This window comes from Nycticebus coucang, chromosome 3, assembly GCF_027406575.1.
Source record: "Nycticebus coucang isolate mNycCou1 chromosome 3, mNycCou1.pri, whole genome shotgun sequence".
NCBI classification, from domain to species: Eukaryota; Metazoa; Chordata; class Mammalia; order Primates; family Lorisidae; genus Nycticebus; species Nycticebus coucang.
The window spans coordinates 65,861,230-65,933,318 of NC_069782.1; the positions used below are offsets into that span (position 1 = coordinate 65,861,230).

Here is a 72,089-nt window from a genome sequence, read left to right on the forward strand (position 1 = left end):
CTAATACTGAGAACAGGTAGGAAATAGACCTAGAGTACCTTGGTACATTGAGGGTCCCATGGAAATATGTGCAGTGCAGTGGCCCTTTCCCTCCATTTTCTTTGTGGTAAAATATACATAAAGTTCACCATTTTATCTAATTTTATTTTTTTTTTGAGACAGAGCCTCAAGCTGTGGCCTTGGGTAGAGTGCTATTGCATCACAGCTCACAGCAACCTCCAACTCCTGGGCTTAAATGAGTCTCCTGTCTCCACCCCCCAAGTAGCTGGGACTATAGGCACCTGCCACAATGCCCGGCTATTTTTTTTTTTTTTTTTGGTTGCAGCTATCATTGTTGTATGGTGGGCCTAGGCTGGATTCCAACCCGCCAGCTCAGGTGTATGTGGCTGGCATCTTAGCTGCTTGAGGCACAGGCACCGAGCCATCTTACCTAATTTTAAATGTACAGCAAAGTGACATTAAGAACACTCATCCTCAGGCTGGGTATGGTGGCTCACACCTATAATCCCAGCACTCTGGGATGCCAAGGCAGGTGGATCGCCTGAGCTCACAAGTTCAAGACCAGCTCTGAGCAAGAGTGCAACCCCACCTCTAAAACTAGCCAGACAGTGTTGCAGATGCCTGAAGTCCCAGCTACTTCGGAGGCAAGAGAATCGCTTGAGCCCAAGAGTTTGAGGTTGCTGTGAGCTGTGACATCACAACACTCTACTGAGGGCAACAAAAAGACTGTCTTAAAAAAAAAAATTCAACAGCATTCATCCTAGTATGCAACTATTACCATCCATCACTAGAACCCTTTTCATCTTGCAAAATTAAAACTCTATACCGATTCTCCAATTTCCCTATCCCCTGGCAAATGTCATTTGACTAGGACCATGAAAGTTACTATTCTAGGTACCTGATCTAAGTAGAATTACACAGTATTTATCTTTATATGAACGGTCCATTTCACTTACCATAATGTCCTTAAGGTTCATCCATGTTGCAACATGGGAGAGAATTCCATTTTTTAAAGGCTCAGTTACTATTCCATTCTGTGTATAGATTACCTTTTGTTCATTCATCTTTCATGAACACTTGAAAAGCTTCCAGGGCGGCACCTGTGGCTCATGAGTAGGGCGCTGGCCCCATATACTGAGGGTGGCAGATTCAAACCTGGCCCCAGCCAAACTGCAACAAAAAATAGCTGGGCATTGTGGCGGGTTCCTGTTGTCCCAGCTACTCCAGAGGCTGAGGCAAGAGAATCACCTAAGCCCAAGAGCTGAAGGTTGCTGTGAGCTGTGATGCCATGACACTCTACTTAGAGGGCAAGAAAGTGAAACTCTGTCTCTAAAAAACAAAAAAAAGCTTCCACATTTTACCTGCTGTGAATGATCACATTATGTACATAGGTATACAAACACCTATTTGAGAACTCACTTTCAAACTTTTTGAGTATCTTCCCAGAAGTGGAAATACTAGATATGTTAATTGTATATTTAACTTTCTGACAACCTGCCATACTGTTTTCCACAGTATTTTACATTCCCATTGACTGTGCACAAGGGTCTCAATCATTCCATATCTTTGTTGGCATTTATTTCTTGACACAGGTAGTAGCAACACCAATGAGTGTGAGGTGATATGTATGTCGCAGGTCTGGTTTTCATTTCCCTAATGACTAATAATGTTGAGCATCATTAAGTGCTTACTGGCCATTTGTATATCTTATTTCGAGAAATGTCTATACATCCTTTCCTTATTTTGTAATTGGGCTGTGCTTAGTGTAGGCTGCTAAATCAAGATATCATAAACTAGATGGCTTAAACAACAAATTTATTTCTCACAGTTTGAGAGGCCAGAAATCCAAGTATCAAGGCACTGGCAGATTGGGTGTCTGGTGAGGTCCTGCTTCCTAGTTCAAAGAATACTATGTATCTTCTAACTTAATCTGTTTATGGTGGACAGCAAAGCTAGCTTTCAAGGGACCTCTATCAAGAGACTGATCCCATCTATGAGGCCTTTATCATTATGATCTCCTCTCATACTAACACCCCCAGAGACATTTCTTCTGAATATAATCACATTAAGGGGTAGGGTTTCAACACACAAATTTGGGGTTACATACACTCAGTACAAACCTGAACTCTGACCCCCTAAAATTGATGTCCTTCTCATGTGTAAAATACATTCATTCCATTCCAAAGGCCTCAAGTCTTAACTAATTGCAGCAGGAACTCTAAAGTGTCATCTCAATATATATAAACCAGATATGGTTAAGACCTGATTCATGCTTAGGGAAAATTCTTCAGCTACTAGAAACTGAACTAGCTGTGTGTTCCCAAAATACAATAGAAAGAGGCATAGGATGCCATCCCCATTCTACAAGGGAGAAGAGAAGACGAAGAAGGGGTAAGCTCTCAAGCATGTCCAAAATCCAAAGGGTAAACTGAAGACTTTCCATATTCTTTACACTTGTAGTGTTCCTCCACTATGCATTCTTGTGTGTACTTGAAGGTTGTGTGATAAATGAAAGATTTCCCACATTCCTTACATAAGGGTTATCTCCACTATGACCTCTTTCATGTCTTTGAAAAGAACTAGAATAACTGAATGTTTTCCCACACTTCTTGCATTCATAGGGCTTCTCTCCAGTATGAGTTCTTTCATGTATTCGAATGGAACTAGCATAATTGAATGCTTTGCCACATTCTTTACATACATAAGGTTTTTCTCCAGTATGAGTTCTTTCATGTGTTCGAACAGAACTAGGACAGTCAAAGGCTTTACCACATACTGTGCATTTATAAGGTCCATCTCCAGTATGCAGTATCATATGTTTTCTAATCCTTTTGAGAGAAATGAAGGCTTTTCCACATTCCTTACATACATAGGGTTTCTCTCCAGTGTGAGTCCTTTCATGTATTTGAAATGAACTGGGACAGTCAAAGGCTCTACCACATACTTTGCATTTATAAGGTCCATCTCCAGTGTGGCTAATCATGTGTCTTCGAACACTTGGGAGAGAAATGAAGGCTTTCCCACATTCCTTACACTCATAGGGTTTTTCTCCAGTGTGAGTCCTTTCATGTGTTCGAACATTACTGGAAGAACTGAAGGTCTTACCACATTTATTGCATTCATAAGGTTTCTCTCCAGTATGAGTTCTTTCATGTTTTCGAACATAACTGGGAAAAATGAAGGCTCTTCCACATACCTTACACTTATAAGGTCCATCTCCAGTGTGCCTAATCATGTGACTTTGAAAATTTGTGTAAGAAATGAAGGCTTTTCCACATTGTGTACATTCATGGGGTTTCTCTCCAGTGTGAGTTCTTTCATGTATTCGAAATAAACTGGGACGGTCAAAGGCTTTCCCACATTCCTGACATTTATAAGGTCCATCCCCAGTGTGCCTAATCATGTGTCTTTGAAAACTTGGGAGAGAAATGAAGGCTTTTCCACATTCCTTACATTCATAGGGTTTCTCTCCAGTGTGAGTTCTTTGATGTATTTGAAATAAACTGGGACGGTCAAAGGCTTTCCCACACTGCTGACATTTATAAGGTCCATCTCCAGTATGTCTAATCATGTGTCTTCGAACACTAGGAAGAGAAATGAAGGCTTTTCCACATTCTTTACATTGATAGGGTTTCTCACCAGTGTGAGTTCTTTCATGTCTTCGAAAAGACTGGCAAGAACTGAAGGCTTTCCCACACTGCTTACACTTATATGGTTTCTCTCCATATTCCTGGTATTCATACGGTTTGTGTCCAGCATGAGATCTGATGTGCCTACTAAGGGATGAATGATGCATAAAAACTTTCCCACACAAACTACATTCACATGGTTTTACTATACTAGGAATTTTCTTGTTCAGATTGAGATTTAGAATCTCATTGAAGGTTCCTTCACATTGATCACGTTCACAGAGTCTCTCTACCATATGATTGCTGTAAAAAACAGAAAGCATATTAATGGTTTATTACTGACTTCATATTTATTAATAGGCATTGGACTTCCATTTTTACCAGAATGGGGAAAGGGTAAGTTTTCAGCTCTATCTTAATTGTCTGAAAGTGAATGAATTGAATGCTCTGCAAGAGGGCTTGACTATAGCTATTATCAAAATCACAATACTCATATATATGGTTTCTTAATACTGTTTCTAAATGAATTATTTTGAAAACACTGCATACTGTGTCACATTTATGTATGTATTTTTGGTAAAAACAAAAAAAAGTTCTATGAATATATAAATTTGAAGCTTGTTTTATTGGTTTTCTTGCTTTATTTTTTAAATTTCATAACATACTAAGGTTCTTTCTTAAGACACTGCTTTCTCTAATGAGTACAAGTTACCTTAGAAGTCTCCTTTGATTTCTGTACCAATCGTCAATGTTTTGGTCTTCCCATTTTTTCCCTAAAATATAGTCAGAAAAAATCATTATGAATGGATAGAAGCTATAGAAAAATAATTAGATTTTAGGTTCTTGATAAGCTGCAAACAAACCTGATTTATTCACCCAATATTCCCTTTCCACATTCAACATCATGGAACAGTGTTAATGAGCAAGAAACACTTCTCTTATTGACCAAGAAAGGAATGATGTCATTTTTACCTATGCAGGCCAAGTTCCTAAAAGTTTCTCGCATCACATCTCTGTAGAGTTTCTTCTGGGAAGGATCCAGCAAAGCCCACTCCTCCAGGGTGAAGTTCACTGCCACATCCTCAGAGGCAACTGAGTCCTGAAACATCCCACACATGTTTAATCAAGGAAGGGTAAGATAACAGCACAGGGATATATACTAATTTCATAAAAGTTCAGAAGCAATTTGCTCTCTAAACATGTTTATATAATGAATAAATATGGTTGTCAGAATTCTGACTCTCTGTCCACATTCAATTCCTCATAAATCTAACAGCACCATGAAAACATGGAACTGATGTCTATATTTTTATTGTTGTCCCTACAAGTTTTATTTATCTCTAATGGAAGGACCCAGTTCACCTTGGAAAAATGAAGGAAATTTTACATAGGCAGTCCCCAAGTCACAAACATCCAGCTTACATACAATTCACACTTATGAATGGGGGCTATTGCAGTAGGTCCCTGAGTTACAAACATCTGGCCGATGTACAACACTTACTTACAAACAGAGGCTATTACAGGTAATATAAGTAAATGTACCTGTTCCAACTTATATACAAATTTAACTTAAGAACCTATCTTGTTCATAACCTGGGGATTGCCTGTATAAATAAAACAAATTTTAACATTATCATTCCTTTTGTGAAATATTTTTCCATTTCCTATCATATCATGCACTAACCACTCAGCATTCCATGAAACACAAGACTTCCATGTGTTTCCATGAATAAATACACACTAAAGAAGTGGAAGCATTTTCTTCTATTCCCTTCACCAAACCATGAGAGGACAGAAGGCCTCTAGAAATCTACTTTTTGACAAAGTCCAGCTAATCATACTTTCCTGAGGGATTCCAGGCCATAAGAAGTAGCCAGATCCAGTAGGCAGCCTGAAAATATTCTTCTGCAAAAGTATTAATTTTAACTTGAATGTGTAACATTTATCATAAGCTTAGTGTTCCCTTTTATTATCTGTCCCATTTCACTAGGCTAGACCACTATTGAGAAGACAGAACTCAGGCATGAGGAAGACAGCTCCACAAATTAGACCTCCTGAAAACTTCCTATCCTCATGAGCCTTACAGCAGTTTTCCACCCATTTTTGACATGCACACACATATACTGTGAAGACAAAATGACAGAAGAGATCTTTCTGGCAAATCCATAACAATATAACCTGTGCCTTACTGACCTTAAGGAACAAATAAAGAGTTGCAATTTCTAAGGGATTTAATTCAAATCCATATGGTTTGATGGTGAATTTACCCATGATTATTAAATGATAGAGGGATCAGTAGCGCTTTCTTCCAAAAGATTACAAAATCCTCCTTTTCCAATTTCAGGAGGAAATGATTCCTGACCAGTCATTACATTGTGTAATGTCAAGAAAAATGAAATAAGGAGAACAAGAGTTTCTTGGGAAGAACTCAATGTCCTCAAGATATCCTCTTTAAAAAATATTTTTAAAAATCTAAGTATCCCCAAAAGACTGTTGTTAACAAATGTATTTCTTGGCTCAGCACCTGTAGCATGGTGGTTATGGCGCCAGCCACATATACCGAGGCTAGTGGGTTCAAACCTGGCCCGGACCAGCTAAACAACAATGGCAACTGCAACAAAAAATAGATGGGCACTGTGGCGGCCACCAAATAAGATGTCAAGGAGATCCCAATTCACACTAATTAGAAGGATAATTAGATAATCCCAAGTGTTAATCACCATTGTCTCCAAATAACAGTTATGCAGGAATGGCAGAGGGGTCAACTGATACAATCTAGAGCCTAGCAGCCTTTCTCTAATGTCCTGAGAATTTATTGTGAATCTGCACTTGCAGACTGAAACAAAAATGATAGAAATGACATTTTTACAAGAGCAAGAAATAAACTCAAGGGGCCAGGCACAACCCTTACGCTCTGGAAGGCCAAAGCAGATACTGCTTGAGCTATGGAGTTCAAGACCAGCCTTAACAAGAGTGAGGACCCACACACACACACTAAAAACCAGCCTGGAGCTTTTTTTCTTTGTCAGGAGGCTGGAAAGATGGCAGACGTTCACACTGAGCCAGCCTACCAAAAGCAGCTGACCATCTTTCAAAACAAGAAGAGAGTCCTGTTGGGAGAAACTGGCAAGGAGAAGCTCCCTCGGTAATACAAGAACATAGGTCTGGGTTTCAAGACTCACAAAGAGGCCATTGAGGGCACCTACATTGACAAGAAATGCCCCTTCACTGGTAACATCTCCATCCGAGGGCGGATCTTGTGCGGTGTGGTGACCAAGATGAAGATGCAGAGGACCAGTGTCATCTGCCGAGACTATCTCCACTCCATCCACAAGTACGATTGCTTTGAAAAGAGCCACAAGTACAATCACTTTGAGAAGAACATGTCTGTGCACCTGTCCCCCTACTTCAGGGATGTCCAGATTGGTGATATTGTCACAGTGGGCGAATGCCAGCCCCTGAGCAAGAAGGTGTGCTTCAACCTGCTCAAAGTCACCAAGGCTACTAGCACCAAGAAGCAGTTCCAGAAGTTCTGAGACTGGATATGTGCCCACGCCCCCAAACGAAATAAAGTTATTTTTTTATTAAAAAAAAAAAAAAACTAGCTAGAAAAGGTGGCTCATGCCTGTCATCCCAGCTACTCAGGAGGCTAAGGAAGAAGGATGCCATAAGCCCAAGAATTTGAGGTTGCTATGGGCTTGGCTATGGCCACAGAATGCTGGCCTGGGGCAACAGAGTGAGATTCTGTCTCTAAAAGGAAAGAAAGAAAGAAAAGGAGGGCTCGGCACCCATAAGCTCAGTGAGTAGGGCGCCAGCCACATACACCAAGGCTGGCGGGTTAGAGCCCGGCTCAGGCCTGCTAACCAACAATGACAACTGCAAACAAAAAATAGCCGGGTATTGTGACGAGAGCCTGTAGTCCCAGCTACTTGGGAGACTGAGGCAAGAAAATTGCTTAAGACCAAGAGTTTAAGGTTACTGTGAGTTTGACACCAGGGTGTTCTACCAAGGGCAACACAGTGAGACTCTGTCTCAAAAAAAAAAATAAAAAAAAGAAGGGTGGTGCCTGTGGCTCAGTGAGTAGGGTGCTGGTCCCATATACCCAGGGTGGCAGGTTCAAACCTGGCCCCAGCCAAAACTGCAACAACAATAACAAAAAATAACCTGGCGTTGTGGCAGGCGCCTGTAGTCTCAGCTACTCAGGAGGCTGAAGCAAGAGAATCTCTTAATCCCAAGAGCTGGAGGTTGCTGTGAGCTGTGATACTACACACTCTACCATGGGCAATAAAGTGAGACTCTGTCTCTTACAAAAAAAAAAAAAGGGGCTCGGTGCCTGTGGCTCAAGCAGTTAAGGCACCAGCCACATGCACCTGAGCTGGCGGGTTTGCATCCAGCCCGGCCACCAAACAACAATGACGGCTGCAACCAAAAAATAGCCGGGCGTTGTGGTGGGCGCCTATAGTCCCAGCTACTTGGGAGGCGGAGACAGGAGACTCACTTGAGCCCAGGAATTTGAGGTTGCTGTGAACTACGATACCACGGCACTCTACCCAGGGCAACAGCTTGAGGCTCTGTCTCAAAAAAAAAAAAAGGGTGGCACCTGTCGCTCTAAGAGTAGGGTGCCATCTGCTAGAGATGGGGGGGGTTCAAACCCAGCCCCAGCCAAAAACTGCAAAAAAAAAAAAAAAAAAAAAAAAGGAAAGAAAAGGGGACCAAGTTTGGTAGTTCACACTTGTAATCCTAGCACTCTGGGAGGCCAAGGGGGGTGAATAGCCTGAGCTCAGGAGTTCAAGACCAGCCTGAGCAAGAGAGAGATCCCATCTCTACTAAAAATAGAAAAACTAGCTGGATATTGTGGTGGACACCTATAGTCCCAACTACTCAGGAAGCAAGAAGATCTCTTGAACCCAAGAGACAGAGGTTGCTATGAGCTATGATGATGTCACAGCACTCTAACCAGGGCAAGCAAGCAAGCAAAAAAGAAACTCAAAAAAGCCCATATATCAAAACTACTAGAACAGATAAGTCATGTGTATAGAGTACACATCAGGCACTAGTATGTATGAAACATACAGAGGTAAAGAAACTACTAAAGGCAAACCTTCTCCACTAACTTGGCTAATACTTGTTTATTAAAAGTTCAAAAGCAGTAAAACTAGAACACTATGGCTTGGCACCCGTAGCACAGTGGTTACAATGCCAGCCACATACACCAAGGCTGGCAGGTTTAAGCCTGGCCCAGGCCAGCTAAACAACAATGACAACTGCAACAGAAAAATAGCTGGGTGTTGTGGTGGGCACCTGTAGACCCAGCCACTTGGGAGGCTGAGGCAAGAGAATCACTTAAGCCCAAGAATTTTAAGATTGCTGTGAGCTGTGACGCCACAGCACTCTACCAAGGACGACATAGTGAGACTCTTTCTCAAAAACAACAACAACAACAACAAAAAAAAAAAACTAGAACACTGGTTAGTGAAATAGAAAAAATGTTACCTGATAGCCAAATTATCAGGAAAACAGTTATCTGTGTGACATGATATAGACTGGTCTAAGAGGGAAACATAAGGAGACTCTAACCACTGTCTAACACCCAGTTATGAATCTGGATTATGAATCTAAGGATGTTTATGTTATTATTAGTACTATTATCACTATGTGCAACAAAACATTTCATTCATTCTTCTGTGAATACATTTCATGATTAAAAATTTAAAGAATTAAGCCTGGAAAAGAACATAATTCGTATATTTATGCAAAAATTGGTGACCAGCCTAGTGTTTAATTAGAAAGAATTGATAATATAAATGTAACATCTTATCTTTTAAACAAGAGGGGTAGCACATATCATTATGAAAAGATCTGAAGGATGCAAGAGTAGAACAATTGAATTTTTCTTCTTTTTTGCTGGGGCTGGGTTTGAACCCGCCACCTCTGGCATATGGGGCTAGCATCCTACCCCTTTGAGCCACAGGCACCGCCCAAGGAGTAGAACAATTAAAAAGAATACAATTATGGGCAATGCCTGTGGCTCAAAGGAGTAGGGCACCAGCCCCATATGCCGAAGGTGGTGGGTTCAAACCCAGCCCCAGCCAAAAACTGCAAAAATAAATAAATAAATAAAAGAAATAAAAGAATACAATATATACACTATATATATATATTATTGTTTGTATAACTGTTATGATCACCTGAAAATGAAAATGGACCCCTTCCTCAAGGTTTGGTTCCAATGTTGAGACTGATAACACAACACACATAGCAAGAGGGTATTAAAGGGTTTTTTATGATAGTTCACAACTGAGGTCTCTAGGAAGAGCAGGGCAGGCCTTTCAAGCAGGTGTGAAATGGCTTGGGGGAACACGAAAAGGAGACTGGCCCGTGTGTTTACTAAGGTTGGGGGTCACGTAGTGTGTGTGTTCAGACACAAAGAAAGGGGTTTGCATGGCCTGAATCTTTTGCCAACAAAAAGACAGAGAGATCCCCAGCTTTTTTATCATCTTGTTTTTGAAGTAGGTGACAAGGGCAGTAAAAAGGGGTTGAGGAGATAACCTGCCATGGAACATGAAAAATTCATGTCAGATGGCCAGGCGTGGTGGCTCACATCTGTAGTGCTGTGGGAGGCCGAGGCAGGTGGATTGCCTCAGCTCAGAGGTTCAAGACCAATATGAGCAGGAGTGAGCAGTGAAACCCCGACTCTACCAAAAAAAAAAAAAAAAAGAACAAAAGCCGGGCATTGTGGTGGGCGCCAGTAATTCCAGCTACTTGGGAGGCAAAGGGCAAGAGAATCGCTAAAGGAAGAACAGAAGAAAAAAAAAAGAAAAGAAAAAAACTGCAAACTAAGAAGAGTGAAAGCCAGCTGAAATTGAAAGCAAAAAGAAAAAAAAAAAAGAAAATTTCATGTCAGAGACTTCTAGTTCCTGGTCTAAAATGTAAAGAGCTGTATGCCATCACATTCTCATCCTAAAAAAAAAAAAAAAAAACTGACTAAAATTCAAAGAGCATTTGACAAAATCCATTATCCATTCAGGATAGCAAAATGGGAAAAGAAGAGAACTTCCTTCTCAAAACATCAGACACAAAACCTGCCACTAATTACATACTTAACAGTGAGAAACTAAGTGCTTTCTAGATAAGATCAGAAGGAGATTCTAAATAAAAGAGTAAGACAAGAAATAAGTATAGAGAAAGAAGGAAGAAAGATCAGCATGGTGGCTCATCTCTGTAATCCTAGCACTTTGGGAGGCCAAGGGAGAGGATCACTTGAGGCCAGGGGTATGAAACCTGGCAGGATAATAGTGAAACACTATCTCTACAAAAATTAAAAATCAAACCCTCTCCCCCAAACAGGGAAGAAATGAAAATGTCTTTGTTGCATAAGACATGATTACATAGGAAGACATACAGATAGTGTAAAAGCATATAAAACACACACACATTTTATCATGTGGAAATTGCAAATAAAAAAATGAAAGACTAGCATATCTCTTATTAGTATGGCTAAAATTTTAAACATTGAAAATACCAAATGATGGCAAAGTTGTGAAGCAACAGGAACCTTCATTTTTTACTGGTAGAAAAGAAAAATGGTACACCTGTTTTGGAAGATGGTCAGTTTCTCACAAAACTAAACATGCTGTTAACATATGATACTAATTTCACTCCAAAATAAGCTGGAGATTTATGTTCACACAAAAATCTGCACATGGATATTTAAAGAAAATTTACTCATAATTTCCAAAACTTAAGAGTTAACCAAAATATTCTTCATAAGCAAATGAATAATCTTTGGTACATCCATATGGTAAAATTATTATTCAATAATAAAAAGAAGTAAGATATCAAGCCATAATAAGACATAGAGGAATTGGCTCGGCGCCTGTGGCTCAAGCGGCTAAGGTGCAAGCCAAATACACCTGAGCTGGCAGGTTCAAATCCAGTCCCGGCCCGCCAAACAACATTGACGGCTACAACCAAAAAATAGCTGGGCGTTGTGGTGAGTGCCTGTAGTCCCAGCTACTTGGGAGGTGGAGGCAGGAGAATCGTTTGGGCCCAGGAATTGGAGGTTGCTGTGAACTGTGATGCCACGGTACTCTACCCAGGGCAACAGCTTGAGGCACTGTCTCAAAAAAAAAAAAAAAAAGACATAGAGAAATTTTAAAACCACACTGCTACATAATAGAATCCAATCTGAAAAGGCTATGTACAGTACGATACTAACTGTAAAATGTTCTGCAAAAGACATTAGAAAGGGGTGGCACCTGTGGCTCAAGGAGTAGGGTGCCGGTCCCATATGCCAGAGGTGGCGGGTTCAAACCCAGCCCTGGCCAAAAACCAAAAAAAAAAAAAAAAAAAGAAAAAAAAAAAAAGACATTAGAAAGATCTTTGGTTGCCAGGGATTTCAGGATAGGAAGGAAGAATGAATAAACAAATGAACTGCAGGAGATATTTAGAGCAGTGATATGATAGAGAAACATCTATCATATGATAGAGAAATAACACATTAGACATTTGTCAAAACCCACTGAATGTACAATACAGAGTGTTATACACTAACGTACACTACTTAATTAACTCTAATGTAAACTGTGGATGTTAACGAATCAATATTTGTTCATCAATTGAAACAAATGCACCATAATAGTGCAAGAAGAAAAAAATAGGGCAAACATGGGCAGCACCTGTGGCTCAGTGAATAGGGAGCCAGCCCCATATATCAAGGGTGGCGGGTTCGAACCCAACCCTTGCCAAACTGCAACAAAAAAATAGCCGGGCATTATGGCAGGCACCTACAGTCCCAGCTACTCGGGAGGCTGAGGCCAGAGAATTGCCTAAGCCCAAGAGCTGGAGGTTGCTGTGAGCTTTGACGCCATAGCACTCTACCAAGGGCGACAAAGTGAAACTCTGTCTCTCTAAAAAAAAAAAATATATAGGGCAAACTGTAGAGACAGAGGTGTAATGTGGAAACATCTTCTATTTAATGATCAATTATTCTATAAATTTGAAACTGCTCTTACAAAAAAATAATGCCTATTGGGGGAAAATGAAGATACAATTCACTCCTGAAGAATAACTATACACCATGTTGTCTTTCATGAAATTTATTTTAACTTATTTTTTTTTTTTTTTTTTTATTGTTGGGGATTCATTGAGGGTACAATAAGCCAGTTACACTGATTGCAATTGTTAGGTAAAGTCCCTCTTGCAATCATGTATTTTAACTTATTTTTTAATAAGCCTGTACTATATGAGGTCATCAGACTGAGACTGGGAAGCGTGGAGAAAATTCCATCTGGCACTTTTTTTTAAAAGATGGAGTCTCCCTCTTCTTCAGGTTAGTCTCAAACTCTTGTGCTCAGGCAATCCACTGACCTCAGCCTCCAGAATGCTAGGATTACAGGCATGAGCCACCATGTCAGGCCCAGGGATCTTTTTTTTTTTTGAGACAGATTCTCACTTTGTTGCCCTCTATAGAGTGCCGTCATGTCATAGCTCACAGCAATCTCAAACTCTTGGGCTCAAATGATTCTCTTGCCTCAGCCTCTGAGTAGCTGAGACTATAGCGCCCGCCACAACACCGGGCTATTTTTAGAGGAGTCTCACTCTTGCTCACGCTGGTCTCAAACCTGTGAGCTCAAACAATCCACCTGCCTCGGCCTCCCAGAGTGCTAGGACTACAGGTGTGAGCAGCCACGCCCAGCTCCCAACTTTTTTTTTAAAGAGACTTGCTTTGTTGCCCCAGCTACAGCACAGTGGCATCATCGTAGCTCACTGCAACCTCAAATTCCTGAACTCAAGCAATCCTCCTGCTTCACCTTTCCAAGTAACTGGGACTATAAATTTGTGTCATCACACCCAGCTAATTTTTGTATATTTTGTAGAGACAGAGTCTCACTCTTGTTCTGCTCAGTCTTGAGCTCAAACGTACCTCTCACATCAGGCTCCCAGAGTGCTAGGATTACAAGCATTGAATCACTGAGCCTAGCACTGCCAGGAGCTCAGACATGGATAAGTATCCTTGCATTGTGGACTTTATGCAGAGATGTGTATTATCTTGATTTATACTTTGGTTACCTGTCACCATAGATATATTTTACCACAAATGGAAAACTCATATAATCACCCAAGTATCTGTAACATGGGGGGGCAATTTTGGGGTAACACCAAGAAGAATGCCTAATGTTTCGTCAGTTGTGCTGACCCTTGGATTCGATCCCTTATCACAGAGATCCCAATTAAGTGATGAAAAGCAGCAACTCTCCATCGAGCTCTCCATCATGTACACAGGTGGCAATGCTGCCCATGAGGTCTATAGACTCCTACTGCTAGTCACTCAGTTAATTTAATAATCTTTTCCAATCACTCTTCCAAGGCGCTGTTTAATTTATATTGGGCCATAGTGACTACTTTAACTGGGATAAAGATATGTGAAATTCCATTTTGCCAAATGGAATTTGCCAAAGAGTTTATTATCATGTTAAAGTGACCCTGCTCAGTTCAGGATATTTTAGGACAAAAGATGCTATGACCATAGGGAATTTAAGCAACATAATAGTTCTACTGGTTAAGAGAAAGCATATCATTTATCCTCTATGTTATGCTTCCTCTTATGTTATATTCACTACTCTCCTAAGATTACAGGGCATACCTTGCTTAAATTTGATGGGAATGCTGAGTAAAAGTGTAATTTGAGCCTTATATTGATTAACAGCACTAAGGATTGACAATTATTGTGTTATACCAAATACAAATTCAGAACCTACCTTGCAGAGGCACAAGAACCATGCAGTTTCCTTTTATCTTTTTTGTTGTATAAACACTTTTATGACTGTATTTTGAATTTCCAATTGAGTCAAATTGTGGACCTCTGTTTCAGTGTATTTTTGTTTTGTTCCCTCCCTCCCTCCCTTTCCAGTTTGTTTTTTGGCCTGTAGATATACTTTGGGGAGGGAAGAAGCAGCTGTCTACTCCAGTATTTGTAAAATTTCCCCTCCCAGGAGCCTTGTATCAGTATCAGCACATATAATGAGAATAAGATGGAATCAGTCATAGGGCAGAGGTGACACAACTGGTCTGGACAGTTTAGGTCCTCCATCCTTGTTGTTTTGTAAATTCTGCTTAAACCTAAAAGCGTATATCTTTAGTAGTTTAGGGCAATTGATTTAGGAGATCAACTTTTGTCTTTTGGGCAAAGTTGATTTTTTGAGTTTTTTTTTTTGAGACACAGTCTCAAGCTGTCACCCTGGGAAGAATGCCATGGCAATCACAGCTCATAGCAACCTCAAACTCTTGGGCTTAAGTGATTCTCTTGCCTCAGCCTCCCAAGTAGCTGGGACTACAGGCGCCTGCCACAACACCTGGCTATTTTTTGGTTGTAGTTGTCATTGTTGTTTGGAAGGCCCAGGCTGTATTTGAACCTGCCAGCTCTGGTGTATATGGCTGGCACCCTAGCTGCTGAGCTACAGGTATCGAGCCAGGAGATTAACTTTTGAATTGGAATGTTTTTGTAAGAATCATGGCTTATGTCAATTATAATTTATTATGGATCATGGGTTATGGCAACTGCTGTTTAAGTTTTAACTACTGTTGTTTAAGATAGGGTTAGTATGGTTCTTGCTTTTTTCATGTATAAAACTGTGATTTTGGAATGGAAGAACAGAATAGTCTTGGAGAGGCTACTCTCACTGTTCTCCAGAATTGCTGGCCTTCTGACAAAATTTGATGGACCTACCCCGTCTCTGCATATTGGCTGACAGTGACAGCTGTCCAGACCCCCTTTATCTGGACATCCAGGGTTATAGGTCATCTCCACAGCAGTGATTGCTGTATAAGGTTTGCACTATCACCTTTGCTATGCCACATGTATCATCCCCCATGCATATAATACCAGGAGTTAGGATCTTAGTGGTGACAGAGACACAGGCAGGAGCAGCCACAGCCCTTCAGGGTCCTAATAAGCCCTCTGCTATTACAAGTGTGTGGCCTCAACTAGCCTTTCCCACTCTTGTCTTTCTTTCTCTCTTTCTTTCAACAGGGTCTTACTACGTCGCCCTTGGTAGAGTGCCGTGGCTTCACAGCTCACAGCAACCTTAAACTCTTGGGCTTCAGTGATTCTCTCGCCTCAGCCTCATAAGTAGCTGAGACTACAGGCGCCCACCACAATGCCCAGCTATTTTTTTGTTGTTGTTGCAGTTGTCATTGTTGTTTTAGCTGGCCTGGGCCAGGTTTGAACTCACCAGCCTTGCTGTATGTGGCCAGTGCCCTACCCACTGAGCTACAAGTGCCACCGTCTTTCTCTTTGTACCAGAAAGAATAGTCATTTTAAAGTCTTTCCCCTTAACACCCTATAGATCATGGTCAAAGTATAGCAGTAGTCACAGCTTCATTCTAAAAGACAAAGAGAAAGAGGAGTCTAGATCAAGACACACAACCCAGGACCTACTCACTGAGCTACAGGCACTGAGTCCAGACTGCATACTTTTTAATACTCTGTATTTTTTTTTTTTTTTTTGTGGTTTTTGGCTGGGGCTGGGTTTGAACCTGCCACCTGCAGCATATGGGACCGGCGCCCTACTCCTTGAGCCACAGGTGCCGCCAATACTCTGTATTTTTAATTACTTAAATTGGCATATTAAAATTTAATTTTTAATTAACTTATTTTAATTTTTGTACATAGGATAAGATTTCAGAGCCTACACATAATAGTAAAGAATATATAAAACATTAAAAAGAATCATTTTAAAGAATGAAGATTCCAGCTGGCACCTATAACTCAGTGGATAGGACACTGGCCACATACACCAAGGCTAGGGGGTTCAAACCTGGCCTGAATCAGCTAAAGAACAATGACAACTGCAACAAAAAAATAGCGGGGCATTGTGGCAAGTGCCTGTAAGTAGTTCCAGCTACTTGGGAGGCTGAAGCAAGAGAATCGCTTTAAGTTCAAGAGTTTGAGGTTGCTGTGACACCAAGGCACTCTACGGAGGGCAACATAGTGACACTCTGTCTCAAAACAATAAAATAAAATAATTAAGACTCCAGGCTGGGCACCCATAGCTCAATGATTAGGGTGCTAGCCACATGCTCTGGGTCTGGTGGGTTCAAACTCAGCCCAGGCCTGATAAAAAAAAAAAAAAAATAGCTGGGCATTGTGTTGAGCGACTATAGTCCCAGTTACTAGGGAGGCTGAGGCAAGAGAATCAATCACTTGAGCCCAAGAGTTTGAGGTTGCTGTGAGCTATAACGCCACAACACTCCACCAAGAGTGACAAAGTGAGACTCTGTCTCAATTTTTTAAAAAAAGAAGACTCCAAAGTCTCTTTCTAACCAGACGTCAAGTGAGATCATATCTTATTCTACTTTACCTGTCACTGTAGGGTATTTTTAGGCATCTCTAGCATAATTTATTAGCCTTTCATTCGTTAAATGTATTAGGATTTCAAAGGATGCATGTATGATTTTAACACTTCTACTCGTGTTAATTAAAATAGGATATCAAACACTTAGGAACAATATAGTTTTTAATTTTGAATTTCTCAGAGGACATGGACATAGAAAAGGTGATCTAGGCCAGGTACAGTGGCTCATGCCTATAATCTATGAACTCTGGGAGGCTGAGGTGAAAGGATCCCTTGAGTTCAAGAGCTGGAGACCAGCCCAAGTAAGAGAAAGACCCCATCTCTACTAAAAATAGAAAAAAATTAGCTGGGCTGTTATGGCAGGCACCTGTAGTCCCAGCTACTTAGGAGGCTGAGGCAGGAAGATTGCTTGAGCCCAAGAGTTTGAGGTTGTGATCTAGGCTGACGCCATGGCACTCTAGCCTAGGCAATAGAGTGAGAATCTGTCTCAAAAAAAGAAAAAGAAAAATGAAAAAGCTGATCTAATAAAATAAAAATATATCTGAGAGTAAATTTATACTCATCCTATATCTTGAGTTTCTCTTGCCTTAAAAGAGCAAAAATTGTTTCATTCCAGAATTTTCTTGACTTACACATTATCTCTTAATTAACTTACATATTCATCTAAAAAATCTTACACTACACAAACACAAGCAAAGGGAATAAAATTACAAAGTATTTAGGGAAACTAGATTAACAGACAGCAGGCCAGGGAAGATGGCTCATGCCTCTAATCCTAGCACTTTGGGAGGCCAAGGCAGGAGGATTGCTTGATGCCAGGAGTTCAAGACCAGCCTAAGAAAGAGCAAGACACTGTATCTACAAAAAATAAAGGGACATGGACATGGTGACACACACCTATAGTCTCAGCTACTTGGGAAGCTGAGGCATGAGGATCACTTGAGGCCAGGAGTTCGCAGATGCAGTGAGCTATGACTGCTAGGGCAACAGAGCAAGACCTCATCCCTACTGAAAAAACAATAACAAAAAACCCTCAGCAGTAAGAAGACATTCAGAAGGCTGAACATATTCCCAAGGGTCCAGACTCTCACCAGGGAAATATAACCCCTAAATGAGTCAGTCCCAGGTGATGACAGGAAGAGGCACCAACATAGCTACTGGAAGGGACTCTGAGATAGTCACACACCCCACTTTATCCTGGTGGCAGGGAAACGGTCCCTTCCACATGCATCAATTCTCACAACTGAAGAAACTGTCAGCTGGACTCACTTTAAGAGTTTGAACCAAATAACTCCCACATTATAAACATTTTACCAGGACACAAAAAATTCTGACCATCACTGACTTTGACTATGCACAAATAACACTCCAGGTGCACCCATTCTGTAGATACAAAACTCAAAACTGGCTAGGCGCAGTGGCACACACCTGTAATCCTAGCACTCTGGGAGGTTTGACCTTAGGCATTAGACCAGCCTGAACAAAATGAGACCTCATCTCTACTAAAAGGAGAAAATTTAGCCAAGCATGGTATCCAGCTAATTGGGAGGCTGAGGTAGGAGGGCCAAATGGACCCAGTAGTTTAAGGTTGCTGTGAGCTAGAATGAGGCCATGGTGCTCTAGCCCCGGCAACAGAACAAGACTGTCTCAAAAAGAAAAAAAAAAAAGCACCTCTAAACCTACATTTACAAGGAGCACCCCCAAATCATCCCTGCCTCTATCTGGCCAGCCATATGCACATGTGCATCCCAAGCTTTCCAATGCTCTTTTAGTATAAAAGGCTCTCCCAAATTCACTGTGAGCAGCTGAGACACCTGCAGGGGACACTCTCCAGGAAGAAACCAGTGGGCCTTCAATTACTTTCCTCGTAGGCTTGGGTTGACCTTAGCTTATAGTCAGCAGATTCAGATTCAGGCCACTTGGACCTCTGTCCCTCATCAAGTGGTTTCGATCACCCTTGTTATTTTAAATGACACAAAGCCAGTGTTTCATGAACTCAGTGAAATCATCAAACCCAGGGTTTATAAGGAAGAAAAATTGTAAGACATGACTGATAATTCAATACGTAAAACCCCAATGAATCTGTCACTTAATATTAACAAAATACTTTTCTTGCCATTTGTACATGGTGAATAATTATGTAATATGGTGAATAATTAACCATATTTGAACACTTCTGAGTTTTGCAAATCTAGGCACTAGAATTCATTTAAAATAATGCAAGACACGAGAACAGCCCTGAAAACTGTATTATACATGCTGAGGTAAAGAAAAAATATGGAAAAGAACTTTTAACAAGTGGAACGTAAGTCTGGGCTTCTTAATCTATTCTGAAAATCATGTCTTTCTTGCCTCTCTGGAAATATTTTTATTTATTTATTTATTGAGACAGAGCCTCAAGCTGTCGCCCTGGGTAGAGTGCCGTAGCATCACAACTCACAGCAACCTCCAACTCCTGGGCTCAAGCAATTCTCCTGCCTCTGCCTCCCAAGTAGCTGGGACTACTGGTGCCCACCACAACGCCTGGCTATTTTTTGGTTGCAGCCATCATTGTTGTTTGGCGGGCCAGGCTAGATTTGAACCTGCCAGTTCAGGTATATGTGGCTGGCACCTTAGCTGCTTGAGCCACAGGCACCGAGCCATGGAAATATTTTTATTCATTTTTAAGAAACAAGGTCTCACTCTGTCACCCAAGCTGCAGTGCAATGGCAAAATCATAGCTCATTGCAGCCTCAAACTCCTGGGCTCAAAAAATCCTCCTGCCTCAGGCTCCTAAGTAGCTAGCTAGCTAGTAGCACATGCCACCCATCACATCTGACTAGTTTTTAAATTTGTTTTTAGAGACAAGGGTTGCCCTGGCTTGTAGTAAGATACTCCCACCTCAGCCTCCCAAAGTGCTGGGATTACAGGCCTGAGCCACCCCATCCAGTCTGGAAATATTTTATACTGTCTTTCAAACTCTACTGATTACTACTTACATTTAATGAAAAATGAAGGCTCAAATAAATGGCTAAATCTTTTCAAGGTGACAAACTCAGGGAGGTGCAGAGCTGACCTGAGACTGTGTTAAAAGGTCAGATCACCTAGCAAAGTTTCCAAAGAGGAACCTCAATCCAAAATGTTATGGAATGAGACCAATATGGCTTAATTAATTAATTAATTTTTTTTTTTTTTTTTTGTGACAGCTCACAGAAACCTCAAACTCTTGGGTTCAAGCAATTGTCTTGCCTCAGCCTCCCAGGTAGCTGGGATTACAGGCACCCGCCACAACACCCCGATAGTTTTTAGAGACAGGGGTCTTGCTTTTGTCCAGGCTGGTCTCAAACTCCTGAACTCCAGCAATCCAGCCACCTTGGCCTCCCAGAATGCTGCGATTACAGGCGTGAGCCACTGTGCCAGGCCTTGGCTTAACTTTTATGTCACAAAGTTGTAAATTGTTTTTCATTTGCCATGCACCCCCAGGCTGAAGGTCATGTAATCTGAGCATGTCCAGATGAACCAACTGTACAACCATGGGCAGAACCTAAGTGTTCTAACTGAAGAGCTAGACTAAATTACTAAGAGGATATAGCAGGCAAGATCCAGGATCCAATCAGATCAAGCCCTGGTATCACCCCCATTGCAAGATCCTGTCAGATCAACCAACCCTACTTTGGTGTACTCCTTACTTGTGCCAAGTAATAAAGTCCCATTGGTATAACTGACCGGACTGTGTCTACTAGCCTGATACCTGCCATGCCAACAAACCCTTCTGTTTAGGAGGTTAACAAAAGGAGTTTCCATGAAATGTCTGGTCTCCTGAAAAATACTAAGAGGAGAGGTACAAAGTTAGACAATGTATTACTTCCAGATGGTTATTCTCTTTCTCTTCATGTAAAATATCCAAAAACAAAAAAAATTTTTTTTAAAAAGTCATTCATAGTCCTGTCTGAAAATTATAATTAAAACACCAACTATGTTTGAAACGCAGAATGAAGGACAAATAGTCAATCATGATATTGTCAGCTGGACAGGGGAAGTTAAACATTAGGGGATGCTCAACTTTAGGAAGAGCTATGCTGGGGACCAGGTGGTGGGTTTGAGATCCTGCTTTCAAGAGCTTTCAAAGACATGGAGGGAGACCAGTTTCCCTGGGGAGAAAGTAGGGATTAGGAACACCACAGACCATAGACCTTACTAAGCACGAACCCCACACACAAGAAGGGGGATCTCCCTGGATCACTCTCCTGGCCTCACCGCACAATCAGAGGCAGAGGCAGGGCTGCTGGGCTAGGGCTGACACTGCCACATGCAGGGACAGGATCCCTGGGTCCTGGGTCCTGGCTGCTGGCCCAGCCTCACCCTACGGGCCAGAGAAGAACAAGGGCAGAACTGCAAACCCTGAAGGTGACCCCTCCAAAGCTTGGGTCCTGCCATCGCTGATTCTAGCTGGTTCAAACAAGCTGGGAATCCCTTCCCCCAGAGGCACCAATTCCCAGCTTCCAAAGTATCCCAGTGTCTTCCCTACAGCTCCTGCAACCAGTGCAGATCACGGTGGCACCGAAACTGGGGTAGACCCACCTTAGAAGTAGGAGACAGAAGCAAAGCGACGCCACAGGGGAGACCTCTACGCATGTCCGCCATGGCAACGCACCACCCCTTCCAGCAACGCACCTGATTGGCCAGTTCCTACGCCCCACCCCCTCCAGCCTGAGTGACAGTTATGAGAAGCTACGGTGGCTATAGGCTTCGAGGTTGAGCACACCCTAGCTTCAATTCATCCTTATATGGCTTCTTCCATCCTTACAATCTTTCCAAGCCAGAGACATCTGCATTTAAGAGCTTGTTCCCTACTTTTTTATTCCAAACTCAGTTTCCCCATAGACCGATCCTCTCATCCAGTGCCAGAGGGCCGCCCAGGATAGGACAGAATGGAACAGGAAGGTCATCTCTTTTCCACCTGGCTCAAAAGAACTTCTCTGGGGATAAGGGGCTTGGAACAAGGCTACATGAGGCCACTCATAGAACTGTCGTCCTTGTTCAGAAATAAACTTAAATGTGACTTCACCATGTGTAACAAGAGTCTGTTTCGATCCTGATCTTTGACAGCATCACTGAAGATTCCCCCCAGCCCTTTTTCCCCCCTTCACATCTGACTGTAGTGAGCAGTGTGAACGTTGATGCCTGAATGAGGCAGCCTTAGCACAGGATCAGGAACTCTGCTCAGACCAACTACCAATGTGCTCGTTAAACTGTCAGGTGTATATCTTACAACGGAAGTATAGTCAGGTCAGTCTTTTGAGTGTGATCCAAAAGAACTCGTTCTCTTTTTTTCCAGACAGGGTCTCACTATGTGGTCCAGGCTAGAGTGCAGAAGTGTCAATCTTCAAAGTCGGCTGCAACTGCAAATTCCTGGGCTCCGGCGACCCATCTGCCTCAGGCTGTGGAGGGTTAAGTGTGTGCCAGTATACCTGGCTAGTTTTTGTTTTTAATGTTTTGTAGAGATAGAGCCTTGCTATGTTGTTCAGACTGGTCTAGAACTCCCAGTCTCAAGCAATTCTTTCACCTCAGCCCCTCAAAGTGCTTAACTAATTTTCATATTTTGGGGACTTTTTGCAGTGACAAGGTCTTGCTATGTTGCGAAGGCTGCCTCAAACTCCTGGCCTCAAAAGACCCTACCTTCTCAAGGCTGCCTCAAACTCCCAGCCTCCCATCTCAATCTCCCAAATTGCTTTGATTATAGGAATGAGCCATCCCACCTGGCCCAAAAGAACTTTAAACTTTATTTTTTATTTTATTTATTTATTTTTTTTTTTTGAGACAGCCTCAAGCTGTCGCCCTGGGTAGAGTGCCGTGGCATCACACTCACAGTAACCTCCAACTCCTGGGCTTAAACGATTATCTTGCCTCAGCCGCCCAAGTAGCTGGGACTACAGGTGCCCTCCACAACACCTGGCTATTTTTTGGTTGTAGTTGTCCTTGTTGTTTGGCAGGCCTGGGATGGATTTGAACCCACCAGTTCTGGTGTATGTGGCTAGCGCCTTAGCCACTTGAGCTACAAGTGCTGAGCCATAAACTTTAAATGTATGACACCACTAAGTCAATTAAAAAATTCTTTTTTTTTTTATTTGAGACAGACTCTCATTTTGTCACCCTCGGTAGAGTGCTGTGGCATCACAGCTCACAGCAACCTCATGTGATTCTTTTGCCTCAGGCTCTCAAGTAGCTGAGACTACAGGCACCTACCACAATGCCCAGCTATTTTGTTGCTGTTGTTGTCATTGTTGTTCAGCAGGCCCAGGCCGGGTTCGAACCCACCAAGCTCAGTGCATGTGGCCAGCACCCTAACCTCTGAGCTATGGGCGCCAAGGCAATTAAAAAATTCTTAACCTCACTGGTAAATACAGTAGAACCTCTGTAAGCTGATGACCCATGGGACTGTAAGAAACTAGTCAACATATGTATGTGGTCAACAAGGAACTAGGCCTACTGTACTGATTAAGTTAGGAAACTCATCCAAGAAAAGTGCTACATATCTCATTGCTACATAACACTATGCTCACTCTTGAAATATTCCCCTTAGGAAGCTATGCACTGACACCAGCACCTACTCTACCCTTCAAAGCAATTCTGGAACTCTGTTTCTGGAATGACCATCAGAACTGTCATTATATGGTACATAAGAACACGTAACAATAATGAACACCACTCATCGAGACACCACCACACATTGACACAAACATAGCTGTGAGACACTGACATACCAAGTTGTTTGTATAATGCTGCCAACATACACAGTGGGAAGTCTGTGAACTTGTCAGACCTCATATGCCCACAGCTCTGATGGTCATTCAAGAAAGAGTTCCAAATTTGCTTTGAAGGGTAGACTAGGTGCTGGTGTCAGTGCAAAGCTTTCCAAAGGGAGTATCTGAAAGGTGACCATAGAGATAATCAGCAATGAGGTATGTAGCACTTTTTCTAGGATAAGTTTACAAATTTAACTGTCAGACCTCGTACATATACTTCACTTTCTTGTACAACTGTTATCAGAGACTATCATACAAAATCATACATATCCAAACCATAGTAAAATCACATAGTATCATACAAAATCAATATATTCATTGTTTTTACATGGTTTAATCATTCTTTCTGAAAAAAAGAGTCAATCTTGGTCTGTTTCTTTTTCTGTGTCATCTTTACTTGCTTCTTCCACTTCATCAGCTGCTTCATGCACTTTGGAAAGTTTTCCACTCTTACACTTGTCACTCTTCATGATGAGACTCTTGTCAGGCATCATCTTGAAAAAGAGTTCACACTAGTCAGCATTAAAGATGTCGTCATCTTTGAGGCCTCTAGCAAGTCCAGGAACTTATTGATAGACTTTTCCACAACTTCTACTGAAATGTTCACTGTATTCACCACACAAAACTTTCTGGGAGATCTTGTGTCTCAGTTTAAATTTCTCAAGCCAATCACCTGATACTTCAAAATTTGCCACCCTGAATTCCTGGGCAAATGTTTTAGCAACTTCTTGGATTATCAGCATTAACTACCCACTTCACTGATTTCATCAAGGAAAGTTTTCTTCCTTTTCCACTGTAGGTCTCCATTTACCATTTCCTTTCCTTACCTTATCTCTCCAGGTACTCATGTTTACATTTTTGGATGTTGCTAACTGTGGTCTTTCTAACACCAAAATGTTCTTCCATCTTTCTTTGGCTGCTGCTTTCTAGAAAATGTAGATGCTCAATCTTGTCCTTCGAAGTAAGCCCTCTAAAATCTTTCCTTTGAGCCATCAAGTCTCAATTAAATGTAAAATTTTTCAGCAATTACGGATGTACCTAAAATTCAGACTAGATCTTTACATTGAAATAATTTTCCCTAATGTGTGACAAACAAAAGGACGTTAGGCCTAATCCAACACCTGGTAATAATAAAATATGAAAGAAGGACTTATTTATACTAAAGAAAAAATAATACAACTAAGGGACAAAGCTCATTCCTTCTACTCCTTGATGTAGAGTGGAATCAACTAGTCAAGTTATAGAGGGTAAATCAATATTGTGTGTCACAGTCCAAGTGGTCAAGATAACTTAAAGTGGTCAATATATAGAGGTCAGTCTTCCACTGAGTACATGTGGTGTATGTCCAATCTATGAAAATTAGATAAACTTAAAGAGGTGGTCAATGCAGGTAGGTGGTCAACTATGGAGGTTCTACTGTATAAGAACAATAGTAACAGGTTATATAAATTTGAAATGACTCTGGAAACTTAATACTTTTAACAGATGAATTTTAGTATATCCAGATGCAAGCAATCACCATCACAGTCAATTTTAATCACCTCAAAAAGAAACCCCTTTAGGCTTGGCACCAGTAGCACAGTGGTTATAGCACCAGCCGTATACACCAAGGCTGGCAAGTTCGTAACTGGCTCAGGCCAGCTAAACAACAATGACAACTTCAACAAAAAATAGCCAGGCATTGTGGCAGGTGCCTGTAATCCCAGCTACTTGGGAAGCTGAGGCAAGAGAATCACTGAAGCCCAAGAGTTTGAGGTTGCTGTGAGCTCTGACATCACAGCACTCTACCCAGGGTGACACAGTAATACTCTGTCTCAAAAAAAAAAAGAAAGAAAGAAACCCCTTTATGGGCGGCGCCTGTGGCTCAAGGAGTAGGGCGCCAGTCCCATATGCCGGAGGTGGTGGGTTCAAACCCAGCCCTAGCCAAAAAAAAACACACAAAAAAAGAAAAAGAAACCCCTTTACCTTTCACTCCTATCCTTCCATCCTCCTCCCCTCATTCCCAGCCCTTGATAATCACTAATCTTTCTGCCTCTGTAGATGTCCCTTTTCTGGACTTTCATATAAATGGAATCATGTCACATGGTATGTGTGACTGACTTTTCTCATGTAGTTTCACAAGGACATCTATGTTGTAGGATATTCCGCTATCTTATTTGTTTTTATAGCGAATTATATTCCATGGTATGGATATTACACATTTTATTTACCCATTCATCCACTGATAGCCCTCCACATGCAGGGGTTCTTCATCCACAGATTCAACCAACTTCTGATCATGTGCTACATATCTAGTGAGGCCTATAATGTTTAGGACTGCACTGAACACACACAGACTTTCTTGTCATTATTATGCAGTATAATAACTATTTACATAGCATTTATATGGTATTAAGTAGTACAAATGACCTAGACTAGGGGTTCTCAAACTACCGCCGTGATGTGGCCCGCTGAGGACATTTATCCAGCCCGCCGGGTGTTTTTGCCACAGCTGCCTGTCCTGCTTAGTAGCCAACTCATCCTGGCCCGCCAGGTGTTTTCGCCACCCTGCCTGTCCTGCTTAGAGCCTACTAGTCCTGGCCCACAGTGCGCATGTGTGGAATGTGCCCCACACTCTCCAACTCCCCTCCTTCTCTCTGTCTCTCAATTCCTCCTCTTAGTCTCTGGTGTAATCGGAGGAGTCCCCAGGTTGCCTGTGCAGAGCCTGCTGCTGCCTAAGGGCCGAGGTAAAAACAAGTTAGGATTTTTTTTTTTTTGAAATTAGGAGGTCTATTTTTTTTTTTTTTTGCAGTTGGTAGGGCCCTTTTTTTTTGCAGTTAAGGGAGGCCTTTTTTTTCTAAAGTTAGGAGGTCTTTTTTTTGCAGATAAGCAGCACCCTTTTATGAAGTTAGAAGAGCCTTTTTTTTAAGTTAGGAGAGCCTTTTTTTTTAAGTTGGTTAGTTGGTTGGGGGTGGTTTCTAGGGGGGGTTGCATCACAGTGATAATGCAAATAGTCAGCGCCCAGTGCTAATGCAAATTGTCAGTGCTCAGAGGTAATGCAAATGGTCAGACCTTAGAGGTAATGCAAATAGTCAGTGCTCAATGGTAACGATAATTGTAAGTGCTCAGTGTTAATGCAGATTGTCAGCACTCAGTATTAATGCAAATTATCAGCAGTCAGTGTTACCGCAAATGGTCAGCAGTCAGTGTTAATGCAAATGGTCAGTGCTCAGTGTTATCGCATGGGAGCCCCAAACTGGTAATCTGTCTAGGGCCCCATGGGAACTTAATCTGGCTCGGCAGACAGCCAAGGAGGAAACCCAATTTAATTGACAGTAAGTGCATTTATATTCTGATTGCTATTCAATTGTGTATGATGTTGTATGTTGTGTGCTGTGTAAGCGCCGGTTCATATTGTTGCAATCTCTGAGCAGTGTGAGTTCAGCTGTGTGTTTGATATGCCATATGCTTGTATGGCTGAACTCACATTAGATTTGGGAAAAAAAAGGCATACGTGCCTTCTTTTTTCCTGCAGAGGAATCTAATCACATGGGTCTTCTCACTTCTTGCTTCCCCCAACTCCCCTTTTGCAACCTTTTATTTCAGCCTGGCAGTGGTTTCTAAAAACCCATCGGAAAATTGCATTATGTGACACTGTTTTGCTAACCTGAATTAACTCTCAAGCTTTGGTCTTCTCACCCATGTGATCAGATTCCTGTGTAAGTTCACAAATCGCAGTGCAGTTCACACAGGGTAGTGTGAACGGGAAAGGTAGTGAAGGAACCAGCTCTGTAATCGTGCCTGTTCCCGCACCACACCAGTGTGAGCCTGAGGTAAAAGCGGAGTTCCACTATTATGGGCACTGGCGTGGCTGAAATGATGTGGACTGGCAAGGCTGCATTGATGGACACTGATCAGACTGCATTGATGGGCACTGATCAGACTGCATTGATGGGCAGTGCAGTCTATACGTCTCTGTGTGGGCAAAGTTATTGCTGGTATATTGTTTTTGGAGCGCTGTAAATATATATTGGTATTTTACTAATAGCAATTTGGAATCCCTAGGAAACAATGATATCAAGAAAGAGAAAAATTGACTCGGAGTGTAGGATATTCAAAGAACAGTGGACTTATGATTACTTTTTCATGCAGTACAAGGAAAGAGCTGTGTGTTTGATATGCCAGAATATAGCGTCTGTGTTCAAAGAATACAATTTGCGTCAACACTATCAAACTCAACATAAAGATAAATATGATTGGTTGGTTGGAGAAGTGAGAAAAGATAAAATATTAAAACTGAAATATACATTGACAACTCAGCAAAATACTTTCGTGAAGCAGAAACAGCTAAATACTTCATCACTGTGAGCAAGTTTTCAAGTTGACAAGCTAACAGCATGCACTGGCAGACCATTTGTGGAGGGAGAATTTGTTAAAGAATGCCTTCCTTCTGTTGCCAAAGAGATGTGTCCAGAGAAGGCCGATTTATTTAGTACAGTGAGTCTTTCAGGACCTACAATTACATGAAGGATTGAAGAAATGGGAGACAATTTGCATCAGCATTTGCAAAACTCTGCAAAAAAAACTTTCCTATTTTTCCTTGGCACTCGACAAAAGTAATGATGTTCGTGATTCTGCACAACTTCTAATTTTATTCATGGGATGAATGACTATTTTGAAGTCACAGAAGAGCTTGCTGCACTGCAAAGCATCAAAGGAACAACTACAGGAGAGGATATCTATGAAAAGGTTTGCCTAACTGTGAATAGTTTGGAGCTGGACTGGGCAAAACTAGCCAGTGTGACAACTGATGGTGCTCCTAGCATGGTGGGGTCTAAGAAAGGAATAATTGCTCGCATTAACCAAGAGATGGACAAACGTAACCATTCTCATCCAATAGCCATACACTGCCTCATTCACCAACAAGTGCAGTGTAGTAAATCACTGAAGTGGGACTCTGTTATGAAAACTGTGGTATCTTGTGTTAACTTCATTAGAGGTAATGCACTAAACCACAGACAATTTCAGGAATTTCTGTCTGAGCTAAATGTTGCCTGTGGTAACTTCTGTTACCACACAGAAGTCCATTGGCTGAGTCGAGGGAGAGTTCTGAAACATTTCTATGACTTACTTCCACAGATTACAGCTTTTCTGCTTTCAAAAAACAAAGAAGTACCAGAGCTCAATGATGCAGAATGGAAATGGCATCTCGTCTTTCTGACAAATGTAACAGAGCTACTCAACAGTTTCAATGTGCAACTTCAAGGAAAGGGGAAGCTCATCTGTGATATGCAATCACATGTGAAAGCATTTGAAGTAAAATTAGGCCTCTTCATCAAACAGGTGAAGGAGGAAAATTTCTGCCATCTCCCCACAACTCAAAATCTGTTAGCGGAAAATCCATTGGTTGCATTCCCAAATAAAACATGTGTGGATTCACTGAAAAAGTTGCAAAAGGAGTTCCAATTTAGATTTAAAGAGCTTCATCTCCATGAACAGGACATACAGCTTTTCCATGACCCATTTTCTATTGACATTGAAAATGTGGATACGATTTACCAAATGGAACTGGCTGAACTGCAGAATTGTGACTCTTTGAAAGACGCATCCAAGTCAAGCAGCCTTCCTAATTTCTAGGCATCTCTCCCCTCTGAGACATATCCTAATCTCAGGAACCATGCACTCAAAATGGCAACCATCTTTGGTAGCACTTATGTCTGTGAACAGACTTTTTCCAGAATGAAACATTTGAAATCTCCAACCGGCTCTAGACTAACTGATGCACACTTGCATCACTTGTTTCAACTAGCACTGACAAATATGGAACCGGACATTGACCATCGCATTAGCCAAAAGTAGGCCCATATTTCCCATTAAAATACTGGTAAGTTTGTTGATTTAACTTTACTTGTTCTTTATTTTAAATATTATATTTGTTCCCATTTTATTTTTTTACTTCAAAATAAGATATGTGCAGTGTGCACAGGAATTTGTTCAGTGTTTTTTTTTTTTAACTATAGTCCGGCCCTCCAATGGTCTGAGGGACAGTGAACTGGCCTCCTGTTTAAAAAGTTTGAGGACCCCCAACCTAGAGTATTAAAGTATATGGGAGGAAATATTTTCTTAATTTCCATTTTGGATCATGCAATGACAATACACAGGACTACAACAGATTTTTGCAGGTTCATTTTGTATTCTGCTAATTGGCTAAATTCAACTAAAGGGCAAAACCTACATCTTCTACCCCTTGGTGTAGAGCAGACTTCTAAATGTTCTTTACTCAGGGAGTGTGTGGAGTTATTTGGGTTTTCTACATATAAAATCATTGATTCTGTGAACAGTAGTAATTTTTCATCTTCCTGTTCAATTTGGATGTCTTTTATTTCTTTTTCTCACCTAATTACTCTGCTAGAACACCTAGCACTATGTTGCATAGATGTGACAGTTAATTCAAAAAAATTTTTTAATATACTGAAAAAATAAAAAATATCGTAAATTCTGAGGTGGGGCTCGGTGCCTGTAACTCAGCAGCTAGGGCACCGGCCACTTACACCAGGGCTGGTGGGTTCAAACCCAGCCCGGGCCTGCCAAACAACAATGACGACAACAAAAAAATAGCCAGGCATTGTGGTGGGCACCTATAGTCCCAGCTTCTTGGGAGGCTGAGGCAAAAGAATCACTTATACCCAAGAGTTTGAGGTTGCTGTGTACTGTGACACCACAGCATTCTACCGAGGGCAACATAGTGAGACTCTGTCTCAAAAAAAATAAATAAATAATAAATAAATAAATAAATAAATTCTGAGGGAGAAGGATCAGTTGAGGCCAGGAGTTCAAGACCAGCCTGTGCAAGAACAAAACCCCATCTCTACAAAAAATAGAAAAACTAGCCAGGTACTTAGCAGGCTGAGGCAGAAGGATTGCTTGAGCCCAGGAGTTTGAAGTTGCAGTGAGCTATGATGACACCACTGCATTCTACCCCCAGGCAACACAGCAAGATCCTATCTCAAAAAAAAAAAAAAACATTAAAAATTTACACTACATATTTAAACCTAAATACAAAAATGTTATTATTATACAGTTATAAATACATAACATACAAAATGAGAAAATAATAATAAAATAAAACTAACGATATACAAATTATCTTCTCTAACTATAATAAGATAAACTGAGAAATAACAGAAAGAAACTTAAAAATTCATGAATCTGTGGAAGTAACACTCACCTAAACAATGAAATGGTCCAAGAAGATATAACAAGAGAAATTAGAAAATAGACAATGAATGAAAATAAAACACAAAACGGGTGGCACCATAGCTCAGTGGGTAGGGCACCGGCCACATACACCAAGGCTGGCAGGTTCGAATCCAGCCCAGGCCAGATAAAAATCAACAATGACCACTGCAACAAAAAAATAGCTGGGCGTTGTGGCGGGCGCCTATAGTCCCAGCTACTTGGGACGCTGAGGCAAGAGAATCACTTAAGTCCAAGAGTTTGAGGTTGCTGTGAACTGTGATGCCGTGGCACTCTACCGAAGGCAACATAGTGAGACTCTGCCTCAAAAGAAGAAAAAAAAAAAAAGGAAAGTATTGAAACGCTGAGGTTGTATGAATCCCATATCCTGGGTTCTGCCACCATCTCACATCATAGCCAGCTGGGGTTGCTGTTTAGAAAATTTCAAAAGAATAGATTGGGTGTCAATTCCCAAAGAAGTTTCTGGTGAATAACGCACAGATGGGAAACTTAGAGCTGGAAATGGGTACAATGCTGGCCCTATAAAGACATGATGCTGACACCAAGGATTAAGATCCCCTATTGAGATGCCACTGGGGGAAACCATTTGGAATGCTTTTTATGTTTCAGAAGCACAGAAATCCCAACCACCTGACCTGAGGAAACTGTTATAAAGTCAAAGACAGACTGTAGCAGTGCCCTCCCCTTTATCTAGTGGTGGTTGTGAGGTAAGGGTAAGTTTGGCCTTAGACGAAACCCTGTTTTATAATATCACAAGAGGTTGCCAAGAAAGGGCGGTTGGAGGCCAGCATTCCTTTTTCCCAGTCCTTCAATTCTTCCAAAGAGTGATCCCATGGTGGTAGAAAGAAGTGTTGTATCAGATTCATGCAAAAATAAAACATACTGATATGGGGTTAAATATGCTAAGAAAAGCAAGAAAATAATGTTACAATCCATAATATTGGCCCCATCTGGAGAAAGATGGGATAATTTGGCCTCTAGGAATCATTTCAAGTGGGGCAACAGGCAACAAGTCTTCAAAGTCTTGGCCTGGTTGTCATCAACTGGACATTCCCCTTACAATGTTTCAGTTGATGGCACAATGCAAACTCAATAAACAAATCTCAATGCATTTTGAATTACTAGCAATAAACCTTTGAAAGCAAATTTTTATTTTATTTATTTATTTAGTGTGTGGATATATTCCTTTATTTCTGCAAACACTAAAGTAGAAGACTGAGGTAAAGAAGAGACATTATTAGTTATTCATTTCAAGGTATCTGTGTACTGTATACAAACAAGAACAAAGAATAATACTTGTATTAAGCATATTAGTCACTGTGCAGTAATGGAGACCAATATGTATCATAAATAAGTATTAGATTACTAACTACTAAACAAGTTCCTCAGGTCAGATAGATTCAATCATTTCTTTTTCTGAGCAATTCCCTTTTGCCATAAACTACAGAGAGGTAATTAAAAGAAACATCATTGGAGAGTTGAATCCTATCTAGCCAGATTTTGAGCTAGAAATTTAGCCCTAATATGAATTAAACTGTGTAGATACCCTTAAAGAATATATTCTAGTGCAGGTATGGTGGCTCATGCTTGTAATCCTAGCACTCTGGGAGGTTGAGACAGATAGACTGAGCTCAGGAGTTTGACACTGGCCTGAATAAGAGTGAGACCTCGTCTATACTAAAAATAGAAAAACTAGCTAGGCATTGTGGCAGGTGCCTGTAGGCCCAGCTACTCAGGAGGGAGGCTGAGGCAAGAGGACCTCTTTTTTTTTTTTTTTTTGAGACAGAGTCTGACTTTGTCACCCTCAGGTGCTGTGGCATCACAGCTAACAGCAGCCTCAAACTCTTGGGCTTAAGCGATCCTCTTGCCTCAGCCTTCTGAGTAGCTGGGACTACACACGCCTGTCACAACAACAGCTATGTAATTCACCAATTTTACTACACTTTCTTACAGAAATGTACATGTATTCATTTATCTGCATGGAAGAGTAATTTTCCCTATTTCTCTGATATTCTCGTCTAGAGCAGTATTCTTTTTTTTCTTTTAGACAGAGCCTCAAGCTGTCACCCTGGGTAGAGTATCATAGCATCACAGCAAACTCCTGGGCTCAAGAGATTCTCTTGCCTCAGCTGGAACTACAGGTACCTACCATGCCTGGCCATTTTTTGATTGTAGCTGTCGTTGTTTGGCAGGCCCAGGCTGGATTCAAACCCGCCAGCTCTGGTGTGTGTGGCTAGCACCTTAGCCACTTGAGCTACAGACGCCAAGCCTAGAGCAGTATTCTTAAGGCTAAATCCTGGAACTCGGAGGGGGCAAAGGCAAGATGGCCAACTGGAGCCAGCTTTCCACAGACAACAACTAGCTTTCAGCCTGGCGGAAAGAGGCTCCCATCCAGAAGGAGAGTTAAAAGACAGAAGTTTAGCAAATAAGCTGATGGTTTGGAGCTGAACCAAGAGAGAAGATTGAAGAACACACACCAACCCTACTGAGGTGAGCTGCAACCCCAAGGAAATGAACAATAGGTACAAAATCCATCGCCAAGCGGACAGGAGTCTCCTTGGTAATGATTTTATATGTAGAAAACCCAAATAACTCCACTCACTCCCTGAGTAAAGAACATTTAGAAGTCTGCTCTACACCAAGGGGTAGAAGATGTAGGTTTTGCCCTTTAGTTGAATTTAGCCAATTAGCAGAATACAAAATGAACCTGCAAAGATCTGTTGTAGTCCTGTATATTGTAATTGCACAATCCAAAATGGAAATTAAGAAAATATTTCCTCCCATATACTTTAATACTCTAGTCCTTCTGACTCCACAGAGCACTGGAACAAGTCATACTCGAGCTGCCAGCAGAACCCTACTATCTAGATACCGGAGACCTTTTGAACTCTCCCACTTGAGACTGGGTGCTGACTGGGACAATGGATTTGGATCTCTTGAACTAGGTCAATCACCCAAGGACTATCCAAAGTGGTACCCAAGGTGTGCAGTTGTGGGAAGGTTTGATTTTCCTTTTCTAGTTGTTGTCTGTGGAGGGCAGGGTGATTTCATTGCTGGTATTTCTCCATGGTTGAGACTTCAACCCAGAGTAACTGATTCACTAGGGTAGGACAGAGACCAGCTGAAAACAAGACGGAGCCACTTAGCCCCACCACACAAAGCAGATCCACAGAGTCTCAGGCTTAGCACTGTACAGGTTCTTTGCAAAGCTTTATGGGAAAAGGTACGGATATCAGTCCCAGCTCTTGGGCAAAGGGCTGGTTAATCACTAGTCCAGGAGCTCCCAACCCAACTTCACCTTATCTGCTCATCTAGCCAAATGGTGAAAAATAATCATGGGGTGGAATCAGTGGAAAAACTCTGGTAACATGAATAACCACAGTAGATCAACTCCCCCAAGGAACAACATGGTGAACACAACAGAAGATCCCATAGAATTTGGATTGCAAATAAGATTAATAGAATGAAGGTAAAGTTGGAATTAGAAATTCAAGGAGCATTTCAAAAGTTGTCTCAAGAGGGCGGCGCCTGTGGCTCAAGGAGTAGGGCGCCAGTCCCATATGCCAGAGGTCACGGGTTCAAACCCAGCCCTGGCCAAAAATCACAAAAAAAAAAAAAAAAAAGTTGTCTCAAGAATTCAATGAATTCAAAGACAAAATCATCAAAGATTTTGACACAGTGAAACAAGAATTTGCAGCCCTCAAAGATCTAAGGAATACAATAGAACAGAATGGAGAAGGAAGAAGTATTTCTGACATGGAAGACAAAGCTTTTGAATGCTCCCAAATGCTCAAAGAGGAAGAGAAGTGGAGAGCAAAAATGGATCATTCTCTCAGAGAGTTCTGGGATAATTTAAAGAAAACTAATATTCACCTTATAGGAATTCCTGAAGGCGACGAGGTTGCTTTGAAAGGCATAGATGCTCTACTTCATGAGATAATGAAGGAGAACTTCCCAGACATGCCAAGAGATTCTGAAATTCAGATAGCAGACAGTTTCAGAACCCCAGCATGAGTCAACCCAAATAAGACATCTCCTAGACACATTATAATTAACTTTGCCAAAGTTAATATGGAGAAAATTCTGCAAGCAGCCAGACACGACAAACCATAATCTATGAGGGGAAGAATATTAAAATGACTGCAAATCTCTCTGATGAAACCTTTCAAGCTAGAAGAGGGTGGTCATTGACTTTTAATCTCCTAAAACAAAATAAATTTCAACCCAGGATTCTGTATCCAGTTAAACTGAGTTTCATTTATGATGGAGAAATTAAATACTTTAATGACATTCACATGTTGAAGAAATTTGCCATACTAAGCCAGCCAGCTCTCCAGAAGATTCTCAGACCTATACTCCATAATGACCAGCACAATCCTCCACCACAAAAGTAAACTCACTCAGAAACTTTTGATCAAATTCCAACTTCCACAATGACAAAGGATTAAAAATGTCCACTGGACTTTCAAAAAACTCAAAACCCAAAATTCTACCAGACTTATCAATATTTACAATTAATGTGAATGGCTTAAATTGTCCTCTAAAGAGGCACAGGTTGGCTGACTGGATACAAAAACTCAGGCCAGGTATCTGCTGCATACAAGAATCTCATCTTACCTTAAAAGATAAATATAGACTCAGAGTAAAGGGATGGTCATCTATATTTCAGGCAAATGGAAATCAGAAAAAAGCAGGTGTTACAATTTTATTCACAGATACAAGAGGCTTTAAACCAACAAAAGTAAGGAAAGATAAGGATGGTCACTTCATATTTGTTAAGGGTAACACTCAACACGATGTGAGATTTCAATCATTAACATTCATGTACCCAATCAGAATGCACCTCAATTTGTAAGAGAGACTCTAACAGACATGAGCAACTTGATTTCCTCCAGCTACATAATAGTCGGAGATTTTAACATTCCTTTGGCAGTGTTGGATAGATCCTCCAATAAGAAGCTGAGCAAAGAAATTTTAGACTTAAAACTTAACCATTCAACAATTGAATTTAATAGACATCTACAGAATATTTCATCCTAACGAAACTGAATACACATTCTTCTCATCAGCCCATGGTACATACTCCAAAACTGATCACATCTTAGGTTACAAGTCTAACTTCAGCAAATTTAAAAGAATAGAAATTATTCCTTGCAACTTCTCGGACCATTGTGGAATAAAAGTTGAACTCAGTAACAACAGGAATCTGCATACTCACACAAAAATATGGTAACTAAATAACTTATACTGAATGAAAGCTGGGTCATAGACGAGATTAAGAAGGAAATTACCAAATTTTTGGAACAAAACAATAATGAAGATATGAATTATCAGAACTTCTGGGATACCATAAAGGCAGTCCTAAGAGGGAAATTTATAGCACTGCTAGGCTTCCTCAAGAGAACAGAAAGAGGAAGTTAACAACTTAATGGAACATCTCAAGTAACTGGAAAAGGAAGAACATCCCAAACCCAAACCCAGCAGAAGAAAAGAAATAACCAAAATTAGAGAAGAATTAAATGAAATTGAAAACAAAAAGATTACACAACAGATCAATAAATCAAAAAGTTTGTTTTTTTATAAGGTCAATAAAATAGATAAACCTTTGGCTAACCTAACCAGGAAAAAAAGAGTAAAATGTCTAACTTCATCAATCAGAAAAGGTAAAGATGAAATAACAACAGACTCCTCAGAAATTCAAAAAATCCTTAATGAATATTACAAGAAACTCTATTCTCAGAAATACGAAAATCTGAAGGAAATAGACCAATACTTGGAAGCACACTACCTTCCTAGACTTAGCCAGAATGAAGTGGAAATGTTGAACAGGCCTATATCAAGTTCTGAAATAGCATCAACTATACAAAATCTCCCTAAAAAGAAAAGCCCGGGACCAGACAGCTTCACATCAGAATTCTATCAACCTTTAAAGAGGAACTAGTACCTATCTTATTCAACCTTTTCCAAAATATAGAAGAAGGAATACTACCCAACACATTCTATGAAGCAAACATTACCCTGATCCCCAAACCAGGAAAAGGCCCAACAAGAAAAGAAAATCATAGACCAATATCACTAATGAATATTGATGCAAAAATATTCAACAAGATCCTAGCAAACAGAATCCAGCAACACATCAAACAAATTATACACCATGACCAAGTGGTTTTATTTATCCTTGGGTCTCAAGGCTGGTTCAATATACGTAAATCTATAAATATAATTCATCACATAAACTATTAAAAAACAAGGACCATATGATTCTCTCAATTGATGCAGAAAAAGGTTTTGATGATATCCAGCATCCTTTCATGATCAGAACACTTAAGAAAATGGGTACAGAAGGGACATTTCTTAAACTGATAGAGCTATTGTCCCTAGAATAATAATCACCACAAAGCCCAGCTTGCACAGCCCCTCAGTGATTTGTCTATGATCTTTTTTTTTTTTTTATTTTGTAGAGACAGAGTCTCACTTTTTATGGCCCTCGGTAGAGTGCCGTGGCCTCACACAGCTCACAGCAACCTCCAACTCCTGGGCTTAAGCGATTCTCTTGCCTCAGCCGCCCGAGTAGCTGGGACTACAGGTGCCCGCCACAACGCCCGGCTATTTTTTTGTTACGGACTGAGCCACAGGCGCCGCCCTGTCTATGATCTTAAATCAATGAAAATGAAATGGTGAAATACTGTTAATTCCTGAACAGTGTTGAAAGAATAATGGGATATCAGAATGCAAAAAAAAAAAAAAAAAAACTGATAGAGGCCATCTACAGCAAACCTACAGCAAATATTATATTGAAACCAATTTATATCTTTCATATGAAAGCTATAACCCAATTATAGCCCAAGAAGAAGGGGAAAGGGGAGAGGAAGGGGATGGGAAAGGGGAGGATGGGTGAAGGAGGGTAATTGGTGGGACCACACCTATGGTGCATCTTACAAGGGTACATGTGAAATTTACTAAGTGTAGAATATAAATGTCTTAACACTATAACTAAGAAAATGCTGAGAAGGCTATGTTAACCAGTTTGATGAAATATTTCAAATTGTATATAAAACCAGCACATTGCACCCCATGATTGCATTAATGTACACAGCTATGATTTAATAAAAAAAAAAAAAAATCCTGGAACTCAGCCTGGGCAAGGTGGCTCACACCTGTAATCCTAGCACTCTGGCTGAGGTGGGCAAATTGCCTGAGCTCAGGAGTCTGAGACCAGCCAGAACATGAGCCAGATCCCATCTCTACTAAAATAGAAAAACTAGCCAGGTTTTGTGGAAGGGTGCCTACAGTCTCAGCTACTCAGAAGACTGAGGATTCCTTGAGCCCAAGAGGTTGCTATGAGCTATGACACCACAGCACTCTACCCAGGATGACAGAGTGAGACTGCCAAATAAAAAAAAATCTTGTAACTCCTTCACAACCCCAACCCCCAAAGACTTGTGAAATCTACTACACATGTTCTGATGAAGAAAACAGTTAAGAATTTTTTTTTTTTTTTTTTTTGTAGAGACAGAGTCTCACTTTACTGCCCTTAGTAGAGTGCCATGGCATCACACGGCTCACAGCAACCTCCAGCTCTTGGGTTTACGTGATTCTCTTGCCTCAGCCTCCCAAGTAGCTGGGACTACAGGCGCCTGCCACAACGCCCGGCTAAAAAAACAGTTAAGAATTTTTAACAATGGGCGGCGCCTGTGGCTCAGTGAGTTAGGCGCCGGCCCCATATGCTGAGGGTGGTGGGTTCAAGCCCAGCCCCGGCCAAACTGCAACAAAAAAATAGCCGGGCGTTGTGGCGGGCGCCTGTAGTCCCAGCTGCTCGGGAGGCTGAGGCAGGAGAATCACGTAAGCCCAAGAGTTAGAGGTTGCTGTGAGCTGTGTGACGCCACGGCACTCTACCAAGGGTGATAAAGTGAGACTCTGTCTCTACAAAAAAAAAAAAAAAAAAAAGAATTTTTAACAAGGCTCAGAGCCTATAGTACAGTGGTTACGGCATCAGCCACATGCATGGGAGGGTGGCAGGTTCAAAACCAGCCTGGGCCAGCTAAACAGCAATGACAACTGCAACAAAATATAGCTAGGCACTGTGGCTGGTGCCTGTAGTCCCAGCTAATTGGGAGGCTGAGGCAAGAGAATCTCTTGAGCCCAGGAGTTTGAGGTTGCTGTGAGCTATGATGCCACAGCACTCTACCAAGGGCAACACAGTGAGACTATCTCAAAAAAAAGAAGGAATGTTTAACAAATGGAATATGAAACAATATATTTAATTATTTTCCCTTAAATCCACCTCTTTTTCTCCTCTTTGTAAATACCTTTTTTTTTTCTTTTTTGGAGACAGAGTCTCACTTTGTTGCCCTCAGTAGAGTGCTGTCAGGTCACAGCTCACAGCAACCTCCAGCTCTTGGGCTTAGGCGATTCTCTTTTGCCTCAGCCTCCCGAGTAGCTAGGACTACAGGCGCCCACCACAATGCCCCGCTATTTTTTGTTGCAGTTTGGCCCGGGCCAGGTTCAAATCCGCCATACTCAGTATATGGGGCTGGCGCACTACTCACTGAGGCACAGGCACTGCCATGTAAATAGCTTATCTTTCACCTCTAATGTTAAAGTATATTTTACACCTTTAATGAAAAAGAGTGAACAAATCTTTTCAAGTTGAGTCTACAGTGGGTCAGTGCACACTTGGAACACAAACCTGTCTGACCTAAGTGTGAGATCATCCTATCATACTGGACAGCACACACACCCCACCATCACCCTGGCTCACTGACCACTGTCCCAAGCAACAATGCACTAGGCCCGCCTGTCTGCCCAAGTGCATTTTACTTTTCTGGTTCTTGCACCATCTCAAAGAGGTGAGTTTTTCTTATCCTTTGGGACAGTTTTTCCCCCTTTCTAGTCTAAAAGAATCCAGAGGGCAGAAATCCCTTCAGCATATGAACTAGTATTAAAAGGAATTGAAATGGGTGGGGAAGAAAAGCTAAGTCTCCCAAGGGAGGGTTTTTAGATGATGGGTACACCAGGGGACTCCTTCCAGCTCCAGGACATTCTGCTGTCCCTTAGAGGTCCCGCCCCCAAGCCTCAAAGTGACAAATGAGGCTGTCCTCTGGGAGGAATGAGGAGGCTGACATTTACTGGACCATCCAAGAGACTTAGCAGTCAAAGGCATCTTGGGTCAGGCTCGAGCAGTTCTGAAACCCAGGACCAGGAGGAAACAGGGTTGGCTGACGGCACCTGACCAATGAATTCCAAGGAATTACCACTAAGCAAAGACATTCTGACAAGGCTAGTGCTTAGGAAAGATAAAAAGAGGAGACACACAAAGACTTTTTGTATAGTAGATTTTCAAGAGGTCATTCTCTGCTTTCCTCTCAGGTTCAACATCCACAAACAGAAAACAAATAGTTTCAAAAGAGTCATCTATTGCTCTGTGAAAAAAAAAAAAATTTAAATACGGTGTCGGTCTGAAATAGAGAAGAAAAACACAAATAGCTAACAATGTCGTGAACTGGAGAGGGGAAGTCCGCGACTGGGAATGCCGGGAGGGAACCGGAAATCTAGGGATTTATTCTCAGCCCCAGAAAAAAACTAGACTCCGGGACAGAGTCGTGGCTTTTGAGACCCTGTTTCCGACACTTTTAGAAGACTCAGAGGGAAACCAGTCTCCCCAAGAGGAAAGGAGGGACTGATGACCCCACAGACGCAGCCCCACCACGTACCACCCAAGAGCACGGAGTCGCGACCCTCCCCCGATGACACTCCTGCCGTCACCGCACAATCTGGGGACACGCGGGGCTGCGGCCGCAGAGCTCCCCAAAGAAGGGGCCGCCGCCGAGGTCGCGACGCCGGGATCCGACAGAACGTCGGGTGACCCGGCTACCCAGACCCACCCTGCGGGACGGAGGGACTCTGCGCAGAGCTAAGCTGGCGGCAACTCATATCCGCAGACCCAGAGGGGGCCGCGGGAGGCCCAGGTCCCGCCACAGCCGGCTCTGGCCGGTTCCAACCAGTCCCTCCTCCCTGCGGGAGTACGCCCGGCCTCGCGCACTTACCATTTCCTGGATTCCGGGGTGGCCTGGCGTCTTCTTTACTGCCCGTGCAGGTCACAGAGCGAAGGAGGTGCTGGCGGAGCTACCTAAGCCTCTCAGCTAAGCAGAGACTGAACCCCGACCTTGGTGGAGGCAAGAAAGGAAGACCCCGCGGAGTTGTTGAACGTTGCCCCCTCCCCTCTGTGGAGCTCCTGATTGGACAGTGTGCACGTCCCCGCCCCAGATGCCCTGATTGGATAGTTCTTCAGGTCCCGCCGCATCCTGAGTCACAGGAGATACAATGCTATAAGCTGCTGAGTTGCCCCTAAGATTGACAGGTTCTTGGCCACAGCCTTTTGCAGGCACGGTGATCACTCTGCGCCGGTAGCAATCTCTGTTGGGGAGGATATTTGCATTTAAGCAGAAAGTGTTCAGGCTTTGCAGAGCCGACACTGGCGTCTTTCTGCGTTCATTGTGCCCTTCCTGCTTCTTCCTCCTAGAAACGGGGTCGAACGTTGTCTGCTCAAGGAATTGCAGACTCAGTATCCAGTGGAGCCATCCTCTGGCCTCGGGGCAGAAGGAGCGCCCAGGCCAGGCCGGGCCACAGTAGAACTGGAGGGAAAGGCTGATGACTTTCAAGAGCCAAATTTTGGAATGAGGCTTTTGGCAGCATTAACAATGCTTTATCATACCTTGTAATCTGTTCTTTTTCAAGCAAGAAAATAAAAATGCCAACAAGGAAATAAAACTATAAAATGCGTAGGAAAAAAACTGTAGAGTTATATGGCAGCGATAATCTATAAAGAAATCAATGGGGAAGAAAAGCAAACATGTGAACTAGCTTAGACAAACGGCCTTCTCCACCCACAGCTCACAAGGAAACTGAATTCAAAAGGACAAACATATTCCTAAGCTTGGGAGCCAGACTCTTCATTGCTGAAATGGACCCGCAAAGTAAATCATTCCCTGGTGTTGAGGCAGAAACACTTAAAGAATTAACTCTAAAGGCTCGACATGCTCTTCTATAGCAGGGTATACCCTGCTCACAGTGGGGAAAAGCTCCCTCCTTTAAAACCTTCATTTTCACCAGCAGGACGCTCTAACCCGGAGTCAGTTTAAGCCTCTGACCTAAATAAACTGTCAGATTCATAAACCCCTTCTTCAGGAAACACCCCTAACAGTTCTTTCTCTGAACCTAACTGTCCCAGACTTTATGTATAGAATTATAGTGTGATTCCAGCAACCCTACCACAACCACAACACTGCCCAGAAAACAGCTCCAGGAATCAGAAGTACTATGTCAGGAAGTACAGAACCCCCAACTACATCTGCACATGGGTCCCCTGCTCTGGGGCTTCTTAGACCCCTGCTGTGTCTGTCCTAAGCAGCTGGAGGCCCTACAGGAATGACAATGCCCAGGAAGCCCAAGAGGACCCCCCATGTTCTTTCCTTTACAGCCTCCAGACTGGCCTCCACTTGGAGTCTCTGGCTTCAAATTCTGCTGACCACTGCAGGGAGTTCACTTGACCCACTAAGTAGCACAAAGACTCAAAATCCCAGTGTGGTTTGTTTTCTTTTTGAGACAGAGTCTCACTCTGTCACCCTGGGTAGAATGCCATGGGGTCATAGATCACAACAACCTTGAATTCTTGGGCTTGAGCAATCCTCTTGCCTCAGCCTCCCAGTGGCTGGGTGTAGCTGGAACTACAGGTCCACAATGCCCAGCTAGTTTTTCTATTTTTAGTAGAGATGGGGTCTCACTCTTACTCAGGCTGGTCTTGAACTCCTGAACTCAAGCCATCCACCTGCCTCAGCCTCCCAGAGGGCTAGGATTACAGGCATCAGCCACTGCAACCAGTTGCAATCCCAGTATTTGAAAAAGACACCAGCAGAGTCTGTGCTTTCCTCTTGTGTTTATGAAGTCTGATAGTTAAGTTTGTGAACTCATCCTAGACAATGTGCTATGTACCTCATTGCTGAATATCACCATGGTCCCTCAAAGTACTCCCTTTAGGAAGCTATACACTGATGCCAGCACCTAGTCCATCCTTCAAAGCAATTTTGAAACCCTTTTCCTGGAGGACACACCCAGGTGGTATCTCCTGCTGTATTCTTTGAATAGTCATCACAGCTATTCCCTTATTCCCTTATCATCACATATTACCCTTGATGTCCTGAATGTCACCAAAATGTCTTCCTTTCAATATTTCCTTTATCTTTGAGTAAAAAAAAAGTCATTGGGGACCAGGTCAGATGAGTACGGGGGTGTTTATTGGCTAAGAACTTCCTCACCCCTCACAGACAGTGCTGTGTGAGCTGGTACATTATTGCCATGCAAGAACCATGAGTCGTTGGCAAAAAAAAAAAAAAAAACCAGCTCGTTTTTGTCTAGCTTTTTCATACAGCCTTTTTAGCACTTCCAAACAGTAAACTTGGTTAACTGTTTGTCTGGTTGGTACAAATTCATAATGAACAATCTCTCTGATATCAACATTGTTTTGGACTGAAGGAACTTTCTTTTTTTTTTTTTTTTTTTTGTAGAGACATAGTCTCACTTTATGGCCCTCGGGTAGAGTGCCGTGGCATCATACAGCTCACAGCAACCTCCAACTCCTGGGCCTAAGCGATTCTCTTGCCTCAGCCTCCCGAGTAGCTGGGACTACAGGCGCCCGCCACAACGCCCGGCTATGGACTGAAGGAACTTTCTTTGGCCGCGGAGAATTGGCTGACTTCCATTGTGCAATTTAATGCTTAAATGGTCTTGCTTGCCTCTCCAAAGGTCCTAGGAAACTTTGACTTTCCTTTGTGAGCTCCTTGCACAATGACACCTCTGATTCATGGCCAGTCCAGAAGAAAGAGTTCCACTTTTTTCTGTAGCATTTTTTCTAGTATGAGTTCACAAACTTAATTGCCAACCCCCTTTATATTGTATATAAAGTAGAGGAGGAAAATGCTAAGATACTTCATATGGATTTAAACTGACAAGTAATTATTTCTCTAAGAAACAAAGATGCCAGATGTGATATTATGAGATGTATATGTGTGAATGCGTGTGTATATATATGTATATGTTACAGTAAATATAGGTTTTCATCCACAGTTCCTTGCTCATAAATGGCCATAGACCCTGCTGCAATAAAGAGAACCTCCCTCTGACCTTTTGTCCTCCTTTCACTTGCCTCTCTGGAATGAGAGTCTTACGACCCACATTCAGATTAGAGTTCCACCCCATAACCTGGAGGAAGCCACACAGAGAGGCAAGGAAGAATCTGATCAGACAGGCCTTGTTGGGATTAGATCATATTAATTTTGTCCAATCATTTTGCAACATGATTATCTAAGCTTTAGGTCATGCCTATCCAGTGAAGCCTCCATAAAAGGCCCAGAGGACAGGGTTGGTATACTTCCAGAGAACTGAACACATGAAGGCTGACAGGAAGACAAACAAGAATTCATCCTGGGATTGGCACGGGTATCTCAGTGGTTAGGGCACTGGCCATACACACTGGGGCTGTTGGGTTCAAACCCAGCCTGGGCCTGCTAAACAACAATGACAACAACCACAAAAAAAAAAAAAATAGCCAGCCATTGTAGCAAGTGCCTATATTCCCAGCTACTTGGGAGGCTTAGGCAAGAGAATCACTTGAGCCCAAGAGTTTGAGGTTGCTGTGAGCTGTGACACCACAGCACTCTATTGAAGGTGACATAGTGAGACTCTGTCTCAAAAAAAAAAAAAAATTCATCCTGGGAGGGTAGCACAACCCAATTCTACAGCAACAGAAGCCCCTGTATTAAATCCTTCCAGACCTCACCCTGTATCTCTGTTCATCTGGCTGTTTATTTTCCTCTTTAAAATATCCTTTGTAACAAATCAGCACCTGTATTCTGTGAGCTGCGCAAGCAAATTAATCAAACCGAAAGTGAAGATAGTGTGAGCCCCAACTTCAAGCCTAATCAGTCAGAATTTCCAGAGGCCTGGACTTGTGACTGATATCTGAAAGAAGATAGTCTTGGGGACTGAGCCCTCAATCTGTGGGATCTCATGCTATCTCTAGGTAATGTTGAAATTGAACTGGAGGACACACCCAGGTGGTATGTCCTGCCAGATTGTTTGCTTCCTTACTGGTGGAGAGAATTTTCTACATATTTTGGAGACACAGAAGTCTTCTAGGGAGGTGGAGCAAGATGGTGGCTGAGTAACAGCTTCCCTGCAACTGGGCACGGTGAGTCTGGGGAGATAAGACTCCAGGCATCTCTGGCTGGTGGGATCTGCCTATAATCATCCCTTTGAGGATACAGGGAGTCAGCAAGACACGTCTGGACCCCAAGAGGAGGACAAAAACAGTGGAAAACTGGTAAGTGGTTGTGTGTGTTCAATCTACCTAATCCTGCCGGCAGCCATAAGTACAAGCAGCAGTGAGACTGCAAACCGGAAAGGCCTGCCTATGAATTGTTTCAGTATTTTTGGACTTGGCACTCAGTTGAACTGCCTTGGAGAGAGCTTGAGCAGGAGTGCGGAGAACTTTGGGCATTGTCTAGGGCCCCAGACTGAGCTGCTAAGCCGGAGGGACCTAATAGTGCTCGGCTGTGGACTGTAGGGAGCCATTGTGAGAGAACTGCCCCAGCAAGCTCCGCAATCAGGGTCACAGAGCAAGTATCGGGTGGGAGCTAGTAACCTAGTGACTAAGCACCCTAAAGGCAGGGACTGAGCTGCCTTAAAGCCTTAACCCTCAGGGGCAGAGTGAGACTGGTTTTGGCACACTGGAGCCTCAGGCTGTTGCTCTGGGTAGAGTGCCATGGTGTCACAACTCATAGCAACCCCAAACTCCTGGGCTTGGTGCCACCCAGACTTCCATAAGAGCTGCACCGTGAACCCCAACCTGTAACCAGCGCCCACTGGGCCTCCACATACCCTGACCAGGAATTGAAGGAGCAACACAACCCTGCGTACTCTCTCCTGTACCCTCCCTGCCTCCACACCAGCCCGCTCATCTGGCCAGGGACTCTAGTAGCCACGTACCCTCCAGAGCCCTCCCTGCCTCTGTGCAGAGCCCTTATCCTGGCCAGAGACTTCTGGAGCCTTGGGCTCTCTGTGCCAAAGTCACTGGGCACCAGGCACTCCCAGAACTGTGCGCACCACCACCCACCCTGTTGCTGGATCGGGGTGTGTCACACTCCAGAGCTGCTCCCACAACCAGAACTCCCTGGTTGGGGCAGCCCCAGAGGAACTATACAGGGTCACTCCCTACAAAGATCCAGCAACAATAGAGTGATCCCGCTGGGGTCTAATCTGGGAGAGACACCTCCCCAACTCTGAGGACGGCCAGAGGCAACAGTGAAAAGCAATCATGAGACGAAATCAACAGAAAAACTCTACCAATATGAATAATCAGGGTAGATCAACTCCCCCAAGGATCAATGGGGCAGACACAGCACAAGATCCCAAGCACAAACAAATAGCTGAGATGTCAGAAATCCAATTCAGAATCTGGATAGCAAATAAGATTTAATTAGAACTCCAAGCATTAACCCAAAAGATATCTCAAGAATTCAACAAATTCAAAGACCAAATGACCAAAGACTTTAACACATTGAGACAAGAAGTTGAAGCCCTCAAAGATCTCAGAAACACAGTAGAATCCCTCAGTTACATAATGGAGCAAGCAGAAGAAAGGATTTCTGACATGGAAGACAAATGCTCCCAAACTCTCGAAGAGGAGGAAAAATGGAGGGCAAAAACAGATCACTCTCTCAGAGAGCTCTGGGATAATTCGAAGAAAACCAATATTCGTCTTATAGGGATCCCCGAAAGCAACAAAGTGGCTTCACAAAGCACAGAGTCTCTTCTTCATGAGATTATGAAGGGGAACTTTCCAGACATGCCAAGAGATTCTGAAATTCATATAGCAGACAGCTTCAGAACTCCAGCACGACTCAACCCGAATAAGACATCCCCCAGACACATCATAATCAATTTCACTAAAGTTAATATGAAGGAGAAAATTCTGAAAGCAGCCAGACAAAAGAAAACCATCACCTACAAGGGCAAGAATACTAGAATAACTGCAGATCTCTCTGCTGAAACCTTTCAAGCTAGAAAAGGATGGTCATCGACTTTCAATCTCCTAAAACAAAATAACTTTCTTTTTTTTTTTTTTTTTTGTGGTTTTTGGCCAGGGCTGGGTTTGAACCTGCCACCTCTGGCATATGGGACTGGCGCCCTACTCCTTGAGCCACAGGTGCCGCCCAAAACAAAATAACTTTCAACCCAGGATCCTGTACCCAGCTAAACTGAGTTTCATTTATGACGGAGATATTAAATACTTCAATGACATTCAAATGTTGAAGAAATTTGCCATAACTAAACCAGCTCTCCAGGATATTCTCAGACCTATCCTCCATAAAGACCATCATAATCCTCCACCACAAAAGTAAACCCACACAGAAAATATTGATCAAATTCCAACTTCCACATTTGCAAAAGGATTAAAAATGTCCACTGGACTCTCAAAAGGCTTATCAATATTCTCAATTAATGTGAATGGTTTACATTGTCCTCTAAAGAGGCACAGGTTGGCTGACTGGATACAAAAACTCAAGCCCAGATATCTGCTGCATACAAGAATTGCATCTTACATTAAAAGACAAATATAGACTCAAGGTGAAGGAATGGTCATCTATACTCCAGGCAAATGGAAAGCAGAAAAAAGCAGGCATTGCAATCCTATGCGCAGATGCAATACGCTTTAAACCAACCAAAATAAGGAAGGCTAAGGATAAACACTTCATATTCGTTAAAGGTAATACTCAATATGATGAGATTTCAATAATTAATATTTATGCACCCAACCACAACGCACCTCAATTTATAAGAAAAACTCTTATAAACTCTTATGAGCAACTCGATTTCCTCCAGTTCCATAGTAGTTGGAGATTTTAACACCCCTTTAGCAGTGCTGGATAGATCCTCCAAAAAGAAGCTAGGCAAAGAAATTTTAGATTTAAACTTAACCATTTAATATCTGGACTTAACAGACATCTATAGAACATTTCATCCCAACAAAACTGAATACACATTCTTCTCATCAGCCCACAGAACATACTCCAAAATCGACCACATCCTAGGCCACAAATATAACCTCAGAAAATTTTAAAAAATAGAAATTATTCCTTGCATCTTCTCAGACCATCATGGAATAAAAGTTGAACTCAATAACAACAGGAACCTGCATACCCATACAAAAACATGGAAGCTAAACAACCTTATGCTGAAGGATAGATGGGTTATAGACAAGATTAAGAAGGAAATCACCAAATTTTTGGAACAAAACAACAATCAAGACACAAATTATCAGAACCTCTGGGATACTGCAAAGGCAGTCCTAAGAGGGAAATTTATAGCCCTGCAAGCCTTCCTCAAGAAAATGGAAAGAGAGGAAGTTAATAACTTAATCGGGCATCTCAAGCAACTGGAGAAGGAAGAATACTCAAACCCCAAACCCAGCAGAAGAAAAGAAATAACCAAAATCAGAGCAGAATTAAATGAAATTGAAAACAAAAGAATTATACAACAGAGCAATAAATCCAAAAGTTGGTTTTTTGAAAAGATCAATAAAATAGATAAACTTTTGGCCAACCTAACAAGGAAAAAAAAGAAATGGTAACAATAAAATAACAACAGACCCCTCAGAAATTCAAAAAATCCTTAACGAATACTACAAGAAACTCTACTCTCAGAAATATGAAAATCTGAAAGAAATCAACCAATACCTGGAAGTACGCCACCTACCAAGACTTAGCCAGAACGAAGTGGAAATGTTGAACAGGCCTATATCAAGTTCTGAAATAACATCAACTATACAAAATCTCCCTAAAAGAAAAGCCCAGGACCAAATGGCTTTACGTCAGAATTCTACCAAACCTTTAAAGAAGAACTAGTACCTATACTACTACACCTCTTCCAAAATATAGAAAAAGAAGGAATATTACCCAACACATTCTACGAAGCAAACATCACTTTGATCCCCAAACCAGGGAAAGACCCAACAAGAAAAGAAAATTATAGACCAATATCACTAATGAATATTGATGCTAAAATACTCAGTAAGATCCTAACAAATAGAATCCAACAACACATAAAAAAAATTATACACCATGACCAAGTGGGATTTATCCCAGGGTCTCAAGGCTGGTTCAATATATGTAAATCTATAAATGTAATTCAACACACAAACAAACTAAAAAATAAGGACCATATGATTCTTTCAATTGATGCAGAAAAAGCTTTTGATAATATCCAGCATCACTTCATGATCAGAACACTTAAGAAAATTGGTATAGGGAGGCGCCTGTGGCTCAGTCGGTAAGGCGCCGGCCCCATATACCGACGGTGGCGGGTTCAAACCCGGCCCCGGCCGAACTGCAACCAAAAAAAAAAAAAAAAAAAAAAAATAGCCGGGCGTTGTGGTGGGCGCCTGTAGTCCCAGCTACTCGGGAGGCTGAGGCAAGAGAATTGCTTAAGCCCAGGAGTTGGAGGTTGCTGTGAGCTGTGTGAGGCCACGGCACTCTACCGAGGGCCATAAAGTGAGACTCTGTCTCTACAAAAAAAAAAAAAAAAAAGAAAATTGGTATAGAAGGGACATTTCTTAAACTAATAGAGGCCATATACAGCAAACCCACAGCCAATATTGTATTGAATGGAGTTAAATTGAAATCATTTCCACTCAGATCAGGAACCAGGCAAGGTTGCCCATTGTCTCCATTGTTCTTTAACATTGTAATGGAAGTTTTAGCCATTGCAATTAGGGAAGAAAAGGCGATCCAGGGTATCCACATAGGGTCAGAAGAGATCAAACTTTCACTCTTCACAGATGATATGATCGTATATCTGGAAAACACTAGGGATTCTACTACAAAACTTTTAGAAGTGATCAAGGAATACAGCAATGTCTCAGGCTACAAAATCAACACCCATAAATCCATAGCCTTTATATATACCAACAATAACCAAGCTGAAAAAACAGTCAAAGACTCTATTCCTTTCACAGTAGTGCCAAAGAAGATGAAATATTTGGGAGTATACCTAACAAAGGATATGAAAGATCTCTACAAAGAGCACTATAAAACTTTAAGAAATGAAATAGCTGAAGATGTTAACAAATGGAAAAAAAATACCATGCTCATGGCTGGGAAGTATCAACATTGTTAAAATGTCTATACTACCCAAAGCAATATATAACTTTAATGCAATTCCTATTAAAGCTCCATTGTCATATTTTAAAGATCTTGAAAAAATAATACTTCGTTTTATGTGGAATCAGAAAAAATCTTGAATAGCCAAAACATTACTCAGCAATAAAAACAAAGCAGGAGGAATCACGCTACCAGACCTGAGACTGTACTATAAATCAATAGTGATCAAAACATCATGGTATTGGCACAAAAACAGAGAAGTGGATGTCTGGAACAGAATAGAGAACCAAGAGATGAATCCAGCTACTTACCGTTATTTTATCTTTGACAAGCCAATTAAAAACATTCAGTAGGGAAAAGATTCCCTATTTAACAAATGGTGCTGGGTGAACTGGCTGGCGACCTGTAGAAGACTGAAACTAGACCCACACCTTTCACCATTAACTAAGATAGACTCTCACTGGATTAAAGATTTAAACTTAAGACATGAAACTAAAAATACTTGAAGAAAGTACAGGAAAAACTCTAGAAGGAATCGGTCTGGGTGAATATTTTATGAGGAGGACTTCCCAGGCAATTGAAGCAGTATCAAAAATACACTACTGGGACCTGACCAAACTAAAAAGCTTCTGCACGGCCAAGAACATAGTAAGTAAAGCAAGCAGACAGCCCTCAGAATGGGAGAAGATATTTGCAGGTTATACCTCTGAAAAAAGGTCTAATAACCAGAGTCCACAGAGAACTCAAACGTATTAGCAAGAAAAGAACTCGTGATCTGGGCAAGGGACTTGAAGAGAAACTTCTCTAAAGAAGACAGACTCACGATCTACAAACACATGAAAAAAAGCTCATCATCCTTAATCATCAGAGAAATGAAAATCAAAACTACTCTGAGATATCACCTAACCCCAGCAAGAGTAGCCCACATAACAAAATCCCAAAACCAGAGATGTTGGCGTGGATGTGGAGAAAAGGGCACATTTCTACACTGCTGGTGGGAATGCACACTAATACGTTCCTTCTGGAAGGATGTTTGGAGAATACTTAGAGACCTAAAAATAGACCTGCCATTCAATCCTATAATTCCTTTACTAGGTCTATACCCAGAAGACCAAAAATCACAATATAACAAAGACATCTGTACCAGAATGTTTATTGCAGCCCAATTCATAATTGCTAAGTCATGGAAGAAGCCCAAGTTTCCATCGACCCACGAATGGACTAGCAAATTGTGGTATATGTATACCATGGAATATTATGCAGCCTTAAAGAAAGATGGAGACTTTACCTCTTTCATGTTTACATGGATGGAGCTGGAACATATTCTTCTTAGCAAAGTATCTCAGGAATGGAAGAAAAAGTATCCAATTACTCAGCCCTACTATGAAGCTAAATTGTGGCTTTCACATGAAGGCTATATCCCAACTATGGCACAAGGCTATGGGAAAGGGGCCAAGGAAGGGGAAGGGAGTGGGGAAGTTAGGGTGAGTGGTGGGGCCACACCTACGGTGCATCTTAGAATGGGTACAGGTGAAACTTACTAAAGGCAGAATACAAATGTCTACATACAATAACTAGGAAAATACCATGAAGGCTGCGTTGAACAGTTTGATGGGAATGTTTCAGATTGTATATGAAACCAGCACATTGTACCCCTTGATTGCACTAATGTACACAGCTATGATTTAACAATAAAACAAAAGAAGTCTTCTGCATCGTTGTGGTGGCATGAGAGGAGAGGAAAATATGTTTTTAGTTTTTCCAGACACCAGCAAATTATTATTTTCATGTTAACAAATTGTTGAAAAAATTTGGTGGCTCACACTTGTAATCCCAGCATTTTGGGAGGTCGAAGTGGATAGATTGCTTGAGCTCAGGAGTTCAAGACCAGCCTGAGCAAGAGCAAGACCCCATCTCTACTAAAAATAGAAAAACTAAATGAGCGTGGTGTCAGGCACCTGTAGTCCCAGCCATTGGGGAGGCTGAGGCAGGAGGATCAGTTGATCCCAAGAGTTTGAGGGTGCTGTGAGCTACAATGACACCATGGCACTCAAACCCAGGGTGAAAGAGTGAGACTCCTCCCAAAACAACAACAAAAACAAACAACAACAAACAAACAAATTGTTACATAAAACAACTAGTCAAATATAAATGCTGCTCTCTTTTCTGTGCTTCCCTGGCTCCCTAACCATCACAGTTCATGGCTGTCACCAGGTGCTCTGAGCCTGGGTATGTACATGTTCACTTTTCCCATTGAAACTTTCTCAACCCCATCCTACCACCACTGACCCATCCATTCCTTTCTGTAACTAAATCCTATTTGTTGTATAAATATAGTTCCCTTTTATGAAGTCTATCTCCAGGTTCAATTCACCTGTGAGTCTCTCATATGTCTCCATTTAAATTATTCATTTGTGACCGGCACCTGTGGCTCAGTGGGTAGGGCGCTGGCCCCATATACTGAGGGTGGTGTGTTTGAACCCAGCCCCAGCCAAACTGCAACAAAAAATAGCCAGGCATTGTGGCAGGCGCCTGTAGTCCCAGCTACTCAGGAGGCTGAGGCAAGAGAATCGCCCAAGCCTAGGAGATGGAGGTTGCTGTGAGCTGTGACACCATGGCTCTCTACCAAGGGCAATAATGTGAGACTCTAGCTTTAAAAAATAATAATAATCATAAATAAATAAATAAATAATTCATTTGAAATTGTCTCTCAGGATAGACTGCGATATCCTGGATGAAGACCACATCGATTTCATTTGCTTCTATTCTGCCTATCCTGTCACTCCATTTGCTCATTGAGAGCACAGACAGAATATATTGGGGGGTTTTCTTTTTTTTTTTTTTTTTTGTAGAGACAGAGTCTCACTTTATGGCCCTCAGTAGAGTGCCGTGGCCTCACACAGCTCACAGCAACCTCCAACTCCTGGGCTTAAGCGATTCTCTTGCCTCAGCCTCCCGAGTAGCTGGGTTGGGGGGTTTTCTTTTCCTTTTTTTTTTTGAGACAAAATCTCATTCTGTTATCCTGGGTTTGAGTACCATAGTATCATCATAGCTCACAGCAACCTCAAACTCTTGTGCTCAAGCAATCCTCTTGCCTCAACCTCCTGATTAGCTGGGACTACAGGCGCCTATCATGACACTCGTTTTTTTTCCATTTTTAGTAGAGATGGGGTCTTGCTCTTGCTCAGACTGATCTTGACCTCTTGAGCTCAAGCAATCCACCCATCTTGGCTTCCCAGAGTGTTAGGATTACAGGCATGAACCACTGCGCTCAGCCAGAATATTCTTTTTCTTTTTTTTTTTTTTTTTTTCATTCTGAGAAGTTTATTTACCTCACCTTTTCTTGGTCAAATCAACAGCTTCGGTCATTTGCACAAATATTCTATGATAAAGACTGGTTTTCTGCATTTTTTTTTACAAGCAAATGAACTTTTTAATAACATGTTAGAGCTCTGATCATAATTCCTGTGAGGTCTGGGGTCTGAAGACTTAGGCTGGCTATTGTCTAAGTCTGGAAGATGGCACCTATCACTTTGGTGACCCCATGATCTTCCCAAGCCCCTACTGGCCCCTGAAGAGGTCACATGCATTTGTGGCAGAGACTGTATTACAACAAAGTTTGCCCCATAGTCAGCAAGTACACCTAGAACTCATTCCAAGTCCAGGTGGCTCACCAGACAGGTTATAGTTAACATGACACATGACACAGTTACATTTTGGGGCGGCGCCTGTGGCTCAGTCCGTAAGGCGCCGGCCCCATATACTGAGGGTGGCGGGTTCAAACCCGCCCCGACCAAACTGCAACCAAAAACTAGCCGGGCGTTGTGGCAGGCGCCTGTAGTCCCAGCTACTTGGGAGGCTGAGGCAAGAGAATCGCTTAAGCCCAGGAGTTGGAGGTTGCTGTGAGCTGTGTGAGGCAACGGCACTCTACCGAGGGCCATAAAGTGAGACTCTGTCTCTACAAAAAAAAGAGTTACATTTTGAGAAGGAAACAAAATACTGTACAAAAAAAGAAAAAAGCTCTCCTTTAATCTAGATTGCAGACGTCCCAAAATTTATACACCACCACTCCCCATGACCAACTGTCCTCTGGGCTTTCTCAGTCTTGTTCAAAGTAGTTATATCCACAACTTGACTGGTGTTCAGGTTCTTGGTTTGGCAACTGCAGCCTAGTTATGTCTTCTCCTTTGCAGGACTCTAACCTCAAGGGTTTCAGGAGTCCCAAATTCCAGGAAGCATAAAAAAAAATAGCAAAGCACAAGAATATACTCCCAAACTTTAAAACTACAATAATATCACAGTGTTGCGTGAACCGAGACGCGAACGAGCAGCAGCTTTGCTGTAGGTGTAAACTCGCTCCTGTAATTATTAAGTCAAGAAACAGACTATACACCATTTGATGGCATATAGCAAAGTTCTTTATTCCACGTTTTAGTTTTATACTCTTCCAGTCACGTACACACCTAATCCATTATCTATAAGCTGAATTTGAACTTGAAAGGAAATTTATCATATCAATGTAACCACTTGTGTAGTAAATCTCTTCCTCTAAACCGTGACTAGTTTTCCGAGCAGGGCACAAAGACAAAAATAGCTATAGGGGAACAGAGTTAATCTTCAAGCATTCACTCAGTATGAAGTAACGACTGTGACCTTCCTTCAGGGCAGACCACCTATAGACCTCTGACAGTATGTTGTTAACATATGTCAACCCTCTGGCCCGTATCTCTGAGGAAGGGCGGCATGCCCTTGGATCTCAGGCTTCATGAGGTGTACTGCTTCAGAGAAAAGGCCTAAGGAATTTTCCAAAGAGCCTAACTCTGTGAGTAACCCAGGGGGGTCCAAGCGTCTTAAGCCTCTGGAAGAAAAGCATGTCATTTTAAACTCACACTGATTTTACTTTGTGTGCTTGCTGTAGGATAAGTTTATTTCTAAATATTATCCTACACACAGTAACAAATATGACCACCTAACAGTCATATTCCTTCATGGTATTTAATTAAAACATGTCCTTTCCAAACTGAACGCACCTATTAATCAACACAAATGACAATCTAAGACTGAAATCAACCACCAGGACCGGACAGGAAATTTAGTGCTTACTGTGAAAATACAGATAGAAAATAGAAGAAACAAACAAAAGACTCCCTTGGTTTCAGCCTTTCCAAGCAGCCAGGCCTCCTCATCAGCTGAACAGTCTGTCAGCAACCTGAAGTACATGTGAGGGAAATTCAATCATCACAACATAAATTCTGAGTCTGAGTCTCACCCACCCGTGCACAATGGTATCACCTCCAGTAAGGTCATCTGAAATGCTCCCTTCTCATCACAATCACGCATGTGTAGTATGACTTATGTTTTAGACTTTATCCCTCCCCCTAGTGACTGAGTAGGTCTACATCCTGCCAATACTTTGTTATGCGTGGTCTTGACACAACAACGTATCGAATTATTTTCTTCTAATCAGCAGTGTAGAAAGAGTGAAATTATCTATGCGAACAGCTACACAGGGTTCTGCGCTCCCTTCTGCCCAGCGCTGATGTCGTCCATCCCAAACTTTACTAACTGCTCTCAGCCACCTCCCACCAGGGAGGCGGGGCGGGACCGCAAGTTCCGGAGCTGCTCAGTGACACTCGCTGCGGTCTGTCTGCTGGTGGAGCTCCGAGATCCTCCTGCTCATGCGCGCCGCCTCCACGGCCTTTCTCTCCACCTTGGCGCACAGCTTCACCACCTTCTCCTCCACCTCCGCGCGCTCACTGAGCGCGGGAGGCGCTCTCCTCCGAGGCCTCCAGCTCGCTCCTGATCTCGTCCAGCAGGCTCTCCATCTCCCTCAGCTTCCTGGGGGCCCTGTAGCGCGCCCGCACGTGCTCGAGCTCCAGGGAGGCGAGGTCTTCGCTGCCTGCGCTCACCGTGGGTCTCAGGAGACCGCCCAAGTCGTCCTCCCGCTCCCGCGCCTCGTCTGCCTCCCCTGGAAGCATAACGCCGCCCTTCTGGTCCTCGGCCCGCGTCGGGGTGACGACCAGCAGTGCCTGCTGGCATGGGGCTGAGCTCCGCGGTAGCCTGGCTGTCACTAGCAATAAAACCAGCAACAGGTTCCTCGAACTTTTCGCAGAGAAGACGGATTCCAAAACGGGTTCTCAGCCAGAATATTCTATACTAGCCATCACCTGATGTAAAGTCTCAGCATAGCCCTAAGAAATCCACACCCAAGATAGGGTATGTGGATGTTAATACTGCCCTCACCACAAGTGGAAGATTCACTGATGTTCCCTTTCTGGAAAATGGCTTACGGAAGTTTTCTGGAGAACTTTTATATAGGGACATAAGAACACCATTGAAAGAAGTAGAAGCAACAGTGTTCGCTTTGGTTTTATTTACATTTCACATGATTTAAATTTTCTTAGGTCCCTGTGAACCTTGATTAGACCTCACTGATTCTGAAAAGTGTAGTTATAGTGAATTCTTGTAAATTTATGTTGCCTCAACATCCATTTTAAATGTAAGTTTAGCTTCTCACACCAGCAGCAAGGGTTAGTCACCCTTCACACAGTTTCAAATTCTCCCCCTCCTCCCACAATGTGGTCAGTCCAGTTATCTGTCTTATACAACACCTCCTGGTGACCACACCCCATGGGACAGCTACATATAACCTACTTGACTCTCCCCAGTGTCCCCCAGACCCTACATGGACTATGCAGTTATTCTACAGTGACCACCTCTCAGTCTCAATGTAACCTTTTGGAACTTGTGCCTGCTTGCTTCAGACCCACAATTAGAACTCTGTGATGGAAACCTGTTTGGATAATGCCCTGGAGCCCAATAGAGGCTTTGCCCACACATCCATCTCTCTCTCCATGTCTGTCCACTATGACCTCTGTGTGTGTGGACTCCAGGACCTGTAAGTAATAAAATCTGTATTTCCTTCTTGTGTCTCTCCTAATCACTGACATACTGCTTCCCATCTTAAAGATCCTAAATAAAAACAATATCCCATATTCATGGTTTGGAAGATTTATGATTGTTAACAAGACAATACAGGCTGGGCACAGTGACTCATGCCTGTAATCCCAGCATTCTGGGAGGCCAAAGTAGGTCAATCGCCTGAGCTCAGGAGTTGGAGACCAGCCTGAGCAAGAGTGTACCCCATCTCTACTGAAAAAGAGAGAGAGAGAGAAAAAATAGAAAAATTAGCTGGGTATTGTGGCTGGCCCCTATCGTCCCAGCTACTTGAGAGGCTGAAGGAAGAGGATCGCTTAAGCCCAAGAGATTGAGGTTGCTATGAGATAGACACCACAGCAATCTACCCAGGGTAGCAGAGTGAGACTCTGCCTCAAAAACAAAAAAAATAAAAAGAAGACAGGTGGTGCCTGTAGCTCAAAGGAGTAGGGCATTGGCCCCATATGCCGGAGGTGGCAGATTCAAGCCGAGCCCCAGCCAAAAACTGCAAAAAATTAAATTAAATTAAATTAAAAAAATAAAAAGAAGACAATACAACCCAAAGCAATTATAGAATCAGTGCAATTCCTATCAACATTCTAGTGGCCTTTTGCTTTTTGGTGTAGAAATAGAAAACACATCTTGAAATTCACATAAAATCTCAAGAGACCCAGAATACCAAAACAATCTTTTTTTTTTTTTTGAGACAGAGCAAGTCTCTAGGCTAGAATGCAGTGGCATTATCATATCTCACTCATCCTCCAACTCCTGTGCTCAGATGATCCTCTTGTCTCAGCCTCCTGAGTAGCTGGTATTACAGGCATATGCCACCATGTCTGGCTAATTTTTTTCTATTTTTAGTAGAGATATTGTCTCACTCTTGCTTGGGCTGGTCTTGAAGTCCTGAGCTCAAGAGATCCTCTGGCATTGACCTCTCAGAGTGTTATGATTACAGGCATGGACCACTTTGCCTGGCCCAAAATAATCCTAATTAGGAACAAAGTTGAAGGGCTCACACTTATTTAGTTTAAAGCTTACTACAGGGCAGTGCCTGTGGCTCAGTGAGTAGGGCGCCGGCCCCATATACCGAGGGTGGCGGGTTCAAACCCAGCCCCGGCCAAACTGCAACAAAAAAATAGCCGGGTGTTGTGGCGGGCGCCTGTAGTCCCAGCTCTGGGGAGGCTGAGGCAGGAGAATCACGTAAGCCCAAGAGTTAGAGGTTGCTGTGAGCCGTGTGATGCCACTCTACCCGAGGGCGGTACAGTGAGACTCTGTCTCTACAAAAAAAAAAAAAAGCTTACTACAAAACAACAGTAATAAGAGCAGCATGGTACTAACATAAAAAAAGACACAGAAGCCAAGGAAATAAAATAGCACAGAAATAAATGCTAGCATATGTGGTCAAGTGATTTTCCACAATAATGCCAAGATCATTCAATGGGGAAAGACGGTCTCAATTTGGGAAAACTGGATGTCTATGCAAAAGAAATGAATTTGGACCCTTACTTTACATCATATACAAAGATTACCTTAAAATGGATCAATAACCTAAACTTAGGAACTGAAACTAAAAGACACTCAGAAAAAAATATACTGGGAAATTTCATGACTTTGGGTTTGGCAATGATTTGTTTCCTTTTTTTGTTTTGTTACATTTTGTTTAGAGACAAGGTCTTTCTATGTTATAGACCTAGGCTGGTCTCAAGTTCCTGGCCACAAGCAATTCTTTTGCCTCAGCCTCCTGAGTTGCTTGGATTACAGGCCCAAGCCACCTTACCCAGCTGATTTTTTTGTTATATGACAGCAAAAACACAGTCAAAAGCAAAAGGGAAAAATAGGTAACCTGGACTATATCTAAATTAAACCATATTGTATTCTCAGAACTTATCCCTGTTGTTAAAAAAATTTTTTTGAATAAAAAATAAAAACCTTGGGGCGGTGCCTGTGGCTCAGTCGGTAAGGCGCCGGCCCCATATACCAAGGGTGGTGGGTTCAAACCCAGCCCCAGCTGAACTGCAACCAAAAAATAGCTGGGCGTTGTGGCGGGCGCCTGTAGTCCCAGCTACTTGGGAGGCTGAGGCAAGAGAATCGCTCAAGCCCAGGAGTTGGAGGTTGCTGTGAGCTGTGTGATGCCATGGCACTCTACCAAGGGCCATAAAGTGAGACTCTGTCTCTACAAAAAATAAAAACCTTGGGGTATTCTGGGAAGATGGCCAACTGGTAGCAACCCTTGGCAGAGGCTCCTGACAAGAGGGAGAAAAACTGGATAGAATAGGACTCTATGAAGCCAAAGGTGGGGAGCTGAGCAAAGAAAGAAGTTCGGCAAGCTGTAACTCCAAGGAAGAGCATTCAAGTAAACAAATTACAGGTATAAAGCCTAATGACTAGAGGACAGGAGACCCTCCCCCAAGCAGGAGACCCAATGCAGGCTCTCTGTGAGTGAGCTGGGAACAAAAGACCTCTCAGTTTACCTCACTGTCAAGAGCTGCTAAACACCAGGTCTCTTTCTCCAGAGAGGTCTCACTTATGAACCTAGACACCACCTCACCAGGCATAAAATTCAACAGATAATTTCCTCCACAAGTCCAAACTCCCAGTCCACCCTTCCTCACTTGCATGGTTGTCTGAAGTTCTGCCCCCTGCATATCACAGAGTATTTGATCTTTTCCTGAGAGACATGGGCATAGTGTGGACTGCCAACCATCAGAATGGAATCTGTGACTAATAGAGAAGAAAGGTACACTCCGCAGGAGGAGGAGCAGTCCCCTGGTTATGACTATGAGCAGCCAGTGGTGGTGTTGACCCTCAGTTACAGCTGTGTCTAGTGGGACAGGGTGCAGAACTCCTGGCTCTCTTGGCACCCACAGCAGGAGAGTGGTCACCCCATGTGGACTGAGTTCGGCAAGCAGAGCTGGTCCCCAGGCCCTGCTGGGCCTGTGAGCAGAGGCTTGCTGGGTGAGAACTGAGACCTGTGGGTGGGGCGTGGTGCCCTATCTCCAACAGAGCCTGAAAACAGAGGCTTGTCAGGCAGTGGACTGAGACTGGCAGGTGGGGATGTGGTCCCCTAACTTGAACTGGTCTGGCAAGCAGAGGGTAGCTGGGTGTGGACTGAGACCCGTGAGCGGGGCATGGTCCCTGGCTTCAACTGGGCCTGTGAGCAGAGAAGCGGGCAAAAGTGTGGACTGAGTCTGGCAGGTGGGGGTGTGGATCCTTGGCTCCAATTGTTCTGTTGGAGACCCTTGAATCCCTCTCTGTTGAGCAGGGTTTGCATTGCCTGAGACAATTTAATTGGAACTCCTGTCTGGGGCTGTCTACTCAGGGACATTCTGAGGTTGACCTTCAAAGTTCTATAATGGAAAAGAACTGAAGAGCGGGGGCTGGGCACTGCAGCTGTTTGTGTCTATTCACAGCCGAGATTTAAACCTAATACTGTGGCTTCTTAGGATAGGATAGAGGTTGGCTGATATCAAAACAGAGAGTGCTTGCGCTATCTCACCCAGTAGGTCCTCAGAGTCTCTGGCCAAAACTCTGAAAGGGGACTTTGTAAGTTTGTAGGAGATAAGCCAAAATTACAAAGCCTAGCACTTTGGGCAGTACCTGTGGCTCAGTGAGTAGGGCGCCATGTACCAAGGGTGGTGGGTTCAAACCTAGCCCTAGCCAAACTGCAACAAAAAATAGCCAGGTGTATGGCAGGTGCCTGTAGTCCCAGCTACTCAGGAGGCTGAGGCAAGAAAATCACCTAAGCCCAAGAGCTAGAGGTTGCTGTGCACTGTGATGCCATGGCACTCTACCAAGGGCAACAAAATAAGACTCTGTCTCTAAAAAAAAAGGAAAAAACAAAGTCTAGCACTTTGATAAGGAGCTATCTCTACTACCTGGGAACCCCAATTCAATCTCATCCTACCAGTTCTAATAACCAAATGGTGGAAAATAAACATGGTGCAGACCCAACAGAAAACACTGGCAACATGAACAACCAGAATAGATCAACACCCCCAAGAAATGACAAAGGTGATACAACTGAAGATGCCATTTATAGACAAATGGCAGCAATGGCAGAAATAGAATTCAGAATATGGATGGCAAATAAGATAAATAGAATGGAAGAAAAGATAGAAATTGAATTCCAAAGAGTAGTTCTAAAGTTGTCTCAAGAAATTAATGAATTCAGAGACAAAGTCACCAAAGATGTGGACATAATGAGAAAAGCGATAACAGAGCACAAGGAAACAAAAAAGTTAGTTGAAGAGCTCCAAAAATACAGTAGAATCCCACAGTAATAGAGTTGACCAGGCAGAAGAAAGGATCTCTGAAACTGAAGACAAAGCTTTTGAACATTCCCAAACACTCAAAGAGGCAGACAAATGGAGAGCAAAAACTGATCATTCCCTCAGAGAGTTGTGGGATCACTCCAAAAGATCAAACATTCAACTTACAGGAATTCCCAAAGGAGAAGATGGTCCCAAAGGTACAGATGCTCTACTCCAAGTGATTTTGGAGGAGAATTTCCCAAGCATTGCAAGAGATACAGAACTTTAGATAGTAGAAATTTTTGAACAAAACGCAACTTCCACAGTGGTGAAAAGATTAAAAATGTCCACTGGACATCTGAAAATCATGGCACCCAAAACACAACCAGGCTTATCAATTCTCTCAATTAATGTGAATGGTTTAAATTCTCCTCTAAAGAGGCATAGGCTGCCTGACTGGATACATAAACTCAGACCAGATATCTGCTGTATACAAGAATCTCATCTTACCTTAAAGGATTAAAAATAGACTCAGGGTGAAGGGATGGACTTCTATAATACAGGCAAATGGAAACTAGAAAAAATCAGGGGTTGCAATTTTAGTTGCAGATATAATTGGCTTTAAACCAACAAAGTTAAAGAAAGATAAGAATGGTCACTACATATTTGTCAAAGGAAACACCCAACATGAAGGCATTTCAATAATTAATATTTATGCTCCCTACAGGAATGTTTCTCAATTTTTTTTTTTTTTTTGAGACAGAGCCTCAAGCTGTCACCCTAGGCAGAGTGCTATGGCATCACAGCTCACAGCAACCTCCAACTCCTGGGCTCAAGCAAGTCTCCTGCCTCCACCTCCCAAGCAGCTGGGACGACAGGCGCCCCCCACAACACCTGGCTTTTTGGTTGCAGCCGTCATTGTTGTTTGGCAGGCCCAGGCTGGATTAAAACCCGCCGGCTCAGGTATACGTGGCTAGTGCCTTAGCCACTTGAACCACAGGTGCTGAGCCTGTTCCTCAATTTATAAAGCAGACCCTAGATATGAATAACTTGATATCTTCCTGCACTATAATAGTTGGAGATTTTAACACCCCTTTGACAGTTTTGGATAGATCTTCCAAGAAGAAACTAAACAAAGAAATATTAAACTTAAACCTGATGGTAGAACAAATGGACTTTACAGGCCTCTATAGAACATTTCATCCTAATAAAACTGAATATACATTCTTCTCATCAGCCCATGGATCATCCTCCAAAATAGATCATATCCTAGGACACAGGTTTAACCTCAGCAAATTTAAAAGAATGGAAATTATTCCTTGTACTTCTTGGACCACCATGGAATAAAAGTTGAATTCAACATCAACAGGAATCTTCATACTCAAACAAAGTCATGGAAACTAAATAATCATAGGCTGAATGATAGCTGTGTCAAAGATGACATTAAGAAGGAAATCACCAAATTTTGGGAACAAAATGATAATGAAGACACAAATTATCAAAATCTGTGGAATACTGTGAAGGCAGTCCTAAGAGGAAAATTTATAGCATTGGAAGCCTTCAATCAAGAAAACAGAAAAAGAGGAAGCCAATAACTTGATGGATCATCTCAAGCAACTGGAAAAGGAAGAACATTCCAACCCCAAAGCAGCAGAAGAAAATAAATAACCAAAATTAGGACAGAATTAAATGAAATTGAAAACAATAGAATCATTCAGAAGATCAATGAAACAAAAAGCTGGTTTTATGAAAAGATTAATAAAATTGATAAACCTTTGGCCAACCTAACCAGAAACATAAAAGTAAAATCTCTAATATTGTCTATCAGAAATGATAAAGGAGAAATAACAACAGACACCTCAGAAATTCAAAGAACCTCAATGATTACTACTAAAATCTCTATTCCCAGAAATATGAAAATCTGAAGGAAAGGGAGCAATACCTGGAAGCACGCCACCTTCCTAGACTCAACCAGAAAGAATTAGAAATCTTGAATAGACCTATATCAATCACTGAAATGACATCAACAATATGAAATCTCCCAAAAAAGAAAAGTCAGGGACAAGATGGCTTCACATCTGAATTCTATCAAACCTTTCAAGAGGAACTAGTACATATACTATACAACATTTTCCAAAGCATAGAAAAAGAAGGAATACTTCTCCTTCACATTGACTGTGACACTGAAATACTTCCCAGCACATTGTATGAAGCAAATATCACCCTGATCCCCAAACCAGGAAAGAATCCAACAAAGAAAGAAAATTATAGATCAATATCATTAATGAATATCAATGCAAAAATGTTCAATAAGATCTTAGCAAAGGGGCAGCACCTGTGGCTCAGTGAGTAGGGCACCAACCCCATATACCAAGGTTGGTGGGTTCAAAACTGGCCCTGGCCAAACTGCCACAAGAAAATAGCTGGGCATTGTGGCGGGTGCCTGTGGTCCCAGCTACGCAGAAGGCTGAGGCAAGAGAATCACCTAAGCCTGAGAGCTGGAGGTTGCTGTGAGCTGTAACGGCACAGCACTCAACAGAGTGCAACAAAGTGAGACTCTGTCTCTAGGAAAAATAAAATAAAAATAAATTTTTAAGAAAGAAAAAAGATCTTAGCAAACAGAATTCAACAACACATCAAAAAAATTATACACCAGGTGGCACCTGTGGCTCAGTGAGTAGGGCACTGGCCCCATATACCAAGGGTGGTGGGTTCAAACCTGGCCCCAGCCAAACTGCAACAATAGCCAGGCATTGTGTGGGTGCCTGTAGTCCCAGCTACTCAGGAAACTGAGGCAAGAGAATTGCCTAAGCCCAAGAGTTGGAGGTTGCTGTGAGCTGTGACGCCACAGTACTCTACCAAGAGTAATAAAAAAATGACTGTGACACTGTGAAACAAGCAAAAAAACAAACAAAAAAAATTAAACACCATGATCAAGTTGGCTTTATTCCAAGGTTACAGGGTTGGTTCAACATACGCAAATCCATAAATAATAAAAAACAAAAATCATATGATTCTCTCAATTGATGCATAAAAAGCCTTTGATAATATCCAGCATCATTTCATGATCAGAACACTTTTTTTTTTTAAGAGACAGAGTCTCACTTTATTGCCCTCAGTAGAGTGCCGTCGCGTCTCAGCTCACAGCAACCTCCAACTCCTGGACTTAGGTGATTCTCTTGCCTCAGCCTCTCGAGTAGCTGGGACTAAAGGTGCCCACCACAACACCAGCTATCTTTTGTTGCAGTTTGGCTGGGGCCAGAATCGAACCCACCATTCTCGGTATATGGTGGTGCCCTATCCACTGAGCCACAGGCACTGCCAAGAAAGGAAATTTCTTAAACTGATGGAGGCTGCAGCAAACCCACAGCCAATATCATCAGGCAAGAGAAGGTGTTCAAGGGTATCCAAATGGGGACAGAGGTGATCAAACTCTTAATCTTTGCTGATGATATGATCCTACACCTGGAAAATCCCAGGGATCAACTTCAAAACTCTTAGAAGTGATCAAGGAATACAGCAGCATCTCAGGATACAAAATCAATACTTACAAATCAGTAGCTTTTATGTATGCCAACAATAGTCAAGCTGAAAATATAGGCAAAGACTCTATTCCTTTTACAGCAGTGCCAAAAAAGATGAAATATCTGGGAATTTACCTAAAAAAAGGACGTGAAAGATCTCTATAAAGAGAACTATGAAACTCTGAGAAATAGCTGAAGACGTTAACAAATGGAAAAACATACAATGCTCAAGGCTGGGAAGAATCAACATTGTTAAAATGTCCATACTACCCAAATCAATCTAATGCATTCCCTATTAAAGCACCATGGTCATACTTAAAGAACTTGAAAAAAATAGTACTTTGTTTTATATGGAATCAGAAAAAAACCTTGAATAGCAAATATATTACTCAGACATAAGAACAAATCAGGAGGTATCACATTACCAGACTTTGGGCTATACTATAAATCTATAGTGATCAAAAAGCATGCTACTGGCACAAAAACAGAGAGGTAGATTTATGGAACAGAATAGAGAACCAAGAGATGAACCCAGCTACTTATTGTCATTTGATCTTTGATAAGCCTATCAGAAATATTCAGTGGGGGACAGACTCCCTATTTAACAAATGTGCTGGGTGAACTGGCTGGCAACCTGTAGAAGACTGAAACTGGACCCCTACCTTTCACCATTAGCAAAAATTGACTCTCAATGGATAAAATATTTAAGCTTAAGACATGAAACTATAAAAATACTAGAAGAGAATGCAGGGAAAACACTTGAAGAAATTGGCCTGGGAGAATATTTTATGAGGAGGACTCCCCAGCAATTGAAGCAACACAAAAAATACATTACTGGGATCTGATCAAATTAAAAAGCTTTTGCATAGCCAAGAGCATTGTAAGTAAAGCAAGCAGACAACCTCCAGAATGGGAGAAGATTTTTGCAGGTTATGCTTCTGACAAGGGTCTGATAACTAGAATTTACAGAGAACTCAAGCTAATCAATAAGAAAAGAACAAATAACCCCATTTCTATGTGGGCAAGAGACTTGAACAGAAACTTCTCTGATGAAGACAGGCACATGGCCTACAAACACATGAAAAAATGCTCATCATCCTTAATCATTAGAGAAATGCAAATCCAAACCACTTTGAGATATCATTTAACTCCAATAAGATCAGCCCACATCACAAAAATCCCAAAACTACAGATGTCAGCTTGGATGCAGAGAGAAGGGAACACTTTTACACTGTTGGTGGGAATGCAACCTAATACAACCTTTTTGCAAAGAAGTTTGGAGAACACTCAAGGAATTAAAAGCAGACCTACCGTTCAACCCTGCAATTCCTCTATTAGGTATATACCCAGATGATCAAAAATTATTTTACAACAAAGACATTTACACCAGAATGTTCATTGCAGCCCAATTCATAATTACCAAGACATGGAAACAGCCCAAATGCCCATTGACCCATGAATGGATTAACAAATTGTGGTATATGTACACCATGGAATACTATGCAGCCATAAAAAAGATGGGGACTTCACATCTTTTATGTTTAGCTGGATGGAGCTGGAACATATTCTTCTTAGTAAAGTATCTCAAGAATGGGGAAAAAAGTATTCAATGTATTCAATACTACTATGAAATCAATATATTATCACCTACACATTCATATGAATGGCAAAACATAACTATAGTCCAGAAAGTAAAAGGGAAGAGGAAAGAGAGGGAAGGAGAAAGGGGATATGGGAGAAGGGAGGGTATTTGGGGGGACCTCACCTAATGTGCATGATGCAATGGTACATTTCAAAAGTATTAAGAAATGAGTATAATTGTGATGGATGTGTTACTTAGTTCAATGTAAGCCTTTCACATTGTATATCAAAGCAGTACCCTGAATGCATAAATGCATCAAGGTACAAAGTCATGATTTAATAAACAAAAATAATAATAAAGAGGACTGTTCACTAAGCAGGTGCTTTATCTGTAGGATAATATTTAGAAACAAACTTATCCTACATTAAGCACACAAAGTAAATTCAGTGTGAGTTTAAAATGACATGCTTTTCTTCCAGAGGCTTAAGAGGCTTGGACCCCCCTGGGTTACTCACAGAGTTAGGCTTTTGGAGTTAAGAATTTCTTAGACCTTGTCTCTGAAACAGTACACCCCGTGAAGCCTGAGATCAAAGGGCATGCTGCCCTTCCTCAGAGATACGGGCCAGATGGTTGACATATGTTAACAACATATTGTCAGAGGTCTACAGGTGCTCTGCCCTGAAGGAAGGTCACAGTCATTACTTCCTACTGAGTAAACTGAGTGAATGCTTGAAGATATTCTTCTATTAACTCTGTTCCCCTGTGGCTATTTTCATCTTTCTGATCTCCTTTTAGCTACCTGCCCAAAAATTAGTCACTGTTTAGAAGAAGAGTTTTACTACACAAGTGATTGCATTGCTATGATAAATATTTCCTTTCAAGTTAAAATTCAGCTACTAGATAATGGATTAGGTGTGTACGTGACTGGAAGAGTATAAAACTAAAACGTGGAGGGCGGCGCCTGTGGCTCAGTCGGTAAGGTGCCGGCCCCATATACTGAGGGTGGCAGGTTCAAACCCGGCCCCGGCCGAACTGCAACCAAAAAATAGCTGGGCATTGTGGCGGGCGCCTGTCGTCCCAGCTACTTGGGAGGCTGAGGCAAGAGAATCGCTTAAGCCTGGGAACTGGAGGTTGCTGTGAGCTGTGTGATGCCATGGCACTCTACCGAGGGCCATAAGGTGAGACTCTGTCTCTACAAAAAAAAAAAAAAAAAACTAAAACGTGGAATAAAGAATTTTGCAATATGCCATTCCAAAGTGTATAGTCTGTTTCTTGACATAATAATTATAGGAGCGAGTTTACACCTACAGCAAAGCTGCTGCTCGTTCGTGTCTCCGGTCACGCAACATTTATCCCAGCCTGACTTTCCCAGCATCTTGCCTAATATCGTCTTATGAATTATCATGTCGGCTCCTCCTCGTGTCCACTGCTTTGTTTTCATTAAAAAAGTTAAATTTGTTTTATTAAAAAAAATTTTTTAAACCTTATTGTACCAAATAATACTCTCAAGAGAATGAAAATACAGTCTACAGAATGAGAAAAATTATTTGCAAATCATATGTCTGACAAAGATGGACATTCAGAATCTATATAACCTCCTATAACTTAATAACAAAATGAAACAAAAACCCCACAATTCAAAAATAGGCAAAGATCTTGGATACTTGTGCAAAAAAGACAAAAAAATGGCCAATAAGCACATGAAATAATACTCATCCCCAATGATCATTGGATAGATGCAAATAAAAAGCACAATGAGATATACATATATAGTTCACACCTACTAGAATGACTCTTCCATTATTTATTTATTTATTTATTTGAGACAAAGTCTTACTATGTGACTCTGGGTAGAGTGTTGTGGCATCACAGCTCACAGCAACCTCAAACTCTTGGGCTTAAGCCATTCTCTTGCCTCAGCCTCCCAAGTAGCTAGAACTACAAGTGCCTGCCACAATGCTTGGGGCTTTGTTGTTGTTGTTGTTGTTTAGCAGGCTCGGGCCTGGTTCAAACCCACCAGCTCTGGTGTACGTAGCTGGTGCCCTCGCCACTAAGCTACAGGCACTGAGCCTCTTCCATTATTTAAAAACTGAAAATAAGCAGCAATGGTGTGGAAGTGGAGAAACTGGATCCCTTGCCCATGGCTGGTTAAGTAGGAAAGACATACAGCCAGTGTGAAAAACAATATGGCAGTTTTGAAAAAGTTGAATATAGAATTACTCTATTACCCAGAAAATCTACCATAGGTATTCAACCAAAATAATTATAATCAGGGACTCAAAGGGATGCATGTACACCAATGTTCACAGTGGCATTATTTACAAAAGTCAAAAATTGCTGCAGAAATAACAGAAGTGTTCCATCAACATATAAAGAATAAACAAAGCATGGTTTATCCATGCAATGGGTATTATTCAGTTATAAAAAGGAATGATGTACTGATACATGCTACAACATGGATAAACCTTGAGGATATTATGCTAAGTAAAATAAGCTAGACACAACAGGAAAAGTATTGCATGTGTTCAATTATACTAGGATACCTAGAATAGCACTCTCTCTTTCTGCCATAGGAGAAAAGGGGGCTCTCTAGTATCTCTTCTTTAATGGCACTAATCCTTTCAAGAGTGCCCCACCCTCATGGCTTCACCTAACCCTAATTATCTCCCAAAGACTCTATCTCCAAATACCATCACATTGGGGATTAGGGATTTGATATTTGATGGGGAGGGGGGGAGATGGAGGGACAAAAATTTTCATTCTTTTCAAATAGTAGAGTTTGATTCTTCTCCCCTTGAGTGGGAGCCAGACTTTAGTGATTCACTTTTCAACAAAACTTTATTTTAAGCTGAGCACTGTGGTGGGCACCTGTAGTCCCAGCTACTCAGGAGGTTGAAACAAAAGGATTGCTTGAGCCCAAGAGTTTGAGGTTGCTGTGAGCTATGTATGATGCCATGGCACTCTACCCAGGGAGACTGAGAGAGATTCTGTCTCAAAATAAATAAATAACCCCAACTTTTAAAAATTTTGAGATCATTGTAGATGAACATACAATTGTAAAAAATAATACACCCATTTTCTTCTTCCAGTACTAACATCTTGCACAACTATAACATCTCAAGCAGGACCACTGATCTCAGATTTCACCAGATATCATACACTCACATGTGTGTGTAACTTATATGTAGTTTTATCACATGGGTAGGTTCTTGTGACACCTACCACAGTGAAAATACAAAAGAATTCTATCACAATGATGCTACTCTTTTTTTTTTTTTTTTTTGAGACAGTCTCACTATGTCACCCTCAGTAGAGGGCTGTGATTCACAGCTCACAGAAACCTCAAGCTTTTGGGTTTAGTGATTCTCTTGACTCAGCCTTCCAAGTAGCTGAGACTATAGGCACCTGTCACAACGTCTGGTTATTTTTTTGTTGTAGTCATCATTGTTGTTTGGCAGGCCCCGGTTGGGTTCCAGCCTGCCAACTGTGGTGTGTGTGGCCAGCACTCTAGCCACTGAGCTACGCGGGGTGGAGTTGATGCTACTTTTTTGTTTATTTTTATTTTTATTTTTATTTTTTGAGGCAGAGTCTCACTTTGTTGCCCTTGGTAGAGTCCTGTTGCACCATAGCTCACAGCAACCTGAAACTCTCAAGCTCAAGTGATTTTCTTGCCTCAGCCTCCCAAGTAGCTGGGACTACAGGCGCCTGCGACAATGCTCGGCTATTTTTTTAGAGGCAGGAAGGTAGCTACCTGTGAGCCAGGAAGAGCATTCACAAGGAACAGAATCTGTTGGCACTTTGACCCGGGATTCCCTGGCATCTAGAACTATGAAAAAATAAATGTCTGTTGTTTAAACCATTCTTTTTTTTTTTTTTGTAGAGACAGAGCCTCACTTTATGGCCCTCGGTAGAGTGCCGTGGCCTCACACAGCTCACAGCAATCTCCAACTCCTGGGCTTAAGCGATTCTCTTGCCTCAGCCTCCTGAGTAGCTGGGACTACAGGCGCCCACCACAACGCTTGGCTATTTTTTGGTTGCAGTTTTGGCCGGGGCTGGGTTTGAACCCGCCACCCTCGGGGCCGGCGCCTTACCGACTGAGCCAGAGGCACCGCCCCTGTTTAAACCATTCAATCTATTGTTTTGTTATAGCAGAGTAAAAGACACCAAAGGTTGGTCATGGAGAGGCGAGAGTGTTAGGATTAAGTCTGAGCTTTGACCTGCATGGTGGCTCACAACTATAATCCTAGCACTTTAGGAGGCCAAGGCGAGTGGATCCCTCGAGCTCAGGAGTTAGAGACCAGCCCAAGCAAGAGCAAAACCCTGTCTCAAAAAATTAGCTGGGCAGTGTGGTGGGTGCCTGTAGTCTCAGCTACTCAGGAGGCTGAGGCAAAAGGATGGCTTGAGCCCAAGAGTTTGAGGTTGCTGTGAGCTATGACCTCACCGCACTCTACTGGGGGTGACAAAATAAGACTCTGTCTTTTCTTTTTTTTTTTTTTTGTGGAGACAGAGTCTCACTTTACCACCCCCAGTAGAGTGCCATGATGTCACAGGACTCACAGCAACCTCCAGCTCTTGGGCTTAGGTGATTCTCTTGTCTCAGACTCCCGAGCAGCTGGACTACAGGCACCCGCCACAACATCCAGCTATTATTGTTGTTGTTGTTGCAATTTGGCCGGGGCTGGGTTTGAACCCGCCACCCTCAGTATATGGGGCCAGCGCCCTACTCACAGAGCCACAGGCACCGCCCAAGACTCTGTCTTAAACAAACTAAAAAAAAAGGCTCAGCCAGCATAGGCCACATACACTGGTGGGTTCAAACCTAGCCCGGGCCAGCTAAACTACAATGGCAACTGCAACAAAAAAATTAGCTGGGCATTGTGGCGGGTGCCTGTAGTCCCAGCTACTTGGGAGACTAAGGCAAAAAAATTGCTTAAGCACGAGTTTGAGGTTTCTGTGAGCTATGACGTTACGGCACTCTATGGAGGGCAGCATAGTGAGACTCTGTCTCAAAAAAAAAGCCTGAGCTTTAGAGTTGAAAGGAACTGAGTTCACACCCAGGCCAGGGAATTTGGACATGTCCCTTGAGTTCTCTAAACCTCAGCAGTCCCTCTGTAAAATGAAAATAAAGGCTGTGTTGAAGCTGCCTTTAAACTGCAAGACAGGACCCACAATAAACACAGTAGGTGTTTAGGTGCTAAGGGTACAGTGGAACAGGCAAGCCAGGGTCTTTCATGGTTTCAGATGCCCGACTGAGGAGCCTTACTTGCTCTTTTTTTTTTTCTTGAGTTGCCTTCAGTAGAGTGCGGTGGCGTCATAGCTCACAGCAACCTCCAACTCTTGGGCTCAAGCCATCCTCTTGCCTCAGCCTCCCAAGTGGCTGAGACTACAGGTGCCCAGGACAACACCTGGTTACTTTTAGAGAGGAGGTCTCGCTCTGGCTCAGGCTGGTTTCGGACTGTGAGCTTAGGCAATCCACCCGCCTCAGCCTCCCAGAAGGCTTGGATTGTACGCATGAGCCACCATGCCCGGTCTTGTACTCACTCTTGAGAGCACAGGAGAGCCATGGGAAATGTGTGAG

At 42.2% G+C, this 72,089-nt stretch overlaps 1 protein-coding gene and 1 pseudogene across 2 annotated transcripts; one reads left to right on the forward strand and one right to left on the reverse strand.

Annotated features, from left to right (window-relative positions):
• Positions 1-1,577: 1,577 nt before the first annotated feature.
• On the reverse strand, positions 1,578-41,721 carry ZNF564 (zinc finger protein 564). The gene is made up of 4 exons (XM_053585887.1): positions 41,052-41,721; positions 4,602-4,728; positions 4,342-4,402; positions 1,578-3,932 (listed from the first exon to the last, which is right to left on the reverse strand). The coding sequence occupies exons 1-4, from the start codon at positions 41,052-41,054 to the stop codon at positions 2,471-2,473; spliced, it is 1,653 nt and encodes a 550-aa protein (XP_053441862.1). The 5' UTR covers positions 41,055-41,721; the 3' UTR covers positions 1,578-2,470.
• On the forward strand, positions 6,671-7,242 carry LOC128582205 (40S ribosomal protein S11-like; annotated as a pseudogene). The gene has a single exon (XR_008379004.1). The product of XR_008379004.1 is annotated as a 40S ribosomal protein S11-like (transcript).
• Positions 41,722-72,089: the final 30,368 nt, after the last annotated feature.

What these genes read in the sequence shown, in the direction of transcription:
- ZNF564 (XM_053585887.1), bottom strand. An exon ending in TAGGAACTTGGCCTGCATAG is followed by an intron (nt 4,403 to 4,601) that starts GTAAAAATGACA and finishes ACTATATTTTAG; the next exon opens with GGAAAAAATGGGAAGACCAA. An exon ending in AATCAAAGGAGACTTCTAAG is followed by an intron (nt 3,933 to 4,341) that starts GTAACTTGTACT and finishes TGTTTTTTACAG; the next exon opens with CAATCATATGGTAGAGAGAC.